The 72,089-nt window shown below is 30.0% G+C and overlaps 7 protein-coding genes across 9 annotated transcripts in view; 5 read left to right on the top strand and 2 right to left on the bottom strand.

Annotated features, from left to right (window-relative positions):
• LOC113363918 (tyrosine-protein phosphatase 10D-like) overlaps positions 1-10,457 on the bottom strand; it is an 80,557-nt gene extending 70,100 nt beyond the window's left edge. Inside the window, 1 exon segment of the mRNA XM_026606401.1 lies at positions 10,131-10,457. Coding sequence (XP_026462186.1) covers positions 10,131-10,193 — 63 coding nt within the window. The 5' untranslated portion in view covers positions 10,194-10,457.
• A 2,495-nt stretch (positions 10,458-12,952) lies between these two features.
• Positions 12,953-24,446, top strand: LOC113363275 (nuclear inhibitor of protein phosphatase 1). The gene is made up of 8 exons (XM_026605763.1): positions 12,953-13,149; positions 16,145-16,359; positions 16,424-16,532; positions 17,065-17,170; positions 19,718-19,810; positions 19,905-20,061; positions 21,636-21,911; positions 24,241-24,446. Exons 1-8 carry the CDS (start codon positions 13,121-13,123, stop codon positions 24,399-24,401), a joined length of 1,146 nt encoding a protein of 381 aa, XP_026461548.1. The 5' UTR covers positions 12,953-13,120; the 3' UTR covers positions 24,402-24,446.
• A 3,242-nt stretch (positions 24,447-27,688) lies between these two features.
• On the top strand, positions 27,689-33,312 carry LOC113364253 (beta-1,3-glucan-binding protein-like). Its single transcript, XM_026606739.1, has 8 exons — positions 27,689-27,836; positions 28,652-28,803; positions 28,869-28,999; positions 29,861-30,024; positions 31,430-31,687; positions 31,753-31,889; positions 33,031-33,158; positions 33,228-33,312. Exons 1-8 carry the CDS (start codon positions 27,689-27,691, stop codon positions 33,310-33,312), a joined length of 1,203 nt encoding a protein of 400 aa, XP_026462524.1.
• A 1,010-nt stretch (positions 33,313-34,322) lies between these two features.
• On the top strand, positions 34,323-36,866 carry LOC113375881 (endoplasmin-like). The gene has a single exon (XM_026615832.1). The coding sequence runs from the start codon at positions 34,481-34,483 to the stop codon at positions 36,833-36,835; it is 2,355 nt and encodes a 784-aa protein (XP_026471617.1). The 5' UTR covers positions 34,323-34,480; the 3' UTR covers positions 36,836-36,866.
• Positions 36,867-41,043: 4,177 nt separating this feature from the next.
• LOC113363306 (zinc finger CCCH domain-containing protein 13-like) lies at positions 41,044-46,161 on the bottom strand. Of its 3 annotated transcripts, none has more exons than XM_026605801.1 (3): positions 45,681-46,161; positions 45,277-45,571; positions 41,044-41,645 (listed from the first exon to the last, which is right to left on the bottom strand). In XM_026605801.1, exons 1-3 carry the CDS (start codon positions 45,962-45,964, stop codon positions 41,187-41,189), a joined length of 1,038 nt encoding a protein of 345 aa, XP_026461586.1. In that variant the 5' UTR covers positions 45,965-46,161; the 3' UTR covers positions 41,044-41,186. The 3 variants fall into 3 exon arrangements, with proteins under 3 accessions (XP_026461586.1, XP_026461587.1, XP_026461588.1); XM_026605802.1 differs by having other exon boundaries at positions 45,343-45,571; XM_026605803.1 differs by having other exon boundaries at positions 45,750-46,161.
• Positions 46,162-53,092: 6,931 nt separating this feature from the next.
• On the top strand, positions 53,093-60,755 carry LOC113364251 (protein obstructor-E-like). Its single transcript, XM_026606737.1, has 6 exons — positions 53,093-53,135; positions 56,281-56,517; positions 56,604-56,732; positions 58,582-58,671; positions 58,755-58,983; positions 60,722-60,755. The coding sequence occupies exons 1-6, from the start codon at positions 53,093-53,095 to the stop codon at positions 60,753-60,755; spliced, it is 762 nt and encodes a 253-aa protein (XP_026462522.1).
• A 5,884-nt stretch (positions 60,756-66,639) lies between these two features.
• The window catches only part of LOC113363322 (protein obstructor-E-like), a 12,823-nt gene continuing 7,373 nt past the window's right edge, over positions 66,640-72,089 (top strand). Inside the window, exon 1 of the mRNA XM_026605816.1 lies at positions 66,640-66,699. Coding sequence (XP_026461601.1) covers positions 66,642-66,699 — 58 coding nt within the window. The 5' untranslated portion in view covers positions 66,640-66,641. The remainder of the gene's footprint in view (positions 66,700-72,089) is intronic.

Raw genomic sequence — 72,089 nt, 5'->3', positions numbered from 1 at the left:
CAATAAATAAATATTTATTCAATACTTGTTTCATAAATTTATTAACAAAAGTTATTTTTTTCTTGCCAAGCGCGTCTAATTTTCCATAATTTTCCGTAATTTTTTATAATTTCCGTACAATGACGAATTACGTAATTTATTTTCAAACAATATACATATTGTATGTTTTTCGCGTGCAACAATGTGCGATTAATATCGATACATAATAAATAATTTTGCTAGTTGAAAATTTCACGGAAAATACGTGCAAATTTCAACTTTTGCACGTTTCTTATGCAACCGTGGAAGTTTTCCTTTAATTAGGTAATAAAAAATTTCATGTCGCGTGTAATAAATAAATTTGAAAATTAAGAGATAGACATGTTTAGAGATTCTTAGTAATAATTTTGTTTCATTCAAAAATTTTCATCTTAGAGGTATATATAAATAATTTATTTATTATTGCGTTGTTATAATTATGAATTAATAATGTTTAAATGTTAATTTGAATACAAAGGCACAAATTATCTAGATGCTGCGACGTTAATAGAAATCGAGTTGCATTCTACTTTTCCGGTTATTGTTTTCGTTTAATTCCGATTCATACAAAAGACAATTAAAAACTATTAATTGCATCATTTTTTGTTTACGAGAAAAATTCACATATTTAATAATAATCATCTAACAGTTATACAATTATTGTTAAATTTAATTGTCAGTTGTAACTGACAATTTTCTCAGACGACTGACAATATTTTGAGGCAACTCACAATACATTGAGGCAACTTAAAAAATGTTCTAGACAACTTAATTTAATTGTTAGTTATAAAATTTAAACAATTTTTACTAAAAACTTATTAACTTCCCTTAGGGTAAGTTATTGTAATGGGTCGAAAATCGAAATTGAAAATTTTTACATTTCTCGACGTTTTGAAAGTTTCTGAACATTTTGGCATACCTCAGAAAAAATGTATGTGTGCGCGTGTGTGTGTATGTATGTATGGATACAAATTTCCAGTCACGTTTTCGGGCGCACGAATCAACCGATTTGAATGGTTCAAAAAACATTCGATTCCTATCGATAGGGAGAAGAGCTGATTAGTTTTTGGCAAAGGCAGGTCCAGCAGTTACGGAGATACGGAGCAAAGATTGCAGAAAACAGAAATCGAGTTTTTGAGAGAACGGGCATCCGATTTGAATGATCTAAAAAACATTCAATTAGTAATGATTGGGAGAAGTGTTTATCAGATTTTGGCAAAGGCAGGCCCAGAAATTTCGAAGATACTGAGCTAAATATGCAAAAATGGCAGTTTTTGAGAGAACTAAGCGTCCGATTTAATTGATTCAAAGAACTTTCTGCTTGTCTTAATAAAAATAATTGATTTCGCGGAAAAAAAATTGTCTCAACTTTTTTTTCAAAAAATTTTGTATATTGAAAATAATACAGATTTTATTCAGATATTCAGACTATAGTTTTAATATACTTTAAACAAATAATTTCAACTTTGCAATTCAGTTTATATAATTCTTATAAATTTAGTCAATGTTACAATGTTATAATATCTATTTGAAAACTTCATTATTCCTATTCCTCGAACATTGTTTTCGGTACGGGAAGTGCCAGCAATTTGCCTTAAAGCACGGTGCCATGCCCCCACTAGCTAGCTTTTATTTAATGTTATATATTGTATAATATATTTGTAGTTTAATTATATATATAATATATTGTATTATATATCGATTTATATTTGAACTTTTATATGTAAAATTATTCCACTATTCATAATTAAAGTTTATAATTTGTACACTTTAAAATGTAATTATATAGTATTTTATTGCCTTGGGCATTGAATAAATAAATAAAAATTTTGTTTCACAGAAACTTGTTCCAATTTACATTGAATTTCACCGGTAACTTGATTCTTATCAAAACCCCATTTCCTGGCCTGCTCATGGCACCCCCTCGTTATTATGAATATTACGACGCAGGTCCGTCCATACAACATAGTTTTCTCTATACAATTTTTCCCTTATTTTTCACCCTCTATTCGATCAGAGTTTCCAAACTCGTAATGAAGAAGGACGATCGTGGTAGGAATATATGTGTTAGGGTGAAGGATAAATCAGAAAAGGGTTGAAACGCCCTGATCCAATTGATGGACACTAGTTTGAAAGGTTTTGGAGGGTCGTAGGAGGGTCGGTTGGTTGTTGGATATTGTTTGAACATATGCACACACATTAGTTTCGAGATCAATGTTCAATATTTAGACACGAGGATTTGGGTAAATGGAATCATGTTGAGGAAATTAAAACGAGAACGAGGAGGAATCGACTTAGGAGGAAATATATCTTGAAACATTTGATTACAAAAATAATATTCAGAACTATTTACAAACAACATCCTTCCACTTAATTGTATTGTAAATAGTTTTTGAATTTTTTAAACCGCGTCAGGACTTTTGGCTTAAACATACACAAACTAGTGGGGCGCATGGCATCGTGCCTTAAAATTAACTGCTGAAACTTTCCGTACCAAAAAATTTTTTTTGTAAAAGTTTAACATTTTTGAAAAAAATTTACTCTGAAAAATTAGATTTTTGAGAAACTATAAATTTTTGACAAAAATTTACTTTTTTTTGAAAAAAAGACTTTTTGAAGAAAAGTGTATTTTGAAATATTTTGAAAATTCTGAACTTTTTTTCAAAGCAATCGTACTGCTTTAACTGCATAGAGACAAAATATTGAAGCGCGTAAGCGCCGCGTCGCCGTCTAACGGATAAACACTGGTACGGAATTCATAGGAATATAAACAAAATTAATACTTATTGTTGAAATCTCTATCAAATTTCTGATAATTTGATGTGCATATGTGTAATGATAATTTTTTACACCGCCAGATGCATTTTTTTTTTACTTTTTTTACTAGGTCTCCGAAAACGCTAGACCTGCCTTCATGAAAATTTGATCAGGTCTTCATCTTGTTAATACAAGTAAAATATTTTTTAAATTATTTAAATCGGACGCTCCGTTCTCTTAAAAACTTAGTTACCGTTTTTGGCACTTTTTGCCTCATATCTTCGGAACGGCTAGACCTGCCTTAGCCAAAAACTAATCAGCACGTCTCCTTATCAATACGAATCGAATGTTTTTTGAATTATTCAAATCGCTTCATCCGTGTTCCCGAAGTCGTCTACGAAAATTTGTATCCGCACACACATACATACACGTACGTACACACACACACACACACACATACATCCATTTTTCTAAGGTATGCCAAATGTTCAGAAGGTTTGAAATGTAAAAATATATAAAAATTTTCAGTTTCGATTTTTGCGATTACTATAACTTGCCCTACGAGAAATTAAAAAAATTGATCTAATTCCCGAGAAGTTGAGCTGATTGTCCAATTGCCAAATTCTGCTACATCTATGCTCTTTCCAATTTTGTTGTAGAACTATTCAGAATGACTTGAAACGTCGAGGAAACAAAATAAGCAAATCGGTTTTTCTGAGAAAAAATAAACTTCTACTTGAGAAGCAAAATATTCTCCTTTATTCGAATTTCAAGAGAAACTGTAAAAGTTCGCGTAAGATGAGCTTTTTTGATAAATATATATATATATATATATATATATATATATATATATATGTGTGTGTATATATAAATGATATATATATATATATTTCCTTCGTATTAAAAGTGAAGTGTTTACCTTGTGAAAGCTCAGAGCTTTTAGGGAGTTACCATGACAACGTGCACAGAAAAGATTTCGAGGTGCCCATTGAAAAAATGTGCTTTTATGTGACTGCACATAAAATGCATCCGAATACAATTTTAATATGAAAAATATCAAATAAAACTTGCTTTTAATTTAAATCATTGAAGAGCTTGCTCTCTTATTTGTTCACTTGGAAAAAAGTAAAATCTCTCGAAGTGTCTTAGGACAATTCTAAGCTAAAGATTTTTTTTTGCTTAAATTTTATTTTATTGTAAGCCAATAAGAGCAGAGTAAGTTTATGAGAGACATAATTGTAAAATCTGTCCAATATAAAAGTATCTTAAGAAAAAAATTGGAGTTGTTGTCATAACCCAAAATTCCAAAATGACATAATCTTAATGTAAACAATTGACTTTTTTTGTTCTTGATCTATTATCTTACTAGAAGATCGTATCAAGCAGATCTATCTGTTAAATCGACATAAGTAACCAAATTTAGGTCAATAATCTATATTACAATTATTATTGTGTCGTAATGCAGTTTCAAATAAAACAATCAATAAATAATAAATGTTTTGAAAAAATCGGACAACAACCTAATTTTTATATTGGTCAGCATTTTTTAATTTAATGCACCTGTTATTTGACGCAATATTTTTATTTCTGTGTAAAAATATAATAGATGAACAAATGTTTTTCTCGATTTGACTCTTATAAGCTTAATATAGTCTTATCCTGCTACTAGTTTTTAATGAGAAAAAAATCAAGCAAAAATAAAAAAGGTTATCTTCAGAAATTCAGGATCTTTACATTACTTCTTTACTATTTCAATGCAGCTTTTGAAAAATTTTAAGAAATTCCAAAACGTCGCAATTTTTCATCAACGCTTTTGAAATCCACACAAGACATCACAAATTTCACATTAGTTTTTCTAATAAACTATTTGAAATTATTCAGAAATTCAAAAAGTAAATATATATTGGATATTTTAAAATGTCTGTGAAACTTTTAAAACTCTTGCAGAAATTTTGCAACTAAAATGCAGTAAATATTAGTAAAATTTTGGAACTCTTATAAAAAGTCAGCAATTTGCACCTGCAACTTATACTTCTTAACACATAAAATAAAAATTTTACAAATTAAGATGAAAAAGATTAATTATATAAAAATAAGACAAAAAAAATCACACGCGATTGAAGTAAAACTTATTTGCTACTATACAAGATGACATCTAAGTAAAAATAAATACATCATATAACAATTTTGAATTATGTTTATTAGCAATATGGTAACACTCGTGATCGTAACACATTTATCAGTGTCGACCATTATATACATTTATATAATGATAAATTATAAATTATATATTTATAAAAGCATTAAAAATATGTATAATATTTAAAAACAATAATGTTATTGAAGTCATACTTCAAATATGACATATGAACGGTTTGTCGTTGTAATTAGCATGATTAGAAAAATGAATAATTGCTGATTAATAAATTCTATAATATTCGTTCACACAGTGGATTATGTTAAACAAATATTGTTTCGCGCAACTTCACTCATCATGTAATAATTGTGTTTGAAGAACTTCATGTAATTAAAATTAACATACATTCATTGACTGATTTGTACTACGATGTAGCTTTAAAACGTTTATTTATCTATGCCGATTTCCTTGTTGATATCGGTACGCATACAACGTTGATGCCGATACGACAGATCTCTATTCACATACACGACGACTAATCACAATCGACCCGTACAGAAATGATATCATCGAGAGCGAATGACGAATCATTGGCACTCGACTGTGCCGTAACGCACTTCCGTTGCATTTGTACGGATTTACACCCTAGTTGCGCCTAAAGAAGTTATACTTCAAAAGTTTTTCAAGCACATTCTGCTTATTATTTTTCTTTACATATTGGTGATATTATTTAAATTACCTTAAGCAAATAGTAAATTATCAAGCAAACATTAGTAACATCACCTTAGAAATTTCTTAGGCTGAAAATTTGATAGAAAAAAAATGATGAACTCTTTCGATAATAAGTATCAAAATAGTAGATTGAAAAATCAAATTATTATTAATTACCAATACTACATCCATTTGCAATATGATCTTCTTAAACTGATTTTTTTTCAAGTCATCAAATATGTTACCTTGTCATTTGCTTAACACGTTAATCGCCACCATAATACAAGCAAAATTTTCATATGGACCATGGACCTATTATTAGCTATTTTATTTAAAAATGTATCAAGGAAATTTAATGTAAAGGAGAATTTTTTTGCCAAACACTATTTTTTATGTTACACACATATGACCGACATGTCCCTATATAAAAACTTTTTCATCGATGCCTCATGTAGAATGGCATTTAAAGTATTAAATTAAGATAAGAGTTGTAAAACAAAACTAGAATTTTATCTCAAATTAATTTTATACACATTCAAATTATTACCTTTAGATATTCTGTTCTAATTCAATAGGCGCATTCTTTTCTCTATCTTATTATTAAATGTGTGTCATTGAATTATATTGAAGACGTATAAATGTGTGTGTATGTTCGCATTTGTTTGTTGTATTATGAAAGTGAACGGATAAAATCGAACATGTACACATAAGCAGCACTTGTTCCACTTTATTATTATATTATTATAATTCAAACATGAGATTTTGATAAAATGTAATTGAAAATTTTTATATATATACTAGATGACCCGACAGACGTTGTGCTGTACCCACATCTACGTTTTTTTAATATCCTATACTAATATTTATACCGTTCAGTTAAAAATAATCATTATTGTTTTTCGAATTACTATTTACACCAATATATGAGTGATGTTAAATGTAGAACTGCTTCAAATGAAATTATGATTCTCAATTCCCACAGTTAACACTTTAATTATCCCTTTAACAAATATTAAAATATGTTCAATAAAATTGTATATTAAAAATTATAGACTGCAATTAATAGAACAAATTTATTTGCAATAGCTCAATTTATTTTAATGCCAAGGGTTATCCAATAATTTTAGTCATACCTGTAGATGTGGATGTATAAAATGAATGATTTTTTGTTTATTCACGACTAAAACATTGATTTTCCAAATTTATCACACGAAAAATCGTCTGCCTTTGTGATTGATAGTATAAGATATACGTATTGGAAATTGAAGTCTTTTAAAAGGTATAACAAATTCAGAAAGAATTAATATATAGCATTCGCGGTAAAGATACAATATCACCTTGAATGTTCCTACCCAAAATAATTGCTTCAAAAATGTTGCCTATAATTTTTATAATTTCGTACCATATTTTAACTGGTTTTTAGTAATTTTAATATCTAAATTACATTTTTCTCACGAATAATTCAATATGCATTATTACTTAAGTTCATATTTGAAGTGAATTAATTTGTCAAATCCTGTTCACATGTGCTCTATTCAACCTACGATAAACAAAATTATTGCAGTAAATGGAGAGGAAAAAGCGTGTGCTCTGCGAATTTTTTTTACTATGTTCCAATTTTCTTGATATTTTGGAAATAGGCTAATCTTAATCTTAAGTTCAGAAGTAAAAACAATTTGCACAAACATTCTAAAAAAATTCCCGAACAAACTTCAGGAAGATTCATGAAAATCCAAATTATAATTTAGGAGTATTAATAAAACTTACATTGTTACAGAAGAATTTTATATATAAGATATATATATATATATATATATATATATATATGCAATTAAAAATGTGCATTTGCATTTAAATTAAGTTATTAAGCCGAAGGACAATAAAGATATAAAATGTTTCTATTATTAATTCTTTTATGAAGGCTAATATTATCTAAAATATTTCTATTCCTATCGCTCCGTTCGGATCAGAGACACGGATCATGATTATGTAATTGGTTTCAAGGATGAATCTATGTATGTATAAAGGCTTGTTACCATGTACACGTATACGGATGTAGTACTATTAACAATTGGAGGAAGTTGGCAAAAGTTTACTTCCTGCGAATTACTAACACGGACACGCTTCAATGGGCCCCCATTAAGCCCCTATACATTTTAATAGAGATGTACGAAGATAATTATATTGATGGAATGGAACTAGTGGTTAAAGTGGTCCTTAATATGGACATTTTCGAATTTCCTTGCTCCCAGGGGCTCAAATGGTTCCAAATTGATAGAAAACAATTCACTGAAAGTTTTAGCTCTTAGTATTATCCCTTAGATAGTGCGCAATTTAATCAAAGTTTTGTATGGAAATAGCATGTAAAATTTTTCAAATTTAAATTTCTATGGGAGGAGGATCTAGAATGACATGTTTCTGCACCAGTGTGTATAAAACTATCTGATAATTAGGAGGATCTAGTATGCTATATTTTTGCACTAGTGTGTACAGAATTATTTAATATCCTTATTTATGCCGAGCACGTTGATTTTTGTGATTTATTTTTATGGGGGGGAAGATCTAGAATGCTGTATTTTTGCAATAGTGTGTATAAAACCACTTTATCAAATCTAATTTTTATGGGGGGATGATCTAGAATTCTATATTTTTGTACTAATATGTACAAAATTATTTGATATTCTGATTTATGCCGAGTATGCAGATTTTTGTGCTTTATATTTATGGGGGGAGGATCTAGAATGCTATATTTCAGAACTAGTGTGTTTAGATTTAGGTCGAGTACGCTGATTTTTATGACCGATGAAATTTAAATTTTTGTGTGGGGAGGGTCTAGGATGCTATATTTTTGCACTTGTGTGTACAGAAATATTTGATATCGAGATTTATGACAGAAATCTCTATGTTAAGGACCACCCTACTAGTGGTGTATGGAAACAAATTAGGATTTTTGAAAGATTTTGCTCTCGAAAGGAAAATCATTGGTATGTTTAGAGGATTTTTCAAAACATTGTTTTATTTGTATTCTTACAACCTTAATTTTTAACTATAGGGGGGCGTCCATTAATCACGTGACCGTTTTTTAGAGATTTTTGGACACCCCTTCCCCTTGGTGATTATATAAAAAATTATTCCAAGAATTCAGAAACATTGCATTATCATTATTTAACTGTTTCAGTAAAACTTTTGAAATTCTTTCAATGATTATAAAACATTGCATTAGTACACTATTTCAGTGAAAAAACATTGCATTTCACTATTTCAGTAAAATTTTTGAAATTATTTCAGGATTATGAAACTTTGCATTAGTTTTCTTTCCGAAACAAAATACATTTTTTTTATTTTGGTAGATAAATTACTTTAACTATTAGATATTAAAATAGAAAAATATAAATATTAAAAGTAAATAACTTAATGTAATAATTTTATTCTATAATTTCTATAAACAAATTCAAATCGTTGAAAAATCTTCCAATATATTATTCAGTTTTATTTATGAATATATTAGCCATTTTTTATAATATATATATTTTTTAACACTTTTGTAATATATTTTTTAAACATTTGTAAATTTGAAGGAAAGAAATTTCAAAATTAAATTATGCATTCACTTCTTTATATTTATATTATTAAGTATTTAATATTTAAATTAAAGTGTTCCTTTAAATTTTTATAACATATAATTTTTAATACTTTTGTAATATATTTTTAATACTTTTGTAACTTATAGAAATGAAATTTAAAAATTAAATTATACATTAATCTCTTAATATTTAACGTAACATATTTAATATTTATTTAAAAAAATTCTTTTAAAGTTCTTCAAACTATGTACGTTTCGACACTGAATGTGTGTCATCATTCAGCACATTAAAAAAAAAGCAAAAAATATTTACAATGTAAAAAATACACACAAATTTTAAAATATTAAAAATATTGGTTATAAATATATTTTTTAAACTTTCCAGCAATCTTGTAATTTTAAACATTTTTTTTTTTAAATATTGTAAAAATATGCTGAATGATGACACACATACAGTGCCGAAACGTACATAATATATTGCAATATAAATATCAAGAGGTAAATGTATAATTTCATTTCGACTATTTGGCAGCAAATAAAATTTAAAGAATATGTTTCAACGTCAAACAAAAAACTTAAAGTTTATATATATAGACAAACTTTGAGTCAACTTTAATTACCAAGAATTATTTTTAAATTCCCGACTGACCATCAAAACCAAAGTAAAAGTTCGATTACTCATAATTTTTAATACAAAAGTCACATATTTGAAATATGTGTCAAACTTGCTTGGAGCCCCCCAACTTGTCCATTACCAATTCGCCCCTGGCGTATACAAATCTACCACTCAAGAGGCCACGTTACAAAAACACAGAGAATTAAAATATATACAACAATTAGCCATTAATAGAAACATCAAATCGAAACCGTTCCAATTAGCATATTTAGCGCATCACAAATAATAGTGTCCAAACTTTTTCTTACCTTAACTAGAAAGGATAATAAAGCGATAATACTTGTTGAACAGCCAATAAACTTCGATGTCATTTTATCACTTAAAACACACTTTACACTTTTATTATAACTATTATTATTATTAGGCAAATTTACTACCAAATACTGCACACTCTATCACAGACATTAATTATGATCATAGTCATTTTGTACACGACGGCCGCACTATGGAAATTATTTCAAATGATAATGGATATATTTGTGCTTGATATTCTGCTATTCAAACGTCTTGTTATTGTGACAGGACTTTCATTTTTACAATTTTTGTCAAAGGATAAAACAGACATCCATGCCAGCTGCCATCTTGAAATAGCACTGAACTTGTTGAAGGAATGTCGGTAGAAGAGAGGGGAGAGAGAGGCGAGAGGGAAATGGAAGATAAGAAGTGGTGTTGCCAGATGGCGGTAGATGTTACGTACTGGGAAATTATTTGAAAATATTTTATTAGATTTTAAATCGAATTGAATAAATGGTAATTGAAACATTGTACTTTAATAAATGAATAAAGTATTTTTATATATATTTTTGATTTGCAGTCGCACTTTTGAATCATAGTCCAAATAAAAAGCAGTAAGCAATCAACTATTAACTGTGTACGCTTTATGTGTGTCATCATTCAGCAAAATAAACAAATTCTAAAAAATATATTACAGAATTTAAAAGAGCTAATAAGATTAATAGAATAATAATAATAACAACTCAATAATAACAAATTTAAAAAATATAACAAATTTAAAGACATTGTTTAATAAAAAAAACAAATCAATAAAATAAAATAATGAATTAAAAGTTAAATAATAAAATTATTTACTAAAATTTTTGTTATTTTTTTATTTTTTATTATATTTTTTATTTTTATTTCATGTACTTTTCGAAGGAATTTTACAAAAGAGTGAAAGAAAAAAGTAGAAGGGAATAGAAGATAAGAACTAGTGTTGCCAGATGTTACATACTTGAAAATTATTTGAAAATATTTTATCAGATTTAGAAAGAATAAATGTTAATTGAAGCATGTACTTTAATAAATGAATAAAATATTTTTATACATATTTTTGATTTGCAGTCGCATATATATTTTTGAATCATAGTCCAAATAAAAAGCAGTAATCAATTAACTATTTATTGTGTACGTTTCGACGCCTTATGTGTGTCATCATTCAGCACGTTCAACAAAATCTAAAAAATATTATACGGAATTTAAAGAAGCTTACAAGAACTAGTTGGTATTGGTATTTTGCCTTGAGGCAAGTTACATAAACTTCCCGATTTGTGTAAATAATCGATTTAATTCATGATAGATAAATTAATTTATGAGTAGTTAAAAGTATTCGAAGTGGATTTATTACACATTATTGAAAATCGAACACGTCAACCCGGTCAGAGTATTTTTTAAAAGCAAATTTTCAAAAATCAATAATTTTAATAATTGAGCCAGTTTTTGTAGGACTTTAATTGTTTAGCATGTTCATTAAAACCAAGTACTCTATAGTTATACAAATAAATCATCTAATTTTAATTTTAACAAATGTCAAAAGAACTACTCATTTTCTCAAACTTTGATGAATTTTTTAAATTAAACTACTTGTCGTAAGGCCGTAATATTTCACTAAGTTCTATAAAACTAAAGATATTTATCGCCCCAAAAAGTTCCATGAAAATCGGCTTAATTTTTTTTTCAACAGTTAATTACAAGAAAACGGCTCGGTAGATTTTCACCTAAAACTAATCAGTATCATTCCCAACTAATATCTTTCGAACAGTTTTTGATTTTTTAAAATCGGTTCGGTAGTATGAGCTTAAATGTGGACGAAAGGTTTAACACTTTTTTCCAAATTACAATAAACGGCTCGGCCGATCGTCGCACAAATCTGAGAAACGATAGTCCTCATCGAGATACATCAAATGGTTTTTAAATTTCTGAAATCGGTTCAGGCGTTTTTGAGAAAACGTCGATGAAAGGTCTAATTTTGACAAATGCAAAAAAAACGATACCAATTTTTGCAAACTTTGACGAATTTTTAAAGCTAAACGAGTTGTCGTAGGGCCGTAATATTTTAGTATGATCTAGAAGACTATGGTATCTATCGTCAAAAAAATAATAATAAGAATCGACGAAAAAAAAAATTTAACACCTTATTACAAGAAAACGGCCCGGCCGATCTCTATCAAAAACTAATCAGGTCGATTCCCACATAATATCTTTCGAACGATTTTTGAATTTTCAAAATAAAGTAATAAAAGTTAAGTTAATAAAGTAATAAATTGAAGTTTAACTGAAGTATCATTGAAGTAAGTTTTTGTGTCTGTTCATAAGCTTATTGCATTTGTAATTGTTTCTATAAAAATTAATTCTACAAATAATCTCCTTTGAAAAAACTGAATGCAAAATTTTAAGTGAGAAATCAAATGTGTGTTTTGGATCTAATATATGAAAACAAAATTCATATTCGGAAACTTATTATTAAAAATTATATAATAAATTCATAATAATTAATTTATAATAAAGTTATTTAAAATTTTTGAAAAAAAAGTTCAAAATCAAAATTCAAACTGATTGAAGTGAGCACTTCTATTACCACACACAAGATGTCGCCATGGTCGCAAGGAAATATTTTTAATCCACAACGCACTTAAAGTTATTAATAACAATTAATACGTAAACAAATTAGTAAATAAATATAGTAATTATAACGTACAATTATACTAATATATTATATACTTATTTTCTTTTACATCTTTTAACCTTTTAACCAAACTTTGTAGGTGTCGCCATTGACATTGTCACAGACAAACGTCAAAACATTTCACTATAATTCTGTTTCCAAATTTTTATGAATTTATTAAATAATTTCCTTATTTATGTGTGTATATTAAAATATGTAAAATAATTATAATATGTTGAGTGAATAGATATTAATATTTATTTATAGTGCAATAGGTTAAATAAAAGTCTGAAAACTATGGCGAATCATTACGAAGTGCCCAATTGGTAAATTATAATGTTTTCTGATTAGTTTTTGTTGATAGTAAATATATGTATAATTATTTAGTAAACAAGACTTTTGTTGTGTTCTTGTATTGATTTGCTTTGGAATTAGTATATGATTTGTTTGTTTTATAGCTTGGGAATTAGTAATAAATTTATCAATCTATATATGTATACACGTATATATGTATATATATATATATATATATATATATATATATATATATATATATACTTTAAGATTTTATTATAAAATACAATCAAAGATTTAATTCTAATTGCAACAATGTATATATTTGTCTAAATATGCCCAATCCACTTTATTACAAATCATAAACTACTGATTCGAGAAGTTGAAAAGACTTTCAAAAGTATTTATCAGACATCAATTAAACTTTATATATCACGTATATATATATATATATATATATATATATATATATATATATATTTATATATATATATATATATATATATATATTTATATATATATATATATATATATATATATATATATATATAAACACAAACATTTAATTCTATTTGCATCAATATATTAATATCATGTTTTAACTATGTCTGACTGTTTGAATTGTCTTTACCTCGAAAAAGACATTTAAAAGTCTTCAATAAAACATCAATTATTATTATTAAACATGGCAAAGTATGAAAGAATATAATTATTATTTCTTTCTTATCGAATATGCAAACACACATAATAATTTTTTAAGCTTAAGACTATTTGTCTTAACTTTTGTGTATGATAAAGATTTGAGCATGAAAATCAATTGTAATCTATAAATGCATAACTAATAATAATAACAATAATAGTAGTAATTATATAAAGTAAGTAAAAAAATTCATTGTGCGAGAACTTTAAATCAGTTGGCATTAAATTCAATAAATCAATATAATGTTACATCAAGCAGATATATTTATCATTTATCATAAAATAAAATAAATAAAATAAAATAAAAATAAATAAAATAAAATAAAAATAAATAAAATAAAATAAAAATAAATTTACATTAAAAATAAAATCCATGAAGAAGAAGTCATGATATTTTTATCAAAGTCTTATTCTTCGACCAACCTTTCTTTGATTTTCAATCCACAACTGGACCCGTCTATTTTATACCATTATTTTAATAAAGTTTTATAATAAAAATATCACTCAACACCTTCATCTTGTACATAAACTTTAGCAATTGATAATAATAATCAAAATATATCACTGACGGCTTATGATACAATTTTAAAATTGATTCAAATATTTATTCGTATTATATATTTATATATATATGCAAGTTTCAAAATCAAGAGAGAAAGAAAAGAGGGAAATATGTTTTTTTTGGTTTGATAATCTAAGAGATGATAAATAAAGTTATTTTGAATAAATCTTAGAAAATATAATACACAGTATGAACATCCCTATCTTTGTAATTCAAATAGAAATAAAACAAGGTCATATAAAAATAAATTTTGATATAAAAATAAATGAAATGAATCCAACAATACGTTTCCACAATAGTTTCAAACCAAATATTACTAAAGAAGTTGAAAATATAATTAAACAATTAAATATAATTGTTTGCCGGGTCAGCTAGTGTATATATATGTAGAGCTTCGAACAAAGAATCCAAAAAGTAGTAAAAAACAAAAAAAAGATTTTTTAATAAACTATTTCTTTATTTATTTATTTACTGTCGACGTTTCGGAACTAGGTACGTTCCACCTTCAGGACATCTGTCAAGAAACATGATCTTGATAAGATTTAAGCAAACAATATGTTTAAGAAAAGCAGAAGATGATGGATTTTTTTATATAAAATGAATAAAATTGTGGAAAAAATGTTACAGAAGTATGACAATATAATATACTTTACGTATGACTTTATAATATCGACATTCATTCAAGATCAAGAATTTAAGTATATACATCCTATTATATAAAAACAACACACACAAACACACAGATTTTAAGCATTACAATTTAAAAGATCAATCCATAAATGTTGAACATTCAAACATTTATGAGATTTATTCTTCGTTTTATTTTTCAACTTTAAACTTTCATTTCAGGAGATAATTTGCAGGCTATTTGTCGAATTATAAAATAATAATATAGAAAAAATTATTTTTTATACGTTTCGACACTCGATGTGTGTCATCATTCAGCCAGGAAAAACAAAAAATATAAAACACATAAAAAAGAACATATATAATAGATAAACACATATAACATAAACATATATAATAGATAATTAAAACAAAAGCTAAAAAGGAGGAACTACTGCCCCGGCAGAAAAATGATAACAATAAGGCGGTCAAAAGAGAAATCTTATTTCTGCTGGTTTCAAAATGGGCTACGAATTAGTCAAATATGTCTTAAAAAATAACATGTTTATATAATCAAACTGAAAGGAAAATACATGAAATAAAAAAAAATGGGATAGGGAATAGTGGTAATGGGAGGAAGGATGAAGGAAATCTTTTGTTGTGGTGGCTCTCACACCATGAACCTGCCTTCGAGCAGACTACGATTTATTATTATTATTATAATCAAACTATTCACTCCATCTACATTTTTATAAGGGGGCGTTCATTAATCACGTGATCTATTTATTAAAGATTTTTAAACCACCACTTGGTGATACGTTGTGATTTTCAGAATTAACCCTTCTCCCCACCAAACATCATGTTTATTTTTAGTTACGTAAAATTTTCCGAACAATTTTTTCAAATTTACGGAAAAAACGTAAAATGTTTGTTTTTTTTGAAAATTTAGGTAAAAACTAAATTCACGCGATATCTTACTCCCTCCTCCACGTGAATTTTTGTGATTTTTTGTGATTTTTTGTCAACCCCCACCCCTACCTATAAGAGCTTCACGTGGTTAATGGACGACGCTTAAACAAAGGTGCATTGTTTAAATTGCATAAACCCCAAAGCTTATTCTTAGCTTCAAAACTCCCAATAATCTCATTTTTTCCTTAAAGGGCCGGAAAGCCGCCAACAGGGCTCCACCTGGACGTCTTGAAAGAGGAGACTCTCATACAAAAATTAATGTTGGACCAAAAAAAATGTTACTTATTCGGAAGAAATAGTCAATTAAACGATTTCTGCATAGACCATGCATCGTGCTCCAGAGTCCATGCCGCTTTTGTTTACCACAAACATTTAAACAGGCCATTTTTGGTCGATTTAGGAAGCAGTAAGTTTTGGTAAAAGATGGTAAAAGATTAGTTTTATATGGGTATGTAATTTTTTTTATTTAGCTCATGGGACTTTTATTGGTTCGATGCGGTTAGAAGCACATAAGCCCACACAGTTGCCTATTGATTCCACGTTCCATTTTGGAGCCTCTACTAGATATTATGTTTTAAGGTAAAGTAATAAGGATCGATAATTGTAACCTTTCCGTCGCCAATATCTAAGGACTGTTCTGAAAATGTTGTATGAAATCTTATTCAAATTTCAATTGAAAATATTCACAAAAAAGATAATTCATCACTTTGTTTAATTTAGGAGAAGTTTTGTTATGAGTTATTTTATTGTTTTGCAGAGAAAGACCTGTTGGCGTCTGTAAAGTCTTTTTTTTAAGTAAAGATTTAATCTGCTTGTTAGCAAAGTTTTTTTAAATAAAGATTTAGGTTTGCTCGTCAGTAGAGTCCTTTTCTTAAATTGAAATTAAGTTTTTCGTCAGTAGAATCCTTTCTTAAATAAATATTCAGTTTGCTCATTAGAAGAGTTTTTTAAGATATAGGTTTGCTTGTCAGTAGAGTCCTTTTTTATTAGTTTAGAATGTTATATGCAATCTTATTCAAAATTCAATTATAAACGTTCACAAAAAAGTCGATATTTGATCATTTTGTTTAATTTGGGTGTTTTGTTATTTATTGTTTTTATTTTTTTGCAGAGAAAGACCTGTTGGTGGTTCTAGGACAATTATGGAAGAAATTCCAAATAGTAGTGATGGACAAGGTGCCCTTTTAGGATTACCGGAAACACAGACAGAATTAGATGTAATTATATATTTTAAATTTATTTATACATTTTTATGTATATTCTATATAAGTGCGTTGGTCAGATAATTTTTTTTTGGTTTGTTAAAAATAAATACTGAATTCGGTCGTCAGTAGAGTCAGTACATTGTGGATATTATTATTTGAATGAAGTTTCAGTTTGTCATTAAAGACCTTTTTGTTAATTTTTAGGCTATAACACTGCCTTTTTATTTAAATGTAGTTTGCTAGTCAGTAGAGTCCTTTCTTGATCCTTTTCGTTGTGTCTATAGTTATTAGGGCGTTTTACTTTTAAATAAATTTAAATTTATTTATATAAATTTATATAAATTTAAATAAAAATTTATATTGTTGGTCAGTAGCCTTCTTTCTTAATATTAGATTTCTTTGTTGATTTTTTAGTTGCATTTTTTTCAATTCTGATTCGGTGTGTTTGTCAATAGAGTCCTTTATTTTTTTAGTCAGGAATTTGTTTTTTTAATTAAATAATAATTTTGCTCGTCAGTAGAGTCCTTTCTTGATTTTTTAAGCAGTGAATTATTTTTCAAAATAAATATTCATTTTGCTCGTCAGTAGAGTCCTTTCTTAATTTTTTGTCATTTATATTGATATTTCAGGCAGTAAATAATTTTTGTAACTAAATATTAATTTAGCTCGTCAGTAGAGCCCTTTCTTGATTTTTTAGTCAGTACAATATTTTTTTAAATGTATATTCAAGTTGCTCGTCAGTAGAGTCCTTTCTTTGTCAGTAAGTTGTTTTTTTTTTTTCATATAAATATTAATTTTGCTCGTCAGTAGAGTTCATTGTTTTTTTAATTAAAAATTTATTTTCTTCATCAGTAGAGTCCTCTATTGATATTTAAGGCAATTATTTAGGTTCAATTTGCTCGTCAGTAAGGTCCTTTCTGTTGTGTCCTTAGTTATTTTTTAAATCAAAGTGTTTTTTTAATCAAAATTTAATTTGCTAGTAAGTGTCGTTCTTTATAAATTTTACAATTTTTTGTTGATAATTTAACTAAAGGTTTTATTTCTTTTTTTAACTTCCCGAAGGAGAAGTTTATGTTTTCATCAAAAAACCCGATTCGCTAATTTTATGTTTTCTCGACGTTTCAAGCCATTCTGAATCGAATGAGACCAAATTTGGAAAAAGTATGTGTGTGTGTGTGTGTGTGTGTGTGTGTGTGTGTGAACAGATTTTTTGCCGTAAATCGACGTTTTCTCGAAAACGGCTGGACCGATTTCAAAAATTTAAAAGCCATTCTATGCATCTCGATGAGAACTATTGTTTGTCAGTTTTGTGCGACGATCGGCCAAGCCGTTTTTTCATAAATGGCAGAAAAGTGAAAAATTTTTCGTCTACGTTTTAGCCCGCAATTCTGAATCGATTTTGAAAATTCAAAAACCATTCGATAGATATTGGCTGGGAATCGTGCTGATTAGTTTTTGGTAGAGATCGGCCGGGCCGTTTTCTTGTAATAAAGTTTTAAAAAAAAAAAATTCGACGATTTTTATGATTATTTTTTTGACGATAGATACCATAGTCTTCTAGATCATACTAAAATATTACGGCCCTACGACAACTGGTTCAGCTTTAAAAATTCGTCAAAGTTTGCAAAAATCAGTATGGTCTTTTTGGCATTTGTCAAAATTAGACTTTTGATCGACGTTTTCTCAAAAACGCCTGAACCGATTTCAGATATTTAAAAGCCATTTGATGTATTTCGGTGAGGACTATCGTTTGTCAGTTTTGTGCAACGATCTGCCAAGCCGTTTCTTTGTAATTTGAAAAAAACTTTTCATCCACATTTAAGCTCATCCTACCGAACGATTTTAAAAAATCAAAAACTGTTTGAAAGATATTAGTTGGGAATGGTACTGATTAATTTTAGGTGAAAATCTACCGAGCCGTTTTCTTGTAATTAACTGTTGAAAAAAAATTTAAGCCGATTTTCATGGAATTTTTTTCGGCGATATACATCATGGTCTTATAGAACTTACTGTAATATTACGGCCTAACGACAAGTAGTTTAATTTTAAAAATTCGTCAAAGTTTGCTAAAATTATTATCGTTTTTTTTTAAAGTAGGATTAATGAAGTATATTATTTACACATTTTTTTTTGATTAAGTCGATTATTTACACATTTCGGGAAGTTCATGTAACTTGCCTCAAGGCTAAATACCAAACCAACTAGTTTAAATTCTGTTTCAGTACGTTTGTCAGCTGAGTCCTTTCTTGATTTTTGAGTCACTTAATATTTTTATAAATTAAAAATTGATTTTGTCCGTTAGTAGAGTTCTTTCTTGATTTTTTAGCCAGAAAATTGTATTTTAATTAAAAATTAATTTTGCTCGTCCCTTTCGTTAGAGTCATTTCTTCATTTTTAGTCAGTAGATTATTTTTTTAAATCTATATTCATTTTGCTCGTCAGTCGAGTCCTTTCTTAATTCTTTTGTCAGTAAATAGTTTTTTAGATTCAGATTCAATTTACTCGTCAGTAGAGTCCTTTCTTGTCCATATATATAATCTCAATCAATGTCTTTTACAGAATTTAACAGAATTCAACACAGCCCACAATAGGAGAATATCCATGTTGGGCATTTCCACAGAAGATGGAAACGAAATAAGGCCCGGTGTACAGGTAAAAAAAAGTTAACTAGACCACAAATAATCTTTACAAATTATACTATAATTTTTCTATTATCTTTACAACTTATACTATTATTTGCATTTAGGCCAATCGCAAAAGAAAACGTAGAGCTGTCCATTTCAACGAAGACAACGACATAATAAATCCTGAAGACGTCGACCCATCGGTTGGTAGATTCAGAAATTTAATCCAAACAACTGTTATACCGAGTGCAAGCAAAAAGGCCAGGAACCAACTCATAGGTAGATATAAAAAATATTTATCTAAATGCATATACATTAGGGTGGTCCTTAATATGGACATTTTCTACTTTCGTTGCTCCCAAGGGCTCAAATGGTTCGAAGTTGATAAAAAACAATTCTCTGAAAGTTTTAGCTCTTAATTAACTTCCCGTAGGGTAGTTATAGTAATGGGCCGAAAATCGAAAATGAAAATTTTTGCATTTCTCGACGTTTTCAAGGTTTCTGAACATTTTTAAGGGGCATACCCAGAAAAAATTGATGTGTGTGTGTGTTTTGTATGTCCGCATTTTTAGTCCACGTTTTCGAGCGCACGGATCAACCGATTTGAATGGTTTAAAAAACATTCGATTCCTATTGATAGAGAGATGTGCTGATTAGTTTTTGGCAAAGGCAGGTCCAGCCGTTACGGAGATATGGAGCAAAAAGTGCAGAAAATAAAAATCGAGTTTTTGAGAGAACGGATCATCCTATTTGTATGATCCAAAAACATTCAATTCGTAATGACGGGGAAAAGTGGTTATTAGTTTTTGGCAAAGGTAGGTCCAGCGGTTTCGGAGATACAGAGCTAAATGTTAAAAAATGGCAGTTTTTCAGAGAACTAAGTGTCCGATTTAAATGATTCAAAGAACTTTCTACTTTTATCAACAAAGTAAACTCTTTTGGAAAAAAATGGTTGTTTCTAATTTTTTTTTCAAAAAATATTTTTGTAATTTTGGATTAAAAATTCAAAAAATTACCCAGGCTAAGCACAGTCTAAGCGCCACTCTGGTGCAAATATTTACCCAAGTGCGTTTAGACAGTTTATGTACTGGAGCACTTTTCCAATTTTGGGAAAACTATTGAAAAATGTGAAAATGCCGCTATGCCACAGTATAAGTGAAAATGTCGCACAGAATTATTTGCAAATGCGTTTAGACTGTGACTATACGGGAGCACTTTTGTGCAAATTAGGCAACTATTTTTTATTTGAAATTGAATTCGAAATAAAATGACGATTGTTAATGTTCTGGAGATAAATTGATTTATGATTTAAATTTGATTTGCTCAGATATAGCAAGATAGCAAAGATAATGAAATAATATAATAACAGTATTTGTAATAATATATTTGAAAACGTTTAATATTTCTCGAATATTTCATCACGGTACGGGAAGTTCCAGCAATTTGTCTTAAGGCACGATGCCATACACCACTAGTATTAACTTTTAGATAGTGCGCAATTCAATCAAGATTTTGTATGGAAATAGCATGAACAAATGTTCAAAAATTTAGCAGAGCGTCGAATTTTTCAAAAAAAAAAATTACACGAATTTTCACTTTTAATTCATTTGTCGCTAAGTTATACCTAAAAATTTTTTTTAAATTTTCAAAATTTTTTTCATGCTATTTCCATACAAAACTTTGATTGAATTGCGCTCTATCTAAACGTTAATATTAAGAGCTAAAACTTTCAGAGAATTGTTTTTTATCAATTTAAAACCATTTGAGCCTTTGGGAGCAAGGAAATTCGAAAAATGACCATATTAAGGACCACCCTAATATGCATACATAAACACTTTTTTTTTTTTCCTCAGGGATTCAACACACGTCCTCCTCTCAACATGCTTCACAACTACACGACCTCCAAAAGCATCTGCACCCTTCGGCAATAATGCCACATTTGTACCAGGATTTACCACCAGAATTGAACACTGGTGTTAGTAATGCTAACAGTGGTCAAAATGCTGCTGCAGTGCAGAATTTCCCTACGACTTCTGCAGCAATGAATAAACTTGGCATGATGTTGCCTAATCCTGCACCAGATGTCGAACCGAATATGGAACCCATGGAGATCTGCACTAAACACCCAGGTAAGGGTAAGGGTAAAGGATATATGTATATATATATATATATATATATATATATATATATATATATATATATATATACATAGTAGCTGACCCGGCAAGCGTTGTTTTGCTAAGTAAGATATATTCTAAACAATTTCAAGAGAATCAAAAATATTAAAACTGTAAGTGTATAAGGATGTGTTGTTTCAATGCTATATACAATGAGGTATTATAAAAACAATAAACCCCATTAGTTTGTCTATAATTTGTCAATACAATCAAACTGAAAGTTGTATACACTTTCTATAGAAAACATGGTATAGTCCAATCCAAGTCTTTTTTGGTCTTTCGACTTATTGATTACGTTCCAAGTTTTTCAGATTCTTTTTGGATTCTGGATTTTGTGTATAATTGTAAATAATACTACTGAGCTTATACAAAATTTTCAAATTTCTGCGAGGAGAGACAGAAAATGAATTAAGTATTTCTTCTTTGACCTGCTTTTTGAAAAGTTTCAAGTAACATTCAATGAATTGAAGTAAATTTAATAAAAATTATATATGTAAAGCAGGGCGAGGCACAAAGGTCCAATTTGACTTTGAGCAAATATTAATCATATTATAAAAATCAAACTAGTTATATCACAATAAATAACACAATTCAAACGAACAATTATCTGACTACGTTCAGTAAACCTGTCAGCTACTTCATCATTGTAGAGATGTGCTTTTTTGCTGTCTTTCAAAAATTTGTTATCTACACCTTTTTACCCCATAGACTTGGTAACTTGGAATGGCCAGGTGGCAAACATATTTAATGTCTTATTTTAATTTTAAAGGTATTTTACAAAATAATTACATTTTAACTAATGCTAAAAAACTACCGATGGAAAAAAATACTTTTATTATCGATTTTCAAAGATTACCTCCCGATAGCAAAGTCAGAAGATTCAAGTTTATAGCTGGTTATACATCTTTTTCCCTCTACTTTCAAATATTGTTGTTAAACAATGCTTAACTTTACTGGTTTTTGACACGTCGGTGATGGACCTTTTTCACACCCCGGACCTTCATATATTACTATCTATTCTTCGATAAATTCTGGGAAATTATAACTGGGAAAATGTTACTCGACAAAATGTCCCTTTGATCGATACCAAATTTAGGTTTTGAATAAATAAAAAATAATATAACCTAGAAAATGTTTTTTAAATACCAGTGAGTATATAATTATACAAATGAGATCTTTCTGAGCACCGTGTTTGAGAAAAATATAATTTGCAAAAAAAGAGTGCTACAACGCCAAAAAATACATTTTCATATTAACATTTCAAAAAAGTAGATATTGTTGAGTTCATAGTAACACTTGCGGCCCTATTACATGAATTTACTTAATTGCACATTTATAGCAATTTTTGTAAGAAACATATGTGATTTTATATTTTTATAATTTAGTATACATATTAAGAAATAGCATACTAAAATTTTGTAACTCTAGTATAACGTTTCATATTTTTAAATATTTTTCAAAATACGCATCAAACCGTGGACTTGCAATTATTGGAAACTAGATATGCAAGAGTGCATTTGTTTTTTTGATAGAATTATATGTGATTTTATATTTTTATAATTAAGTACATATATTAGGTAATAACATACTAAAATTTTATAGCTCTAGTATAATATTGTATATTTTTAAAACATTTTTCAAAAGTACTTCTCAAGTCATATCCAACCGTCGATTCGCAACTAATAAAAATAGAGTATGCAAGTGTGCATTGCAATTTTTTAGTTTCTTCTGTTAGAAACATATGTATTTGATTTTATATTTTTATAATTCAGTACACATATTAAGAAATAGCATACTATAATTTTATAACTGTATTACGACGATTTATATTTTTAAAATATATTTTAAGCCGTCAATTTGTTTACGTCAAAACGTTTACTAACGTTTTTGTGTATAAATAAAACTACAAACAAAACTACTTACTACAATTTATTCATAATTAAATAATATTCACGTAAAACATCCTATTAAACGTAATTGAACATCATCTGTCAAAAACGTTTGACATTTGACGTATTAGCCACCGTCCATTGTTTTATTTAAATTACGCTTAAACAAAAATTTTCAAATTAAAAATGTAAAGTTTCTACGCAATTTTGAAATAATATCTCACCTTTCAGACAACCTACTGATTAGCACGAATTTTTCAAGACTAAGGTTGGCCAAATCGGTTTAGCCGTTTTCGAGTTTTACAGAATCATTTTATCGAGAGCTCCATTTTTATATATATAAGAATATATATCGTAAGAATAAATGTATTATTATTATTTTGTTATTCTAGGTATGGGTGCCGGTCTAGTTGGTTCCACCAGTCTAGGTAACCAAATGTTAGGAGAGTTGGTGTCTTCAGTAGAAGGCGGTGATACGTTGGAACCAAAGAAAAAGAAATATGCAAAGGAAGCCTGGCCAGGCAGAAAACCATTGCTAACGAGCAGTATCTGATCAAGATTACTCAATATTTTTCGCTTATTTAAATATACTTATATTTCCAGAAATTGTAAAAAAACTATATTTGTGTTTATTTAAGATAGCAAAGGAATTATCTTGTATGTCAAATGAAATATAGATTCGATATTTTAATAGTAAGTTATGTTTCTGACTTTTGTAAAGATTTAAAATAAAAGTAGAAAAAAAATTATATTTTTTGTCTAACCGATCTAATTCATCCAACATTGACCCTCAAAAATACTGGTCCTACTCTAAGGTCAACTGCTCAGACTCATCATCATTTTTTCATATTATTAATAAAAAAATGTTATTTAAATAATGACGTACAAGAGTTTAATAAAAGCGCTGGCGATCGAATTTGTAAAATATATAAAAGAAACTAGTGGTGTATGGCATCGTGCCTTAAGGCAAATTGCAGGAACTTCCCGTACCGTAACGAATTGTTCGAGGAATATTGAATGTTTTCAAATAGATTATTATAAATAAATATTGTAACATTGTCTAATATTTATAAGAATCATATAAACTGAATTGCAAAGTTAAAATTATTTATTTAAAGTATATAAGTGAGCTTTAGAACTTCAGCAAGGATTAAAATTGATTTTTTTCCCAAAAGCAATTATTTTGTCAACACAAGCAGAAAGTTTTTTGAATCATTCAAATCGGATGCTTAATTCTCTCAAAAACTGCCATTTTGTACATTTAGCTCCGTATCTTCGAAATGACTGGACCTGCCTTTGTCAAAAACTAATCACCACATTTAGATCATTCAAATCCGGTACTCCGTTCTCTCAAAAACTCGATTTGTATTTTCTGCACTCTTTGCTCCGTATCTCCGTAACGGCTGGACCTGCCTTTGCTAAAAACTAATCAGCACATCTCCCTATCAATACGAATCGAATGTTTTTTTAATCATCCAAATCGGTTAATCCGTGCGCCCGAAAACGTGGACGAAAAAAATGCAGACATACAAAATACACACACATCAATTTTTTATGATAAGGAGTTCTATGAGGTATGTCAAAATGTTCAGAAACCCCTGAAAAGTGAAGAAATGCAAAAATTTCCATTTAAAGTCCTTTCTTGATTGATTTAGATTCATTTTGCTCATCAGTATAAAGTCCTCCCTTGTTTTTTTATTTTTCATATGTGTATATTATTTTAATAATTTGTTTTGTTAATAAAAATATGCAACATTTGTTACAATTTAAATAAAAAAGATCATGGAAAGACTACAATTGTTTATATCAAACAGACGGAACGACAACTACAGAAATTTGTTTTCCAAAAAATGTAATATCAAAAAACGAATTTTAAAAGATAAATTGAGAAAAATATACAGATAAAATGAAAAAAGTAATTTTTCGGTATGAATATTTAACATTGATATAGAATTGTTACATAGAAAATTTAAATTTAGGTAAATTTATTGATGATTGAAGGTTTCATATGATAGTTTAAAAAATATAATAAAGCAAATTGATTTTTTTCCACTAGCGGTCGAACTATTTACTATAATTTTTTCAAAGTCCAAACGTGTTTTCAACGTACAATTTTTTTGATAAAATCATATATCGTTTTATTTTGATTTTGTAGTTCTTAGTCATTAGTATAGTATATAACATTGTGCTTAAATAATAACAATTATAAATTTAGCGTTAAAATGAATTTTTCGTTAATTTATTTATTATTTATATGTATAATTAATTTTAATAAATTATGTGAATGCTACGAATCTTTTCAACTAATTGGAATGTTGGGATTTGAATTTACGGTTGTCGTAGGTATGAAATTATAAATAATAATTATAATTATATAGGCATATAAGAAAGGACTCTACTGACGAGCGACCTAAATGTTTATTAAGAAAACGCTTATTAACTAAAAACATAAAAGAAAGGACTCTACTGACAAGCAACTGTATCTTTAATTAAAAAAAAACACTTTACTAAATAAAATATTATTAATACGGACTCTACAAACTAACACACCGAATCAAAATTAAAAAAAAAACTAAAAAATCAATAAAAGGGCAATGAAATTAAAAAAGGACTCTACTGACAACAAAGTGTAATGACTACAAAAAACTTTTATATTTTAGCTAATAGAGCGCTTTTTTAATAAAAATTTAATTTGCTCGTCAGTAGAGTTCTGTTGTAATTTCATAGTTCTTTGTTGATTTTTTAGTCTTTAGAGGGTATCCATGAATCACGTGATCGATTTTTTAAGGAATTTTGGACACCCCCTTCCCTCACCAAACATTTACGTGTATTTTTAGTTACGAAAAATAGTGTAAACTTTTTTTTCTTTTTGAAAATGTTTTCTAAACCTTTTTTTAAATATTCAGGTAAAAAATAAATACACTTGATATTTTGCTATACCCCTATACACGATATTTCGTAATTTTCTGTCAAAATCAAACTACTTGTCCTAAGGCCGTAATATTTCAGTAAATTCCATAAGACCATGATATATATCGCCAAAAAAAGTTCCATAAAAATCAGCTTCATTTTTTTTCAACAGTTAATTACAAGAAAACGGCTCGGTAGATTTTCACCTAAAACTAATAGTACCATTCCCAACTAATATCTTTCGAACAGTTTTTGATTTTTTAATATCGATCCGGTAGTATGAGCTTAAATGTGGACGAAAAATTTAACACCTTTTTCCAAATTACAAAGAAAAGGCTCGGCCGATCGTCATACAAAACTGAGAAACGATAATCCTCATCGAGATACATCAAATGGCTTTTAAATTTCTGAAATAGGTTATAAAACTGACAAACGATAGTCCTCATCGAGATACATCGAATGGCTTTTAAATTTTTGAAATCGGTCCAGCCGTTTGAGAAAAAATGTCGATTTACTGTAAAAAATCTGTTTACACACACATACACACATACACACACAGACACATGCTTTTTCCAAATTTGATCTCATTCGATTCAGAATGGCTTGGAACGTCAAGAAAACATAAAATTAGCGAATCGGATTTTTTGATGAAAACATAAACTTCTCCTCCGGGATGTTAATAAAATACGCTTTGCTAACTCGAATATCAACAAAAGTAACTCTACTAACGAGCTAACTGAAATTAAATATAGGCCCACAAACTCAATTATATATTATTTAATTTTGTACAAACTCACTAAAGACCTTATAAAATGTGTCAAATATATAAATTTGTTTGCCCTTTTCCTCCCAGATCACGATGTCTACCACAAAGTGACCCTAAAGGCCTGCATCAACAAACCTTGTGCCGAAGACGAAGAAGACCTAGAAATGGTCTACACAATCCACAATTATTGGACTGTATTCGATTATCGAAATCAATTAAAAGCCGGAGACATCATCAATTACGAATATACTGGTCACAAATGGACAGAAATCGGATTTAAATCAGGATGGAAAGAGTGGTACATCACCGAAGGTAAGGGGTAAAAATACAAAAAATAGGAAAATACCAAAAAACTTTGGAATCGTAACCGTAAAAATATAAACAAAATTGCCCCATTTTTTATAGAGCTAAGACTATATATCAAACTGTGAATTTATTAACTTTCCGTAGGATAAGTTATAGTATGATCAGTTTATTAGATCTCACAATATGTATAAAGTTTTAGATCGATTTTGATGAATGAAAATTGATTTTCCAACACTACTATATTAGACCAAATTTAAGATAAAGTAATTATCAAAAAATCCTTCTAATATATTGCATATGTTACATTTATATTTACATTTACATATTATTTTCATTTTTTTTTTTATTGAAGTAGAAGAAATCATTTAAAAAAATCATTCTGCAGGTTCTATTATACTCGTATATACCTATATGTTTGTGAAATGTGTTTTTATAATATTTTAAAATATGTTTTCTGTTTATTTATAATGTAAAAAATTGTAATGTAAATTTGGTTTTTAAATATTCTGGTATAATAGTCGAGGCAATGAAAGTTTTTCGCAGTAAGTCTTGAAAAACAGCTCCGATTTTGTTCATTTAGTAAAAAAATCGTTTTTTAATATAATTCAAAATGAACATTTTAGAAATGGAAAACCGTTGACTTTTGAAGAGATGAAGAGTTTAGAAAAGTTTAAGAAAAAGTGATTTTCGAATTTTTACAAATATTAATATATGTATAAAAGAATGATGAAAAAATATTAGAAAAATACCTACATTATATAAGTTTACTAGATAACTATCTATAATTTTAAAAATATATAAGTGCAACCACATACTTGTAGATGCCTTTGCTCACTGCTTGCCTTCGCTGACAACGTTGTCCAAACAACAGAGGATTTGCAAAGGAAAGTTGATTTTTGAAGATAATTTCACTATGCCTGAGTTGGATTTGACCAAATGGCAACACGATTGTTATATTCCTAGCCAAGCAATGGTAAAACAATAAATATTTATTCAATAACACCTTAAAAGACTTTATAATTTATTACTTTTTTACAGGATAACGAATTTGTGTCCTACCAAGGTTTGCCTAAAAATATCTATATCGAAAAAGACATCCTGGTCGTCAAACCGACGCTGATTGAGGACAAAAATTATATTGAAAATGGCGTGCTGGATTTAGAAGAAATGTAAATATCGTATTAATAATATTCAGCACTCAATACGAAAGCAAGTTCAAAAAAATCGTTTTCTTTTATTTCATATTTTCAAAGTTTAACTATCTAAGAATATGGGTACGAGAAGGTTTTTGAAAATTTGAATTATTTTCGGAGATATAGGCATTTTACTGACTCGGTCTCCATACTGCTTTGTCTTCACGCAAAACTTTAACTGCGTTTTTCTCAGAACAGACATTTTCAGTACTGTTGACACGATATCTCGAGTTTTAATCGACCGATTCACTTGAAATGTTCAGAGAGTCTTGCTTATAGACCTATCTATAGCCCGAACTAGGATTATCCCCAAATTCCAATTTTTACTATTTTTAAAATATTCGAGAAACTCAAAAAAACAGTAAAAAAACACTTTTTTTCAAACAGTCGTCAATTTGTAAAAAAATATTTTTTTTAATCATTGCTAGTTTGGGCGATTGCGGCATCATTGTGGATTAATAATCATTTTTAATTAATTTTTTGCATTTTCGATGGCTAGGAGGGCTGAAATCATGTCAAGACTGAGGTGCCAATTTTTTGAGACCACCCACTTCATCAGCTGCCATTTTTTTTAATTTTCAACTTTTTTTTTCTAATTTTTGTTCTATATTTTAATAATATTATTAACCAAGTGGTAAAAAATGGATAGTAAAAACATTCATTGCTTTCTTTTACGACACTTTAAAATTGACCTGAAATTCATCGCTCTACACTAGAATACCCCCTTGAATCATTAACAAAAAAACAACTCCTTCTTTATTAAAACACCTGTCTGCTCTTTTATCTATCAATGTCAATGAATATTCAACACTCATTACAAGTAATATTTTTTTGTAGATGCAACTGCAAACCAACTTATTACGGAGAATGTAATAAAAAAGCAATTTCCTACAACATCCTTCCACCAGTAATGTCTGCTAGTATAAGATCCAAGTTCAGTTTCAAATATGGAAAAATCCAAATCCACGCAAAATTACCTAAAGGAAACTGGCTGTACCCTAGTAAGTAGAATAGATAGATAGATAAATAGATTCTCTTATCTACCTCTATTTTTATGGAACTTTTTATTACATAATTGAACACGAACGAACACGTTAACTCAGAGTATTTTCAAAGAGCAAATTTTCAAAAATCAACAATTTTTGTAATTGAACCAGTTTCCGTAGGACTTTAACCCTTCTTTGCATGATTTTTTCTATTTTAATAAAATAAATCAGGGTGATGTAATAAATGCTCTAGATTGAAGGAAAAATATTTAAAAAAATCCTAAAATAAATAGAAGTATGTATTATGTAAAAAACAATATGATGGAAATTTACATCATCGTGCATTGCCACATGATGAACTAGCTCAGAACTATATATAAAATATATTGTTTACTCAATCTTCTTTACTCTTTATAATAATTTAAAAAACAATCATTATTTTTATTTAAGCACTAATTGATACCACATTTACTGAATTTGGCCCATTGTAAGCAGAGTTTTTTTACGTTCACCTCTTTCTTGAGCATTTTTTATAAACATTCCAAGAGTTTATAATAGCTCGATCAAATAGATAAAAAAATATGCAATTGCAACTTTTTAGACCTCTTTGTTATATGATTTCTGCCCAAAAAGCTATCCATGAGATTTACCTCTCCCATATGTTTATTGTTCGAACTTTGGCGACCAGTATGATCTTGTGGTAGGAATTTTGATTACTGATATGTAGAATAATATACCAAAGAACTTATACAAATCATAATCTGTTTCTTCAAAAAACAACACAAAAAACATTTACAAAAAAATCTTTGCTATACATTATAAGTGGAACTACTGCATTGTGATGTAAATGTCCATCATATAGTTTTGAGAACTTGATTCACAGTGTTTTGATATTAATTGTATATAAAATAACAAAAACATGGAAACAAACCCCTTTCTTACTCATTTTCACTTTTAGTGTATTTTATATCTTCGTTTACTTCCTTCCTTATAACAAACTAAGAACTCGCTCCTTTTTTCCAGTCACAACAAACAGCGAAATGACAAGTTCTAGTCTAGTCCTGGTAATCAACAGTGACGTTTGCTATTTTTTTAAAAATTGCATTTTGTTGTACGCAATAGTCGCTTAAAATGTTGCCAGCAACAACAAATTTACAGTACAAGGGTTTTTAGTACTTTTTTTGTCGACTAAATATTATGATTGAAATTTCCATCGCCATGCAAAGAAGGGTTAATGTTTTAGTATGTTCATTAAGACCAAGTACTCTATCGTTATACCAAGTAAATCGTGTAATTTTAATTTTAACAGACGTAAAAAAAACTACTCATTTTCTCAAACTTTGATGAATTTTTAAAATAAAACTACTTGTCGTAAGACCGTAATATTTCATCAGTAAGTTCTATAAGATCTTTATTTTAGTTCTGCAACTGGAACCAAAAGACTACAACCACGGTCCAGGATATGCATCAGGAGCCATCAGGATCGCTTTTGCAAGAGGTAACAATATCTTAGTTTCACGACAATCAGGATATGACTACGGTAACAAGGAATTGAGTTGCGGTTTAATATTCAAGGATATTCATCCTATCAGGAATATAACAGCCAGGAGGTATCAGAGAACACAGAGCAAACCGTGGAGTGAATATTTTGAGACTTACGAAGTCGAATGGGCACCAAGTAAAAAAATAATATATATTTGTTGTTATGTAGTATTTGGGTTGAATAATTATTGTTGGTTTTAGGTCATATGTTGTTCAGCATTGGTAATAGACGATACGGTTTGATTTTACCTCCAAGTCGAAATTTTCAGGACGAAACGGAGCGTGATGTGACTTATGGAGAAAGTTGGGAGAAGTTCATGCCTATATTTGATGAACAGGTAAGTTGCTAACAAAAAATAGATATTGGATTTTTTAACTTCCCATAGGATAGTTATAGTAATGGGCCGAAAATCGATAATGTAAATTTTTGCATTTCTCGACGTTTTGAAGGTTTCTCAACATTTTTAAGGCATACCTCAGAAAAAAAGGATGTGTGTGTGTGTGTGTATGTATGGATGGATGCAAATTTCCAGTCACGTTTTCGGTCGCACGGATCAACCGATTTGAATGGTTCAAAGAACTTTCGATTCCTATTAATAGGGAGATGTGCTGATTAGTTTTTGGCAAAATCCAGTCGTTTAGGAGATACGGAGCAAAGAGTGCAGAAAATAGAAATCGAGTTTTTGAGAGAACGGAGTATCGGATTTGAATGATCTAAAAAACATTTAATTTGTTTGTTAATGATTGGGAGAAGAGGTGATTAGTTTTTTCGTAGCCATTTCGAAGATACAGAGCTAAATGTGCAAAAAATGGCAGTTTTTGAGTGAACTCTAAGCGTCCGATTTGAATGATCTAAAAAACTTTCTGCTTGTATTGACAAAACAAATGCTTTTAAGGATAAAAAAGTATTACATCTTTTTTTTATTTTCCATAAAATATTTTTGTAATTTTGGATTAAAAATTCAAAAAATTACCCAGGCTAAGCACAGTCTAAGCGCCACTCTGGTAAAAATGTTTACCCAAATGCGTACAGACTGTTTATGTATAGGACTTTTCCAATTTTGTGAAAACTATTGAAAAATGTAAAAATGCCGCCAAGCTAAGCACAGTATAAGTGAAAATGTCGCACAGAATTATTTGCAAATGCGTTTAGACTGTGACTATACGGGAGCTTGTTCAATTTTGTGCAAATTAGGCAACTATTTTTTTTAAATTGTATTGGAAATGAAATGACGATTGTTAATGTTCTGGAGATAAATTGATTTATGATTTATGATTTACATTTGGTTTGCTCAGATATAACAATAAGATAGCAAAAATAATGAAAGTTACAGTAATTGTAATAATATATTTGAAAACGTTTAAAATTTCTCGAATATTTCATTACGGTACGGGAAGTACCAGCAATTTGCCTTAAGGCACGATGCCATACACCACTAGTTATTTATTAATGACACTATGGTTTATTTTTATCTCTAGATGGTGATCCGTATTGGTGTTGGTGCAGGTGGAATGACAGATTTTCCGGACAATACTCTTTCGAGTAGTTTTTCTGATCTTTTGTCTCCAAAACCATGGAGGAACTTGGAACCCAAAGCAATGTTAGGGTAAGAACTAAATAATAATAATAATCTGAATATGTAAATTAGTTCTGTAATGGATTGATTTTTTTTCAGTTTTTGGCAAGATCGAGAGAACTGGAAGAAAACTTGGACGGATAGTAAATTGGAAATAAGAAGTGTTAAAGTTTGGGCACTTTAAAACAACAAAAATATATACGATTATAACGTAGTTTTGGTTATAAAAATATTGGTTTGTAATTGTAAATAATAATCATTATATGATTATAATAAAAATCATTTTTATTTGGAATATTATGCCATCAAAGTTATTGATTTCTTGAAGAAGTTTGTGAATTCAATTTGCTAATTTAATGTTTTCTCGACATTTCAAGCGATTCTGACACAAAAATTGGAAAACGTGGGTCAAAATTTGATTTTTTTGACGAAGTTTTCTCAAGAACGGCTGGACCGATTTCAAAAATTTAAAAGCCATTCTATGAAACTCGATGAGTCTTGGCTTTGATCAGAAGAAAAGTTAGTTAAAAGTTAGAATTACCTTTGTAAATAAAAGAAAAGTGCACAATTTTTCATGAAAATTCAAAAACTATTCGAAATATATCATTGAAGAATCGTGCTAATTTTTTGGCAAAGATCGGTCGGGTCGTTTCTTCGTAATAGATTATTAAAAAAATATATATTGGGCGATTTTAATGAAACGTTATACTTATAAATTACTTATAAATTAATTTAAATATATATAAATATATTAGGTTGTCAAATATCTCCCTTCCGCTTTTTTGCTCTTGGTTTATAATACAAAAAGGGAGATATTTGACAACCTTATATTAATTAGGTCGATTATTTGCACATGCCACCTACACGTAGTTTAAAAACGTCTTAACCTTCACCTCCATTAAATGATACATTAGTCACAATTCATTCAAATATTAACTTTGAATCATTTATTTAAACGCAAGCTGTTTAAATAAACAATGTACAAATATAAATTCATTATTTGCTTTTTTCAAATTTAGTACTCTTTTTTCATATCCCAACACGCTGCTAACTTCACATCGTCAGCATTTTGTTCATCAACTGTCAACTGCTTTTAACGCAATCGTGAATATTTGATCGCAGTAGTTGGCCGAATGCGATTGGTCCGTTCCCCTAGCGTGGTGCGTTGTGATTGGCCAAAAGGCATAACGTGTCCTCTATGTTTTTCGTACATAATTTGGCATTCTAGAACTTGTTCCGTCATTTATGTTTGTGCGGTTATGGAGCAAAAATAATATAAGGTATACGTACAAAGTGTTATAAAGTGGTATAAGTGTTAATAGTACTTAGATTTATATTTCTCTTATCACGCAATGAAGTATAAATTGTTAATTTTAATATGCGCCTTTGTGCTTTCGGCCGGCTTTGTAAAAGCCGAAGACGAAATTGTAAAAGAATCCCTGGATAAAGTTGATTTGGATATGGGGGCGTTTGCTGAAGGTTCCAGGACTGATTCGGAGGCTATAAAACGCGAAGAAGAGGCTATTAAATTAGATGGTTTAAACGTTGCGCAAATGAAGGAACTTCGTGAAAAATCCGAGAAATTCCAATTCCAAGCCGAGGTAAATCGTATGATGAAACTTATCATTAACTCTTTGTACCGTAATAAAGAAATTTTCCTGCGTGAGTTGATCTCAAACGCCTCAGACGCCCTAGACAAAATCCGTCTACTATCGTTGACCGATAAGTCAGTTCTGGATTCAACCTCAGACTTAGTAATAAAGATCAAAGCCGACAAAGAGAACAAGGTGCTCCATATAATAGACACAGGTATAGGTATGACCAAGAACGATTTGGTAAACAACTTGGGTACGATAGCCAAATCCGGCACTGCAGACTTTTTATCAAAGATGCAAGAAGGTGCAGCCGAAGGCCAGGATATGAACGACATGATAGGACAGTTTGGTGTAGGTTTTTACTCAGCTTTCTTAGTCGCTGATAAAGTGGTTGTCACCACCAAGCATAATGATGACAAGCAATATGTATGGGAGAGTGACGCTTCCAGTTTCAGCATCGCTGAAGACCCACGGGGCAACACTTTGCAACGAGGCTCCCAAATAAGTCTGTACTTGAAAGAAGAGGCTCAAGACTTCCTGGAACAAGACACTGTTAAGACACTTATCAAAAAATACTCGCAATTTATAAACTTTCCTATTTATTTGTGGAACAGCAAGACTGTGGAAGTAGAAGAGCCTGTTGAGGAGCAAGAGGAAGTCACTGAGAAACCTGAGACTGAGGATGAAGATGCTAAAGTTGAAGAGGATGCTGAGGATAAACCTAAGACGAAAAAGGTGGAGAAGGTTATTTGGGACTGGGAGGTTATGAATGAGAGCAAACCTATTTGGACTAGAAAACCTAATGAAGTTACTGAGGAAGAGTATAATGAGTTCTACAAAAGTCTTACAAAAGATAATACGGAACCTTTAGCAAGCATACATTTTGTCGCCGAAGGCGAGGTTACCTTTAAATCTGTTATCTACATACCAAAAGTACTACCTTCAGAAAGTTTTAGCAGATACGGCACAAAAGCTGATAACATCAAACTTTATGTACGCAGAGTGTTTATTACTGATGAATTCAACGACATGATGCCTAATTATTTGAACTTCATCCGTGGTGTTGTAGATTCTGATGATTTGCCCCTCAATGTATCACGTGAAACTTTGCAACAGCACAAATTGATCAAAGTTATTAAGAAGAAGTTGGTACGCAAAGCTTTGGACATGATTAAAAAGATTGATGAGAAGGATTATGAGAAGTTCTGGAAAGAGTACTCAACGAATATCAAATTAGGGATTACTGAAGATGCTAGCAATCGTTCCCGTATGGCTAAGTTGTTGCGTTTCCACAGTTCCAATGATAAAAAGAAAATCACGTCTTTGGAGGAGTATGTTAAACGTATGAAGCCTAAACAGGATCAAATTTACTACATCGCTGGTGCCAACCGTGATGAAGTAGAAAAATCACCGTTTGTGGAACGTTTACTTGCCAGAGGCTACGAGGTTTTGTATTTAATTGAAGCCGTGGACGAGTACGCTATTTCAGCGTTACCCGAATTTGATGGCAAGAAGTTCCAAAATGTCGCCAAGGAAGGTTTTTCACTCTCCGAATCCGAAGGCCAAAAAGCCAACTTTGAAAAACTTAAAGAAGACTTCGAGCCTTTGACCAAATGGTTCAACGACGTAGCCCTAAAAGACAAAATCTCCAAAGCCTTATTATCTGAAAGACTCAGCCAATCCCCCTGTGCACTCGTAGCCAGTATGTTTGGTTGGACCGGCAACATGGAACGTCTTGCAGTCTCAAACGCACACCAAAAATCCGATGACCCACAACGCTCCTACTACCTAAACCAAAAGAAAGCCCTGGAAATCAACCCCAGACATCCCTTAATCAAAGAACTACTCAAACGTGTCAGTGAAGACCCCGAAGACCCCACAGCCAAAGACATGGCTCTGATGATGTTCCGTACAGCAACTTTGAGGTCCGGTTTCATGTTACAAGAAACCTCAGATTTTGCAGATAGCATTGAACAAATGATGAGGAAAACTTTGGGTGTTCCTTTGGACGAAAAACCGGATGAAGAGGAGTTTGTGGAGCCTGTTGATGATGGGAACGATGAACAAGAAGCCGATGATGATGAACAAGAGACAGAGCATGATGAATTGTAATAGGTATAATTGAGACTTTAAAATAGTGTTAATACGATGACTGATTTGTTTACATTCTGTTCACATTTTTATGTTTAAGATCTCATTTCATAAATGTTCATGCATCATTCGTACTAAACATATAAATAATATAATTTCTATTTATGTATAAAACTTTGTTAATAAAATATTAAAAAAAAATAACATGCCTTATTGGAAACCTGGTAATTTTTTTTTCAGCAGCACGAAATACTTTATAAAATCATCAATTTTGAAACAAATTTGTAAAGAATTAAATAATCTACAAAATTTTCTTTTCAAAACAAGATGAAAGCGACAGCAATAATAATTATTGGATCCATTTTTAAATAAAATTTATGTGAATGAAGATTTCAAATAGACATTTTCTACAAAAATATTTGCTTGAAACAAATAATACTTTTGATTAATATAAAGTTAATAATAAAATGAATCAACAAGTAAATAAAAATGAGTATACAATATTAATTTCAGAGAAAGCAGACATTTAATTTAAGGCATAATAGGAAGAACCTATTAATGATTGTTTAAACATAATAAATTGCTTTGCCTTTGTGTTCATTTTTGTTTTTAATAACCTCACAAATCATAAACTAAACAATAATAATGAATTGTGGTATTTGCTATAACCTTCTTTCTCAGAGCATTATTATTATTATAATTAACTTCATTATTATTGTAATTTACAAATATCAAATTTATGTAGCTCCAGATGAAAATTATAACACATTCTGAGCATATTTAAATTTATAATTAAAACATGACCATTATTGTAACAAAAAGTAATATTTGAAAACATTCACTTACCAAGTGAAATATAATTTACTCACAGTCTTTACAGTAAATATTTAACAACAAATAAATTGCAAACAATCACTTTGTCTATAAATAATGTTACAGATGTTTTTAAACACAATATTTTCACTAATTGTAGAATTTTTGAACACAAAACGTACTGGTCGCCATTTTTCAAAAAGAACTGTCAGAAACCACCCTGAAGTTGTGTCATTATGAACAACATGAAATTTGAATTTGAATTTGAAATCAATTTTCACATTAAATTTGTAACTTTGACTAATTTTAATTAAATTGAGCGATATTTTAGTTAAGCTAATTAAAATTTTAACTAGTTGCAAATAGCATTTTGCCTTAAGATAAGTTGCATTAACTTCCCGATACATGTACAAAATCAACTTAATCTACAATAGTTGAGATTCAATTATTTAGGTAACATATTCAACTGTTTATTCCAAACTTAAACTTTTAATTTTCACTAATAACTAATAATTACGATTTCCAATTGATGTCTCAAACATACATACTCATAATATCTGTAATTGTATAAATTAAACAAATTTTTTTAACACATTTGACTTCATCCATTTCTGTTCAAAAATGTATTCGATTTGTGTAAGTGTAATATTTACATTAGTATAAAGCAATGATTTTATTATGTCATTTATTTGTTATCAAATTTATTATCAATTTATGTTTATTTCTTATTATCAACAAAAAAAGAACAGTTTAACTAAGAAGTTGTTCTTAAGTTTAATGTAGCATTATCAATACATTTGTACATATTTGAAAAATATATAATACACATATAATTAACAAAATAAAAACGACTTTTCATTGCTCAAGCATTATTCTGTCCATATATAAATAGTCATCTCTTCCAAAAATTTTTCAAAAAACCTTTGATTAACACTTTCACTGACCGATATAAACTCTTTAGCTATTAAAAGATAATCATAGTAGAAATTAGAAAAATGATTAAACATCTTAATAAAAATGATTAAACATCTAATAAGACATTAAACATAAAATTTCCTACAAGATAAATCAGAATCGCAGTGAGATTCAATAATTTAAAATTCACTCTTGGTGAAGACTCTGGAATATAATATTTTTACAGTAAAAATATTATAGAAATTATCAGCATTTTTAAATTAATATAATTGAAGACGATTATAAAGACTTGTTAAGTGTAGTCTGTTTCCAAAATTGAGTTCATAATAAAAATAATTAACAATGATTATATATAATTTATAAATTTTAACTGGTCCCAATTGGGCACTCTTAAAATCTACAGTTTCTAAATTAACATAATTGAAGACGATTTATAAAGACTTGTTAAGTGCTGTCTGGTTCCAAAATTGAGTTCATAATAAAAATAATTATCTATGTTTATATACATTTTCAACGATTTTAACTGGTCTCAATTGAGCACTCTCAAAATCTGCATTTTTTAAATTAACATAATTTAAGTCTATTATAAAGACTTGTCAAGTATAGTCTGGTTCCAAAAATGAGTCATTAGATAAAAATAATTATTATATTATGTAAAATAACGTTTACATAGATTTTTTACGTATTTATGAGGGGGGGAGGGTCTAGAAGATTTCAAGTGTATTTAATTTTCACCTGAATTTAAAAAAAATCTATTTTTTTTTAAATATTTCCAAAGATTTTATGATTTTTTTAGAATACTAAAAATACACGTGACGTCTAGTGGGAAAAGGGGTGGTTTTATTTTACGTACAAAAATCCATCAAAATCGATCACGTGATTAAAAGACGTCTCCAAAATGCATGGAAGTTCAAACCGTCTCACGCGACATATGCGTGCGTGCATTAAATAAGTTAAAAAAGTATTTAGATCACAAAATAGCCTTATAAAGAACCATTTTATCAGCAGTGAAAGTGTTAAGAGTAAATTGCCTAATGAATATTCCATTACATCACTTCATCTTTAACCAAGTCCTAAAAACCTTATTTAATTCCTCCTGCCGTCTTCAAACATCATAATATAAACTCTAAGGGGTTAATTTTCAACAAAATAGAAATGTTATGGTAAAGCTATTTAGTAGCAAAAAATTAATCAAAAACGTTTGTATATTTTTTTACGTTAATAATCTGCATTTTTTAAATTAGCATAATTGCATGCAAATGATAAAGACTTGTTCAGTGTTGTCTGGTTCCAAACTTGCAATCTTAATAAAAATAATTAACAGTGTTTATATAGATTTTCTAGGATTGTATCTGATTGCAAATTTGCACTCTTAAAATAATCTCCTTTTTTTAAATTGAGAATGCAAATTATAAAGACTTATTAAGTGTTGTCTGGTTTTAAACTTGTACTCTTAATAAAAATAATGAACAACGTTCATATAAATTTTCTAGGGTTTTCTGATTGCAAATTTGAGTTCATGATTTAAAAATAATTGATAACGTTTGTGTATAATTTTAAAAACTATCAAAAAGCTATGTATTTGCTGTGCGATCAGGCGTTTTGCACATAAAACCTAACCTAACTTACAAAACAACCAACATCTACTTTTACAACGGTTTTATCAAAAGTGTAATTTTCTGATCTCTCTTTACATGTAAAATGTACATAGTAAAATGTACTCTCCCTTTATGTGTAAAATGTACATAAGTTCTTGATAGTTTTTAAAAATCTATCCAATCGTTATTAATTATTGTTTACATAACAGTTTTTACCGAAAACCAAGCATTACACTTTAAATGAAAATAATTAACAATGTCCATATAGATTTTCTAGGGTTTTATCTGAATGCAAATTTGAGTTCATAAAATAAAAATAAAAATGATTAAATAGATTTTTAAAAATCTATCAAGAAGCTATGTATTTGCTGTGCGATCAGGCGTTTTGCGCATAAAACCTAACCTAACTTACAAAAAAACCAACATCTACTTTTACAATGGTTTTATCATAAGTGTAATTCACTCTTTAGTGTAAAATGTACATAATAAAATGTACTCTCCCTTTATATGTAAATTGTACATACCATCTTGATAGTTTTTAAAAATCTATTCAATCGTTATTAATTATTGTTTACATAACTGTTTTTACCCAAAACCAAAATAATTAACAATGTCCATATAGATTTACTAGGGTTTTATCTGAATGCAAATTTGAGTGCATGAAATAAAGATAATTAATGAAGTTTGTATAGATTTTTAAAAACTATCAAGAAGCTATGTATTTGCTGTGCAATGAGGCGTATCTCACATAAAACCTAACCTAACTGACAAAACACACCAACACCTACTTTTACAATGGTTTTGTCATTAGTGTAATTCTCTCTTTATGTGTAAAATATACTCTCTCTATATAGTAAAATGTACTCTTCCTTTATATGTAAATTGTACATACCATCTTGATAGTTTTTAAAAATCTATTCAATCATTATTAATTATTGTTTACATAACAGTTTTCACCCATAACCTAGCTTTACCATAACATCTCTAGTTTATCCAAAAACTGACCCCTATATATATACATATATCTATATAAATAAATTTAAGTATCAATTATAATTACACTTCCCTCCATCGGTACCAATATTATTCAGAACCAACTCAGCAAACTGATCAGTCCTACTATCATTCAATTCACTCCTACGACCCAAAGCAGTCTCTGTTATACTCTGCTGCTGCTCCATATTAACATTCTGATAATTATCCGAATTCAATATATTATCTATGGTTGTAATACACTTTTGTATGTACTCTCCTATCGAAGGCTGGATGGGCAACCCGTCTCCGCTGGGGGCCATGGGCAGGTTGAAGTCAGGCTTAACATCGTTGTCGAACATCCCCAAAAGGGGGTTTGGTCTAAATTCGCTCTGGGGGTCTGCTTCGTCGACCATGTTGATGACTACGTCCGGAATGACGTAGTCCAGGTCTACGTCCAGGTCGTTGTCGCTGGTGTAGTTGGTGGCGGGTTCTTGTTTGGGGAAGGAGTACTCCGAGGCTTCTATTTTTGGCTGCAAAGGGGTGAATGAATTTTAATGATATATTCATGGTGTTGTGGATCTATAATACGGAGACTGCGTTTTTTTTTTGCAGAAATAAGTTAAATGTTGAAGTGAAACTTCTAATGTGATTTTCAACCAGGTGGGGGAATAGAATCAGACAAAGCGAGGGTTGTATCAAAAATGTTGTATTGGTCTAAAAGTGTTCTGGAGTGACAAAGTGTCTCAAAGTGATCCAGAGTATCTCAAAGTGCTCAAGAGTGTTCAAGAGTGTTCAGAAGTGTTGAAGAGTGTTCAAAAGTGTTCAAGAGTGCCCAAAAGTGTCCAAAAGTGTTCAAGAGTATTCTGGAGTGTTCAAGAGTGTTCAAGAGTGTTCTGGAGTGTTCAAGAGTGTTCTGGAGTGTTCAAGAGTGTTCAAGAGTGTTCTGGAGTGCTCAAGAGTGTCCAAAATAGTTCAAAAGTGTCCAAAAATGTTCAAGAGTGTTCAAGAGTGTCAAAAAATGTTCAAGAGTGTTCAAAAGTGTTCCAGAGCGTTTCAAGGTGTTCAAGGGTGTTTCAAGATGTTCCAGACTGTTCTGGAATGTCTAAATGTGTTCTGGAGTGTCTGAAAGTATTTCAGAGTGTTCAAAAGTGTTGCAGAGTGTCTCAAAGTGTCTGGAGTGTCCAAAAGTGTTGAAAGGTGTCTCAAATTGTTCAAGAAGGTCTAAAAGTGTTCAAGAGTGTTCTAAAGTGTTCAAGAGTGTCCTCAAAGTGTTCAAGAGAGTCCTCAAAGTGTTCAAGAGTGTCCTCAAAGTGTTCAAGAGAGTCCTCAAAGTGTTCAAGAGTGTCCTCAAAGTGTTCAAGAGTGTCCTCAAAGTGTTCAAGAGTGTCCTCAAAGTGTTCAAGAGTGTCCTCAAAGTGTTCAAGAGTGTCCTCAAAGTGTTCAAGAGTGTCCTCAAAGTGTTCAAGAGAGTTCAAAAGTGTTCAAGAGTGTTCAAGAGTGTCCAAAAGTGTTCAAGAGTGTCCAAGAGTGTTCAAAAGTGTCCAAAAGTGTTCAAGAGTGTCCAAAAGTGTTCAAGAGTGTCCAAAAGTGTCCAAAAGTGCTCAAGAGTGTCCAAAAGTGCTCAAGAGTGTCCAAAAGTGTTCAAGAGTGTCCAAAAGTGTTCAAGAGTGTCCAAAAGTGTTCAAAAGTGTCCAAAAGTGTTCAAGAGTGTCCAAAAGTGTTCAAGAGTGTCCAAAAGTGTTCAAGAGTGTCCAAAAGTGTTCAAGAGTGTCCAAAAGTGTTCAAGAGTGTCCAAAAGTGTTCAAGAGTGTCCAAAAGTGTTCAAGAGTGTTCAAGAGTGTCCAAAAGTGTTCAAGAGTGTCCAAAAGTGTTCAAGAGTGTCCAAAAGTGTTCAAGAGTGTTCAAGAGTGTCCAAAAGTGTTCAAGAGTGTCCAAAAGTGTTCAAGAGTGTCCAAAAGTGTTCAAGAGTGTCCAAAAGTGTTCAAGAGTGTTCAAGAGTGTCCAAAAGTGTTCAAGAGTGTCCAAAAGTGTTCAAGAGTGTTCAAGAGTGTCCAAAAGTGTTCAAGAGTGTCCAAAAGTGTTCAAGAGTGTCCAAAAGTGTTCAAAAGTGTTCAAGAGTGTCCAAAAGTGTTCAAGAGTGTCCAAAAGTGTTCAAAAGTGTCCAAAAGTGTTCAAGAGTGTCCAAAAGTGTTCAAGAGTGTCCAAAAGTGTTCTGGAGCGTCCCAAAGTGTTCTGGAGCGTCCCAAAGTGTTCCAGAGTGTCTCAAAGAGTTCCATAGTGTCTCAAAGTGTTTTGGAGTTACTAAGAATGTTTCAGAGTGTTCTGGAGTGTCTAAAGGTATTCTTGAGTGTCTAAAAGTGTTCTAAAGTGTTCAAGAAGGTCTAAAAGTGTTGTAGGGTATTCAAGAAGGTCTAAAAGTGTTCTAGAGTGTTCAAGAAGGTCTAAAAGTGTTCTAGAGTGTTCAAGAAGGTCAAGTGTTCTAGAGTGTTCAAGAAGGTCTAAAAGTGTTCTAGAGTGTCCAAGAAGATCTAAAAGTGTTCTAGAGTGTTCATGAAAGACTAAAAGTGTTCTAGAGTGTTCAAGAAGGTCTAAAAGTGTTCTAGAGTGTTCAAGAAGGTCTAAAAGTGTTCTAGAGTATTCAAGAAAGTCTAAAAGTGTTCTAGAGTGTTCAAGAAGGTCTAAAAGTGTCTAAAGGTATTCTAGAGTGTCTAAAAGTGTTCTAGAGTGTTCAAGAAGGTCTAAAAGTATTCTAGAGTATTCAAGAAGTACTAAAAGTGTTCTAGAGTGTTCAAGAAGGTCTCAAAAAGAGTGTTCAAGAAGGTTCTAGAGTGTCTAAAGGCATTCTAGAGTGTCTAAGTGTTCTAGAGTGTTCAAGAAGGTCTAAAAGTGTTCTAGAGTGTTCAAGAAGTACTAAAAGTGTTCTAGAGTGTTCAAGAAGGTCTAAAAGTGTCCAAAGGTATTCTTGAGTGTCTAAAAGTGTTCTAGAGCGTTCAAGAAGGTCTAAAAGTGTTCTAGAGTGTTTGAAAAGGTCTAAAAGTGTTCTAGGGTGTTCAAGAAGGTCTAAAAATGTTCAAGAGTGTCTGAGAGTGTTCCAGAGTGTCTCAGAGTGTTCCAGAGTGTCTCAGAGTGTTCCGGAGTGTCTCAGAGTGTTCTGGAGTGTCTCAGAGTGTTCTGAAGTGTCTCAGAGTGTTCTGGAGTGTCTCAGAGTGTTCTGGAGTGTCTCAGAGTGTTCTGGAGTGTCTCAGAGTGTTCTGGAGTGTCTCAGAGTGTTCTGGAGTGTCTCAGAGTGTTCTGGAGTGTCTCAGAGTGTTCTGGAGTGTCTCAGAGTGTTCTGGAGTGTCTCAGGGTGTTCTGGAGTGTCTCAGAGTGTTCTGGAGTGTCTCAGAGTGTTCTGGAGTGTCTCAGAGTGTTCTGGAGTGTCTCAGAGTGTTCTGGAGTGTCTCAGAGTGTTATGGAGTGTCTCAGAGTGTTCTGGTGTGTCTCAGAGTGTTCTGGTGTGTCTCAGAGTGTTCTGGAGTGTCTAAGAATGTTTCAGAGTGTTCTGGAGTGTCTAAATGTGTTTCAGATTGCCTGATAGTGTTCCAGGGTAATTAAAAGTGTCTTAAAGTGTTGTACAGTGTCTCAAAGAGTTGTACAGTGCCTGAAAATGTTGTCTATTGTCTGAAAATGATTTAGATGATGAATGTTTATTATTATTATAGATTGACAATGTTGCAGATTGTCTATAAATGTTAATTCAAAATGTTGTAAATCGTCTGAAAACAAACTGTCTGAAAATGTTTGTTGTAAGTTGTCTAAAAATTTTGCAACTTTTCTGAAAATGGTGCAAGTTGTTTCGTTACCATAATCTCATTGTCAATTATAGATTTGGCATATTATACTTGGTAATCTTAATCAAAAGCTGCTATCAACTGTTAATTGCAAGCAGTAATGTTTATAATATCAAATTTGTCCTAAAAGTTCACTGGAAATCAATTTCCAGCCCTTCATATGTTATGTAAACATTTTGAAGTTTCACTTCTTCTAAAAAAATTATCACAATTTCAACAAAACATAATATGGAATATGCATGTTTGTACTTTAAACATTTCAATAATTAATAATAATCTAACCATGCATATTCCACAAAAACAAAACATCAAAATCAGCAAGTCTATAGACCTGAAGTTTCATAATCGACCTCCTGATGGTCATTCTGGCTCTATTATAAGACCGACGCATTTCTACCTCTTCTGGAGTCTCCTGCGCCCTTCTCTGTCTTTGCCTTTCCCTATTTTCAGCCCGTCTCCGTTCCCTCTGTTCTTCTGTTTCAAATAACCTTGCATTCCTATTACGAAGTCTGTTTGCTAAAAGTCTCTTTTCACGTTTTTCAGGAGTCTCTAAAGCGCGCATTCTTCTGCGCTGTTCACTATATTTCTCACGGTTTGCTTTCATTCGCTCTCTATTCGCTTCTAACCTATAGGGAGAAAAAAATACATGGTAAAAGATTGATGGTAATAAAGACTAAATGTAAACGAGTCCCTAACTGAGCAACAAGGTATTAAATTCCCTAACTCTTAATCTACCTTCGTTCCCTTTGCTCAGCCGTCTCTTTTATCATATTAATACGAGCTCGTATTCTATTATAAGCTTGCCTTGCTTGTTTTTGTTCAGGAGTTTCATTCATTCGCATATTCCTCATACGTTCTCTATTGGCAGCTAAACGGGCCTCCCTTTTCTCATCAGACTCGGTCAAATAAGGATTGTACCTCTGCTTGCGGGGAGTCTTTTGTGAGTCATTTTCATGGGTTGTCAGGAAATGCTCCGGTATTGTCTTATCCACAATCTCGTCCAGGAGAGTCAAATCCATTGTAAAAAATAATTGTTACTCACTTGTTAGCAAAACATGGTATTTATAAATTCCTACACACTGTGTAAACATGGTATTGTGGAGTTTAATTTGTTTTATCACAAACTGGTAAACGTGGGGTAAAGGTAATACTTGTAAATCTCCATTGGAGAGAGAAGATATTAATTGATTTCGAGTTTATTTATACTAAACAAGATGTTTTTATTAAATGTCCTCATTATTTGACAGATTTTATGGCATTGAGAATCGAGTAAGTTGGCGGACATGTTTGCTCGCATATGACACAATGGCGGACGATGACAGCTGAAATTGACAGTTGTCATTTTGAATTACGAATTCAAATTCAAAACTAGAAAAATATAACAAAATAATTATACTATAATAAATAATAACAATTATATAAATAATATCATTGTGAATAGCATTTAATTTTAGATTTTAGCACATATAGTGTTTAAAATATTCATAATTTCAAATCATGTTAGTCTAGAACTTGTTCTATAACACAGGCCAACAAAAAACAGTTTTTTTTTTGGTGCCTCAAATGTTAGAGCTGATTCTTATAGTATTTTTTGCGCTGATTTCAAATCTGCAAACCATTTTTTTGTATCAGCTCTAGTTTTTGAGATACAAAGAAGTTGCCGAAACCAGGTCTATTCGAGGTCGTCACGGAAAAGAACTTTTCACAGTGTCAACTAATGTCCCAACTAAGGCCGAATGGGTCTTGTAAGTTTGTATGTACGAGTAGTCATATCTGATTAAAATAACATTCTGAATTGTATTACTCTTTTGTACTTTTGTTCCTTATATTAGGTGCGCAACTAAGTTCTCGCTGTTTGTCAGTATATGGCTTTATCAGTAAGGGTTGGTCGATTTTGACAAATCCAAAACGTCTTGAAGCAAGCTTAGAGTAAGTAAGCAAACTGCTGCGACACATAATTGATTTCGTTTTTGCATTATATACTTCTGGTTAAGTGAATATGTCCAATTTTATGCCAAACAATCGTTATTTGCGAGGAGTGTTGATTTTCGTCTTCCATTCAAAAAAAAACGGGAACTCAAGTGCATCGAGACCTACGGAAATGTTGCTCTGAGCGAAACAACATGCCGTGAAGGGTTTTGTCGCTTGAAAAATGGTGATTTTGAAGGTTTTGGCCTTCCTTCACGACCACCCTCGTGAAGGAAGGCCAAAACCTTCAAAAACGCTAAATTGAAGGCCTTGTTCGAAGAGGATTCGTGCCAAACTCAAGAAGATCTTGCTTCAGAATTAGGAGTTACCCATCAAACCATTTCCAAGCTATAGCATGCGTCGGGGATGATTTAGAAGCAAGAAACTTCGGTTTCTTGTGAGTTGAAGCCAAGAGACGTCGAGCGTCGTTTTTTCGCCTGTAAACAACTGCTCCAGCGGCGAGAAAAGAAGAGGTTCTTCATCACATCGTGACAGGTGATAAAAATGAATACATTACAGCAATCCAAAGACGAGAAAATCTCGGTTCGGCCGAATATTCACTGCGAAGGTTATGCTCTACATATGGTGGGACCAGGTCGGTGTTATTTGTTATGAGCTGTTGAAACCGAGTGAAACCATCACTGGAGAACTGTATCTTACTCAATTGATGCATTTTTTTATAATAAAGTTACATTTTCATCGAAAAAACAGCGAGAACTTAGTTGCGCACCTAATATCGTAAAATATATCATATATATCGTATCTTGAAAACTGAAGCTCATAGAAAAAAACCAATGCCATTTTTGAAATCAGCGCCCCAAATATACTTAAAAACAGCATTAAAATCGTTTGCACCATTTTCTTTGTTGACCTGTGTAATCTTTCAGTGCAAGTAGGATTATTAAGTATTTATTTTTTTATTTACAGAAGCATTTGTTTTTTGTATTTTATATATATATATATATATCTTATATATAAAATTGTTCTGTGAAAATGATATATGTAAATATACTCCTCCTAAACGGTTATTCAGATTTTGATAAATCTTTCTGAAGTTTGTTAAGAGAATTTTTTAGAATATATGTGATTATAAAAGTATAGTATAGTATAGTAATATTGAAGAAATAAATGGAAAAATTTGCAAACAACGAAAATATTTGAGACATTGTTTGGCGTTGAAAACAAATGAAAACTGTCATCTGCCAAAAATTTCAATTGACTTATGAGCCTAGACAATATTAGAATATGTATAATAAATTCATGATCATGAATAAGAAAAATGTAATGTCTACATTATTATTGCCAAAAAGCAGCTGAGATGTGCCAGAAATTAAAATAATATGAGATACAGCTGTATCTTATATCTAACATATACTAGTATATGCTTGGCAGAATGATTGATACACATATGAAGGGTTTGATAAATTAATTCACTTAAAATATGAAATTAAGTAATAATCAAGGCAATTGAGCTATAAATATATTTAAATTAAAAAAATAAAATGAGCCTACGAGTAATTATATTTATTGTTGTTAATTTTTGTAATAATATAATTAATATATTTGCAATAGAACTAATGTGAATTTTCATTTCAATTAGTCAGGTTTAATTGTTTTTATTACGACTTCCTTTTGTCTTAGACAGAAAATCCGACTTGCTTTTTTATGTTTTTTCGACGTGTATATTTTCTCCAAAACGTCTGAACCGATTTTAAAAATGTAAAACTAAACCGTTTTTAAATGTTTCTTTGAAATTAACAAGAAAGTGCAAAATGTTCGTCAATGCTTTAGTAAAAAAAATTCAAAAACTGTTAAAAATTATTGATATTATCGGTATTAGGTTTTGTTAGAGATAGGTGGGGTCCTTTCTTCTTAACTAACTTTTTAAATTTTAATATAATGATTTTAATGAAACTTTGTATGGAGATAAAGTACCTGGTCTTAAAAAACTTACTAATTAGTTTTTAATATTTTAAAATATTATAATAGTCATTAAAATCTGGATTGATCAACTCGTCAGTAGAGTTTCTTATCAATTATTTAGCTTGAATTTTATCCTTCAGTAGAGTTCCTTTTCAAATACTAATCTGACAATTACTTGTTTAATTTGTCTTGTTTGCTTGTCCGTAGAATTTCTTACTAATAATTCACTTTGAACCTTAATCATCAGTAAAGTTTCTTTTAATTTATTTATCTGATATTTTGCTCGCCAGTAGAGTTCTTTTTTATCTTTTTTGATTTTTAACTTTTTATATCAAAATGCCGTTTGCTCATCAGAGAGTCCTTTTTCGAATCTAATAAAACTTTAAGTGATAAAATTCCTGCACCTTATGAACATATTAAAATATTAGAGGCCTACGAAAAGTGGTTTAATCATAAAAATTAATCAAAGTTTGGATTAATGGGTTAAGTTTTTAGAAAATAGTCAGTGTATGTATTAGTCGTGTAATAAAAAAAATGTTGATCTGCAATGTCTTTTAACATTATTAGGCTTTACAGCAACTTGGTTACTTATAAATCACTCATAAAATAATATATTGATCTTATTTATATAGTCCATTATCCATTTTAGTTCATGCAACTTGCCTCAAGGCAAAACGCCACTTACGCCTAGTTTTAATTGTCTTTATGTAATTGATGAAGAAAAGAATGCAATTTAAAGCATTCGGCATAGTTTTTCACTTTGATTGTAATGAAAGTGTAACTCTGGGCGCGGCAAGAATGCCTTTCGGTTTCTCTGAGGCAACTAGTGGGGTGTATTTGCAAAAATACAACACATTATATATACATATATATATATATATATATATATATATATATACAAGGCGTCCACTCTTAAAATTTTCTTTAATTTGTTGAACCAATTTCTACAAACATATATAGGACCCAAAGTTTTCACCCTTTTACTGTTTGCAATAGTCATTTTAATCATTCACACATTTTTCATCCGAAATTCTGACGGAATTTTCAATTTGTCCGCGATTTTAGATAGATTTATGTGAGACATATATAGATTTATGTGAAAGTTGCCCAATTAGTTTGCAACTCGAGAATAAAATTCTTTATTTATTTCTTCTTTACTAGTAGGATGAACTAGTCGATATGGTTTATTGTTTCTTCGAGATCTAATTCGTCTTTCAAATAGCGACTAGTAAAAAAACAAGTTATCTTCTATGTAGCTAACTTCAAGTCGATCACACCGCCCTGAAGTTAGTCTCCGCGCTCCGCATTGACCTGAAGTTAGCCTCCGCGCTCCGCATTGAAGTTAGCACCTAGTAACTCGGTACTTTCCATTATTTTCAATTACTTTCGTCCTGTGTCTTTTTCCAATAATTTCTCAATGCGGTCCTGTTCGGATGAAACAAGTTTTTGTGCCCTTTCCCCGTCGGTTTCGCCATCGCCATCGCCGAAGTGAAAGAAGCCAAAAGAACTTCGACGAAATTCGAACGAGCGAATAACTCGCGCCATTGCATTCACAACATTCTCCACAAGAACGAATCATAATAATAATAATAATAATAATAGTAATCATTAAGTTATTCGTAGTTGATAAAGTCGTTGAGTTATTGTTGTTTGTTTGTTTAATGTTAATTATTAGTGGTGCCAAGATAAACTGACGTGTGAGTATTGTTTTATAATAAAGTACATACTAGCTGTAGTAATAAACCGTTAGGATATATATGTTCCAGGTGTACTGTAATTATTGTAATCTAACTTTTATTATAGGAGCTATTAGGTTACAACTTTGCTCCCGCCGTTTTTACAAACGAGTTCTTTGCAATAAGGGCAAAAGCAAAGTTGTATACTTTTAAATTCGTTTTAAGGTATACCGGGTTGCTGACCCGCTTAATAACGTTAGACGAAATTTTAGATAATTCAATTTCAAACAAATTCCCCGAATACATCATTCATATCAAACAAATAGTTTAAAACTTAAAGGCATATATATTACATTAGTGCAACACTTCCGATAGGGATCTTCAACTGGTCGAGCTCCAATTCATGTTGATAAGATTAGAATATAAAAAAAAATCAAAATAAAATTTTATTTAAAAATTAAAATGAATTTCTTAAAAATATTTTATTATTAATAGGTAAAATAATAATAATTAAAATTGATAATAGTAAGGCAATAACTCCTCCTAATTTATTAGGAATTGATCGAAGAATTGCATAAGCAAATAAAAAATATCATTCTGGTTGAATATGAATTGGAGTAACTAAAGGATTAGCTGGAATAAAATTATCAGGATCATTTAGTATAGAGTTTCATTTAGAGTTAAGACGTACTACTTTGCCTCCGCCGTTTTTCCCATACGAGTTCTGTGCAATAAGGGCGAGAGCAAAGTTGTATGTTGTAAAAATGCGTTTTGAAGTACACCGAGTTGCTGTAGGACTAAATGATGTTAGACAACATTGTAGATAATTTAATTCTAAACAAATTCACCGAATACATCATTTATATCAAACAAATAGTTTTAAAATTATAGACATATATATTACATTAGTGCAACACTCTGGGTATTAAGACGTACGACTTTGCCTCCGCCGTTTTTCCCATACGAGTTACTTACAAAAAGAGCGATAGCAAAGTTGTGTTTTCAAACGCGTTTTAGAGCACACCGAGTTGCTGTAGGACTAAATGATGTTAGACAACATTGTAGATAATTTAATTTCAAACAAATTCTCCGAATACATCATTCATATTAAGCCAATAGTTTAAAAATTATGGGCGTAAATATTACATTAGTGCAACACTTTTTGAGTGACGTACTACTTTGCCTCCGCCGTTTTTCCCATACGAGTTCTTTATAATAAAGGCAAAAGCAAAGTTGTAGGCTTTTAAAAGCGTTTTAAAGTACACCGATTTGCTGTAGGACTAAATGGTGTTAAACAACATTGTAGATAATTTAATTTTAAACAAATTCCCTGAACACATCATTCATATGCACCAAATACTTTTAAAATTCTGGGCGTATATATTACATTAGTGTAACTCTTTGGGTATTAAAACGTACTACTTTGCTCCCGCCGTTTTTACAATACAAATTCTTTACAAAAAGGGCGATAGCAAAGTTGTATGTTTCAAAAGCGTTGTTGCTATATGGCTTCATAATGATAGACAAAATTGTAGATAATTTAATTTTAAACAAATTCTCCGAATACATCAATCATATTACACAAATGGTTTTAAAATTATGGTCATATATATAACGTTAGTGCAACACTTTGAGTATTAAGACGTACAACTTTGCGTCCGCCGTATTTGCAACCTGAGTTTCTTACGAAAAGGGCGAAAGCAAAGTTGTATGTTTTGAAATGGAAATGCAAAACTAATTTATTTGTTTGATTACGAAAATTCATTAAAGTTTGTTAGAAATAACGAGCAACACTTTTAGGACATGCACTATAAATGTCCTAAGGGCACAAATAATATAAGTTTGTTTGAAAGATCAACTGAAAATCACATTGACTAGTTTTTAGTGAATGAAAGAACTTAATTGAAAATTTTATCTAAATAGATAAACCACAATTTTTATTGGTGTCTTAAGGCAGAATGCCACTTACACCTAGGTTTAAACTAAATTCTTCAAAAATCGTGCATATTGAAATATCTACTTCAATACATGCATTTTAATACAAAATTAACACTTTTTAAAAATTTTGCCTGTCTGCCTGATTGTTTGTTCAAAAATTCCGCAACGTATGAACCGATTTTGATGAAACTTTTTTTGGCAACTAGCTGATAAAATTGAGCGTAACTTAGGCTACTTTTATTTTGATATAATTCTATCACCAATCTTATAAACCCATTATCTATTTTGTCTTCATCATCAGTTTCACCTATCAAAAATTTTTTTCCAAAAAATCTCTTAGAATCTATAAATAATTTTAGTAGATAAAATCTTGCCCAACTCGATATTTAGTTTGCTTGTCAGTAGAGTCCGTAAAGTGGTTCAAATCAACAATCACTAATTACTTTCTTCATGCAACTTATTAAATTCAAGGTAAAGTTTTGGAGCTGTTGCAATAAGCCTCCGGGGCTACCGTGCACGTTTGTAATTGACAAATTTTGTTTTTTGTAGCTAACAACACATACATACATGTAAATATATTAATGGTTGTATTTATCATTCTAGAAAATCAAGTTTTCAAGGTCTCAAAGTTACAAATTCGAAATGAAGACAATATTATTGGCGCTAACCTGTTTCTTCGTCGGCGGTAAGTTATTTTTAATAGCAACTAATTAAATTTAGAATACACAATTAGTTTTTTATAAACAAGATATATATATATATATACATATATACATACAGTGTCAATTTAATATAAATTGAAATTACTAATTATTTTTATTATAAATTGTAAAAACCAGATAAGAGTATATTTTTTGTGAAGTTATTTAGAAGTATGAAATCTTAAAGGTTCATGTAGGACTTAAAGACATATAAAAGGACTGGATTAAAAAAAATGTGCAAGAAGAACTAAAACTATTCTAAGATCCTAGAATAAAAAATATAGAAAAATGCAAGTCGAAGCCTAGGACTTTTCACCCTAAACAAAAAAACTATCCTGCCTCCATACGTACTTGTCTCTAAAAACAACTAATCAGAACCAAGGAGATAGCTGGTTATACATTTTTTGCCCTCTACTTTCAAATATTATCGTTAATTTTTTTTTTTGAACTTTTTTAGAAATCGGTGTAGGGTGGATTTTTTTTACCCGTGGATCTTCAAGCTATATATCTCTCTATCCTATAGCAAATATCTAAATTGGGTAAAGCTTTGATATAAGAGGGTAAAGGGTTGCTAGTACAAACAAAGTGGATCATTTGTCTAATTCACACTTTTTGACGTGTATCTGTTTTTTTTTTTCAATTTCCTTGCAAATTTGCTTCTTTAGAGCTGATATACTGAGTATCAGCATACCTTTTATTATCTGGAGGAGCACTCATATTAATATTTTATAAAACAATATGAACTATATATATACCTTAATATAATATAGCACCACTATGACTATTGTCAAAGTATTTTTTTATGATTTTATGAATATTTATTCTTCATTCGTACCTGCGTTCAACTAATCAATAAAATCCATCATCAATACGATTTCGTGTCTCTAAATGCAAATAATATCACTTTCGATCAAATCGATTCGTTCGAGCACGAAATTTCTAAAATTCTTTTTCTTTGTCTTCATCATGCTCAAATGAGCATTCGCAAAGAAAAAATGCAATAGAAATTGATTTTAGCGCACGCATTTTTCATTAACGATTGCGCAATTTTACGATTGCGGTGAAAGGTCCCATAATTCAATTATAGTAAATTACAATTAGGTAATAGATAGTAATTGGTTAAAGATAAGATAGGGTAAGGCATGAAGGTCCAATTTGACTTCTAGTACTACCATTATTAGGCAGGTTTTTATAATTTTTTAATCGATTTTTTTTATTATGAAATTATCCAGTATTTTACTATTGTACAATGCACCAACTTTTGATGAAACTTGCCCACACTTTAGTGCATTTATTTTAAAAGAGGGCCTTCAAAGTAGACCAAATTTAACAATTTTAAAACCATGGTCCAACAAAAAGTCTTATTTCTTGAAAACTTGGGGCAATTGTTTTATTGTTTATGATTGTAGACTTAGAAATATTATTCAGTGTTACTGTTCCAAAGCTTAAATAAACAAAATTAGTAAAAACCACGATAACCAATATATATATATATATAATATATAAATATATTATAATATATACAATACAATATATATATATATATATATATCGCCAAAAAACGTTCCATGAAAATCGGCTTAAGTTTTTTTTTCAATAGTTAATTACAAGAAAACGGCTCAGTAGATTTTTACCTTAAACTAATCAGTATCATTCCCAACTAATATCTCTCGAACAGTTTTTGTTTTTTTAAATCATTTCGGTAGTATGAGCGTAAATGTGGACGAAAAGTTTAACACTTTTTTCCAAATTACAAAGAAACGGCTTGGCCGATCGCTGCACAAAACTGAGCAAAGATAATCTACATCGAAATTCATCGATTGGCTTTTAAATTTCTGAAATCGGTTTAGGCGTTTTTGAGCAAACGTCGATGAAAAGTCTAATTTTGACAAATGCCAAAAAAATGATACTAATTTTTGCAAACTTTGAAGAATTTTTAAAGTTGTCGAGAGGCCGTAGTATTTTAGTATGATCTATAAGACTATGGTATCTACCATAAAAAATAATAATAAAAATCGTCGAAAAATATTGATTTAACACTTTATTACAAGAAAACGGCCCGGCCGATCTTTACCAAAAACTAATCAGCACGATTCCCAACCAATATCTTTCGAACGGTTTTTGAATTTTCAAAATCGATTCAGAATTGCGGGCCTTAACTTGGATGAAATTTTTTTCACTTTTCTGCTATTTACAAAGAAACGGCTCGGCAGTTTTTCGCACCAAACTGACAAACAATAGTCCTCATCGAGATACATCGAATGGCTTTTAAGTTTTTGTAATAGGTCCAGCCGTTTTTGAGAAAACATCGATTTACGGCAAAAAATCTGTTCACACACACACACACACACACACACATATACTTTTTCCAAATTTGGTCTCATTCGATTCAGAATGGCTTGAAAGTCGAGAAAACATAAAATTAGCTAATCGGATTTTTTATGGAAACATATACTTCTCTTTCGTGAAGTTAAAAAAGGCTTGGATTGGATTATAGATTATACCAAGTTTTTCTCAGAAAGTGTATAGAACATCCAGTTTGAATGTTATAACAATAAAATATGGGCAAACGAATAATGTTAATATAAATTGAATACTATTGAACAAGTAGACTTTGTTTTTCTTTTGTTTTTATATTACCTCGATGTATATAGCATTCGAACAGCACATCCTTACACACAAAAAGTATTAATCTTTTTGATTCTCTAGAAATTGTTTATATATAATATACCTTACTTAGCAAAACAAAGTTTGCCGGGTCAGCTAGTATATATATTTTTCTATTTTTTTTTCATTTTACAGCAATTTTTATTTTATATTAAATCATCATACTACGGATATCATTTTAATGTCTTTTGTCTGGGTATTTCGGACTCAATACAGCTCTGGTATAATACCGACTAAAACCTCTGCTTTGCCCCTGCCTCTGGTTCCCGCGGAAACCGCAGTTAGGCATTACTTCGTCGGGGGAGGATCAAGAATGTTATAATTCTTAAGGATACCATTTTAATGAAAATTCTATCCTTTGTACTCTTATTTATTTAAATTTATGTTATTATTTATCATTATTGCTAGATGTTATATTATTTAACAGTTGTAATAAATATAGTAATTAAAAAAAAATTACAGCAATCGCCGTCGACTTCACCTGCCCTTCGGAAAATCACAAGAGCAAACGCGCCTCCTCGGACATCTCCTACTACCCGGACGAGATCCAGTGCGACCTCTACTACAAGTGCACATCTGGCAACCCCGTCGGCGAGCCGAAGCTCTGCCCGGACGGACTGGTGTTCAGCGACAGGTCGACGAGCTACGAAAGGTGCGATCTGCCCGACAACGTAGATTGCGGAGACAGGCTGGAGTTACGTAAGTGGAAAATGAGGGATAGACCACCAGAAAAATATTTTACTTCGACAGTGTATTATTCTTTCTAATTGTTATTTTTTTCTCAGAGCCCCCACAGTCAACGGATTTGTGCCCTCGCCAAAATGGCATGTTCAGGGTGGACAGTCCTGAAGCATGCGATAGATTCGTGCAGTGTGTCAATGGACACGTGATCGTCACACATAAATGTCCACCAGGTAAGGGAGTAACTAGTAGTGTATAGGTAAGGAAATAATTAGTAGTGTATGGGTAAAAGTTGCAAAAAGTTCTCTTATTGTGAACAGATATATAGATGAATTGAAACAAGTAAGTCTTCTTATTTTTATCAAAAAAATTTAGTGAAATTCTTGCATTGCTAAGTAAACTAGACAAATAGAAAACTCCACTGGCGATCAGATTAGAAAAAAGGAACTCTATTGACGAGCAAACTAAAGAAAAGGAATCTCGACTGAGGAGCAAAGTAGAGACAGAAGAACTAGACGCGCAAACTAGTCTAAAAATAATTCTACTGACAGACAAACTAGGGACAAGAAAACTCTACTGACAGACAAACTAGGGACAAGAAAACTCTACTGACAAACAAACTAGGGACAAGAAAACTCTACTGAGGAGCAAATTTTATAATAAGAGGGCGTCCATTAATCACGTGACCGATTTTTTAAAGATTTTTGGACCCCGCTTTCCCTTGGTGATATGAGGTGAAATTTAAAATTACCCCCTTCTTTTCTCACTAAACATAACGCGTGAAGAGAAAAGACGGTAACATTTTTGACTATTTTTAAAAATGTTTGTTTTTTTTTATTCCGGGTAAAAAATATTTTGTGATATTTTGTCAAATTCCTTCTTCCCTAAAAAAACGTCACGTGATTAATGGGCGCCCCCTAAAGATACTCGACTGACGAACAAACTACAGAAAAAAGTACTCTACTGACGAGCAAACTAAAGACAAAAGAACTCTACTGATGAGCTAATTAGAAAAAGGAAGCTCGACTGATCACCAATCTGAAAAAAAAATAAACATGACTGAAAGGCAAACTTAACAAAAATAAACTGACGAGCAAACTGCAGAAAAAGTAACTCAACTGACGAGCAAACTAGAAAGGAAACTCTACCTACGACCAAATAAGAAAAAAAAGAATTCGACTGACCAGGAAACTAGAAAAAAAAAACTCGACTGTCCAGCATACTTGAAAAAAATAAACATGACTGAAGGGCAAATTTAACAAAAAGGAATTCGACTGACGAGCAAACTAGAGAAAATAGGCTTGAACAAGTTGGTAAACCATATCAATGAGCAAAAATACAGCAATAAAATAAACTATATTGTCGAGCAAATAAAATAAAGAGCAATAAACTTGATAAATGTAGAGAGAATGAAAAGAAATCTACTGAAGAACAAACAAAAAAATAACGACTTGAAAAATTTAAAAAAAACTTTCAACCAGAAAATTGCAGAAAGGAGAAAAAAATTACTAGACAACCTTTGCTAGACAAACCCACTAAAATAAGAGAAGAAAAAACTCTACTGTCTGACAAACTAAACTATGACGTGAGGAATAGAAAAATCTATCGATGAGCAAAAATACAGAAAAAAGGAACTGACGGGCATCAACAAACATTGGCGAGTTACCAAAAAATGTAACATACCTACATTGATGAAAAAAAATCATTAAAACCAAAATGAAAAAGAAATCTACTGGCGACTAAATAGACGAAAAAGACGTTCATTGACGAGCTAAATAAAACAAAAAAGAACTCTCCTAACGCACAATATGTCATAAAAATATATAGAACATGAAAAAATATTTAGTACTTATTTACGCTACAACATTTTTTTTTGGTTTATTGTTCATAGCAAAATATACACAGTACATTCAGCTATATATTTATCATGTATATATTATTTGACAGCGTGAGAAGGATCGCTATCCTGCGATAGCATATTCTTCGATATTATGTGATGTGTTCAACAATTAATATAAAAATATTCCTTTTTCCATTTCTTATTTCCAAAGCAAAAATATTTATTTTTATCATCAATTTTAGGTTTGATTTACGACGACGAGAGAGCCCAGCAAGCAACCTGCGTCTGGCCTAGGGACGCCGTGAGAAAAGATTGCGGAAAACCCAAAAAAGGTAAAACATCAACGCAAAACTAAGTCCAGCATTATCATCCCAATTGCTTAAATTAAAAGTTATATCAACAATTTTTCCCCCAGAGGTTCTCCTCCCAGAAGGTTTCTCCTGCCCAGATTCTGCAAGCGAAGCAAGTTCCAGCGATTCTGATGCAGCCCCATTGCCCCACCCAACTTACCCCGACCCAAACAATTGCGGAAAATTCTTCATCTGCAGAGGCGGCAGGGATCCCCAAAGAGGGGCCTGTTCTGATGGAGAAGCATACAATCCTGATCTGTCCAAATGTGACGAACCCAAGAACGTCCGAGGATGGTAATAATAATAATAACGATAAAGGATATTCAATTTCTCCATTAATTTTGGGGAGCGTTCATTAATCACGTGACCGGTTTTTAAGGATTTTTGGATTACCCCTCCCCTTTGGTGATACGTCGTGATATTTAAAATTAAACGCCCCCCCCCTCCACCAAACACAAAGTGTATTTTGAGTTATGTAAAATTTTTCGAATTTACGGAAAAACGTAATTTTTTCGAGAATATATTTTTTGTGAACCCCCCCACCCTCTTCCACTAAAAGCCTCACGTAATTAAAGAACGCCCCCTTATTAGTCGTGATAAATTTTTTAAACAGAAAAAATTAAATAAAATCTTAAGGGGCACAACTAGTGTGAATATTTCAAAAAATCGAATTTTCAATTTTTCCATATTTCGATAGGTTATACTTTTAAAAATAACATACCAAAATTTCAAATCGATATCTTAAATAGTTTTTGAGTCACAGCCATTCAAAGGGTATATATATATAGTATATAGTATAACGATCATTTTATCTAAACGCGTTTTTCTCGAAATAGCATTTTCCGAATTTGCTGCAGCGATTGCTCAAAAACAAATGATCCGATCACTATCGAATTTTTTACATGCACTATATATAGTTTTACGTAAAATGAACTATCGATTTTTTGATCGGATCAAAAACCGAATTTTGGCAGTCCAAAAGCGGCCCAAATTTTGGGTAAAATTCGACTTTTTTCTAAAAATCGCCGTCATTTTGTCAATTTTTGATTTTTTTTTTCATCGTAGTTCATTTTACAGACAGTATTGTCTAGTTTAATGAGATTTTTTTTTAAATTTCATCCACGTAGAAGGCCGGAATCACTGCAGCAGTGAAGGGCCTTTTTTTTGTCGCGCCGTTGGAGATCGACGATAACTTAAAAAAATCCAAATTTTTTTAATACAAAAATTTTATTATGTATTCTTAAAATATGTATAAATATATTCCTAAAATTTTGAAATGATTGATAATTTAATATAAATTCCCAAAAATCACCTTTTTTTAGGCGGTTACACTATTTTACACTGTTCGTTTCAAAAATATTAGATTTATTACCAGAAGATGTTAAAGGTCATCCCCGATTTTTATCCACGACATTATTCGCTTTGGCTAATATTCTAATAAGTACATCGTCCTCAAGAGAAGATTGTCTAAAATTGCCTAAAAATGGCAGGATTTATTTGAAATTGTCTAGATATGGCTAAAAATGTCTGGATATGACTAAAAATGTATAGAATTTCTAAATTACACAATTTGTCTAAAAGTGTATAGAACTGTCTTCCAAATCTCTGAATTTGTCTAAAATTGTCTAGATTTGTCAACAATGTCGAGATTTGCTTAGACTTGTATAGATTTGTCTAAAAATACATGAATTTGTCTATAGATGTACAGAACTGTCTTAAAATATCTAAAGTTGTCCAGATTAGTTTAAAAATGTCTGGATTTTAATAAAAGCGCATAGAATTCTCTAAACATGTTTGGATATGTCTGGATACTCCTGGATCTTTATTTATTTCTCAGCTCGTTAGACTTTCCATCAGATTATTATGATATCCATATTTTTTTGCTCCCACAAGATTTCTTTTAAAGATTTTTTCATTCCACCATATCTTCCAACAACAAATAATATTTTATTAAATAGATATTTCTTATATAAACATAGTAATTGTTTATGTCTTTTTTTAATAAATTACTAATTTTAACTTCTATTTTCAGCGAGGACTATACGGGAGAAGAAGACGACGAATAGTTTGCACAGAAATAATTATTTATGAAAATTAGATTATAGTCTTAAATATATTGTTTAAATATACTATTTTATAAATAAGTTATATTTATATAATTATATAATAAGAACTTTGTATAAAATAATAAAAAACTATAAAATGAAGTTTGATTTATGAAAATACAAATGTGTGATTTGAAACAAGGACCAGGAGTTTTGTGCTATTGTTATAAATAATTCTTTGTCAGAAATTATAAATCCTTTGTATGAAAAAACACTTTTTTATCGAGCAAGTAAGAGAAAAAAAACTCGACCAATGAGCAAACTAGAGGAAAAAACTGTACTAACGAGCAAACTAGCGAGAAAGCAACTTTATTGACTAGCAAATTAGGGAAAAAAAAACCCTCCTTGCGACCAACTAAGAGAAAAAGCAACTGTACTGACGAGGAAACTGGAGATAAAAGAAATCCACTGATAAGCAAACTTAAGGAAAAGGAACTCTACCGACAAGCAATATTTTCGTCCAATTTTGACAAATTTTCACCACCAACCTGTCCTGTATGCACCTGTCCAATCGTAGATGACGCCACGGAAAAAAGTTGTGTAGATCGAAATTATTTCAGAATTTTTAATTTTTATTCTATTATGTATATTTTTCAAATTTCGTAAAGAATAAAATATTTTACATATGCACCTTGGCACACATTATTATTTAAAATTTAATTAGATTTAATAAAATGCATATAATTTTCTTACAATACTCGACTTCTGTCCTGAACACTTCAAAATTTTCTTCTAGATTCGAAACAAACTTTTTCGATTTAAGATATTTTTTGTGTTGACTAGCATATAAAATGATACATAAGCCTATGAATAATGAATATAGTAAACAATTAGGTGTAAGAGGCATTTTGATTTAAATCTACTCTCTAACGTGCAAATAATCGACTTTGATCAATAAAATAAGTTGCATCTATTTAGATAATATGTTTAACTATTTATTTCCAAAATGCAGTTTCCACTAATCAAAGCAATTTCCAGTTGAGATATTTCAAACACACTAATAAAATCTGTAATTGTATTAATTATAGAGCATGAATATGCACTTAGAACATACACTTTGTATGTCCAAATTATTCCAAACTTTGATGATTTTTTATAATTAAACCACATTTCGCAGAAAACAAATATTTCAGAATGTTCTTTGGCAATGAACTCAAACATAATAATTCTCAATAAAATTGACGAATTAATTACTTGTTATTAAATAGCTGGTGCTATCTTTACCGGAAACTAATCAGATGGATTCCTAAATGAACTATTTTTGAATCGGCTCAGTATTCTTGGCGAAAACGTGAACAAGAAATTTGAGGTTGTTCTTGGTTATATAACTCTCTTATATTTGTTTATTAAAAATTTAATAATTTTTAGGATATGTAGCAATATAAATTTTGTCTTATTGATTTAAGTTTCAATACTACAACTACAGATGTAAATTCCTACTATTCCTACAAGTTTATAAAATTAAACTGTTTAACCGAGCATTTACTCTAAATTCTCACAGAATCTCTAAAATATTACTGAAAGTTGCATAAAAAAGAAGATGGGTGTTTCAATAGTTTAAGAGAGTAAATATTGAGAGTAAAATATTTTCTTGTGAAGAGCAGATTTTAAAATACAGTTTATATCATGTGTAGAAACTCTCATATATTAAAGAAGGGCACCTAGCAAAAAAATGAAAACATCTTCGTTAATCCATACGTTTCGACGTGCAATTTTACCTCATCATAAGTGAACTTTATTACTGTAAAATTATAAAAGATTAAAAGAAATTACAGAAAAACATCGTACAAAGAAACAGAATATAATTAAATGTTGAATTTGTAATTTTTCTGTTTTTGTATCTTTCAAATAATAGAAACTGTATAACGTAAAATTCTACGCCAAAACGTATAGAGTAATAAAGATGTCATAAAATCGGCAGGCACTCTCATAAATTTGTTTATCGGAATTAATGTAATAAATGTGCATTCACATTTATTTATGTATTATTATGTTATATTATATTAAGTCGTCGGTTTCGTCACATCCGAACAAAACGGGTTTTTGTATTTTGTACTGTTTCACTTTCACTTCAAACGACAACGAGAGTTCAAACAGACAGACAGACGAACAGACGGACACTTGTATGTATATATATATATATATATATATATATATATCCAATGAATGTAATATATTGATCTAATTTTTTGTTTTGTTCTTTCAAGGTTTGAACAATGATTGAGTAATACATACTGTTACGCTTGATAGCATTTATATATTTGTTACATTACCATTATCACAAGTAAAGTTCGGATTTTTTTTGACATTACTATTTTAAAGTAGGGGGCAAAAAATGTGCAACCAACTATTATTAAATCGACCGCGCTAATATGAGATAAACGACCCACATTGCAAATTTTTAACCGAAGGTTTGTTGTTGTTAGTTTTTTGGTTTTGAGCACTGTTGTTTAGTTGACAATACCTGAATATAATTTTTATAGATGTGCTATTTAATTGTTTAATAATTATTGTTGAAGTTAAATTCAACAGATTTTTATAACCTTTATAAATGCTTACATGTGGGGTAAAAAGGACCAACTAAATCTTCAAGCCAATAAGTAAATTTACTTTTAGTAAATAAAAGTACAATGGGTAAAATTGGCAATGGCAATGGCAATTTTACAAGAGATAAATCAAATTAACAGTTATTCCAACTATTATATATTATTTATTACTTTGTATCTTCCTGACAACTTTCTTCCAATATTTATGATTAATATTTGAAGAAAGTCGCAAAGATGCATTTTTATTTAATCTTTTCGTCCATTATTTATTTAAATTAGGTGAAATTCTCGTAAAAATACAAATCTTGAATGTTTATTGACAAAAGCTCCAAGTTAGAAATCTAAGATTTTAATTGCTTTTCCTTTGATTTTTTATAAATTATATATATAATACTTTCACTTACAATTGCATTTTATTACTGATTAAAAAACAAATTAAAAATCAAGCAATCGTTCAATTAATTATTATCGATTTGCAATTTATTTTTTGCAGAAGCAAAAATTTAGCGTTAACAAAATAAATGAGATAATAAGAATAATAAAATTATTAGTAATAATTCATTCATTTTTATTGCCATACACCACTAGTTTCATTTAAGTCTGTCTGTATTTTATTTGTGTGTGTGTGTGTGAATTGAGTGAAAGTGAATTTTCGCACAAAAAAACGGAAAACAAATTAAGAAGATTTCTGAATGAGATATTCAAACAATTGTTGCTCAACATTTTCTTTCCAGTTAAATAATTACTATTTACGTTCGAGAGGAAATAATAAACGGAGAGCTAGTGGAAAAAATACAAATTTGGAATAAAGCATTATAATAGATAATAGTTAAATGCTGGTTATATGTGCAAGAGAAATAATAAGCAGTAAACTAATATAAATGCATCTTTCAAATAGTAATTAAAATCCATACAAAATGATTCTGATACCTTTAAAAAGATAAATATTTTCAAAATCTATATTCATAATTAAACATAAAATAGTGAATAACGTAAATAGTTACTTAAATATATTTCAATATTCATTAACATGGAAAAAAAATTAAGTGTCTAGTATGTCTGTATGCATGTACGGATACAAATTTTCATCGACGTTTTCGGACGGATCAACCGATTTGAATGATTCAAAAGGCAATCGATTCCTACTGATGGGGAGACAAAAGCATTAATATTTACAATAATAATTCTATATTCTATATGTCTATATTTAATTAATTAGTCTTCGGTTTTAGTATTAGTACTAATAGTACTTATTAATCATTTGTCGTGATATATGGTGGTGGTAACACTTTTTGGGTCGCCGGCGCCCTGTCTATTTCTCTCGGTAATATTTAAATGTTATGTTAATGTGTTAGAAACTTTGAAAAGCAAAAGTGGACATGATGTGTGTGTGTTATGTTAAGTGCGGAAGTTCTTTCTTTAGTCCAGTCCAGTTTAAGTTAATTATGGTTTTTGCCTTTTTGCTATTACTTTGCAAAACAGGAAAGGTTTTACAAATAGCAATTTGAAAAACCATTTTTTTCTTCATAATTAATTTGGAAAATCTACTTACTCAATGTATTTGTAATATGTCGTTAAAACACATACATTCCTATATTTTTACCCTCTTACTACAAATCGATATTTCGTAATAGTCATTTTAGTAACCAATAATTTTTCATCCCTTTTTGTTCTTATAAAAAAGCTTAAATATTTCTTTAAAAAACAAGTCCAAAATTATTCTTTCAATATTAAATTTTCACCCTCCTACCACAAATCAAAATTTCGTAATAGTCATTTCAGTAATCGAATCATTTTTTATCATTCATCATTTAAAGCTTAAATCTTTCTTTGTAAAACAATACCAATATCAATTATTCAATCCTAACCCTTGCCACTCGGATGCTACCCTCTGGCGACAAAATACGTGTTAATTGTGGAATTCGCGATTGGAAATTGGAAACAAACCAATATTTAGTAATAGTCATTTTAGTAATCGAATAATTTTTCATTCCTTTTTGTTCTTATTAGATCATTCATCCTTTTTCATCCCTTCTTGATCTTATAAAAAAGCATAAATCTTTGTTCAAAAACCAATTCTAATACATTTATTCAATCCTGAATTTTCACCCTCTTAAGAAAAATTAAAATCCACCTTATTTCTTGCAATTAAGAAAATTACATTGCAAAATCTTAATAACGCCAAATATGTTTTACAATCATTGGGATAGTACGAGGACAGCAGTAAAAGATTTAGTCTTATAACCATTAGATCTTAGACAACCTGATAACCCCTAAAACTCTTAGAGCAATTTTATTTATTTTATTTTAATGTAATACATAGTTAAAGACAGTATGTATCTTCAACTAGGTATTGCATTAAAATAAAAATGTCCTAAATTTTCAGCCTTCTAAAAAAATTGAAAATATAACTCATTTCTCGTAATTAAGAAAATTACATCGTAAAACTTCAATAACACTAAATTTGTTTTTCAATTATTAGTATGAGAATTTGGATGCAACTACTGAGTGGTTTTCAATTTCCGATCTCGGATAACCTGATATCAAGCAGCAATAATATCAAATTTATTTGAAAATATAGATCTGATGTCAAAATAGTCCTACGGGGCATTTCTGCATATATATCACATCATTGTTAGAAATACATCAAATAGTATTATCATTACGAAGAGGAAGCACAACCACCGAGCCTTCTAATAATCCTACGTTATAAGGAATTCAGCACAATAAATTCTGATTGTTGTCCAAAAATACAAAATTATAATCTATCTATTTTATTAGCAATCCCAGCATTTATTCATGCTGAATTTTTTCCTTTGGAAATTTGGCTTACTTTATTTTATTAAAATACACGTATATAAAGAACACACAGTCTCTAACATACAGTCCTAAATTTTCATCCCTCATAGGCATTTTAGTAAACGACTTATTTTCCATTCTTAAACGAATCATTTTCCATTCATTTTTAAGACATAAGGATGAGACCAAAATCGGTGGTGTCCTGTTTCTCCCATCGCCTTATAATAACCATAAACCAAGGAATTTATTACAATAAGTTCTAATTCTTGTCCAAAAATACAAAATAAAAATTTATCTATTTTATTAACTATTTTATTAACAATCCCCACCGAAAAGCACAAAAAGTCGTCCTCCAGTTTTGTCTTCATGAGCGGCGGCGACAGTCGCTCCAAAACTAGCAGAGTGCCAACACGGAAATCGTTATTATAAAACAAAAAGTTATAATAATAAAAAGTTATTGGTTATTATTTGTTTAAAAAATAAAATATTTAATTAATAAAATATGGAGGTGCAGATCAAGTTATTTGTATTACTCGCCACTATTGGAATTTTAAACGCAGGTAGGTAAAGGACACATAATTGTTAAAAAAAATTCTATAAATGTATATTTTGGCAAAATATCGGAAACTTTTTTTTCTATTGTGGTACAAAATTATTTCTGCCAAATTAAAATCAAATAATTAAAATTGTTTGAAAATTTAAAAACGTTCGAAAGTTAGCAGTGCTGAATTTGAAGGTTTTGATAAAGATAGGTCGGGCCATTTCTTCGTTCAACGTTTTTTCGACGATTTTTCTAAAACTAAGTTTAGTGATAAGTTTCATGGTCTTAACAGACATCCTAAAATATTGTAGGCCTACAAAACGTTGTTTATTGTAAAAATTAATCAAAGACAATTATTTATTTAATACATAAAATAGCTTGATAAATAATCACGTACATTCTACTTTTTTCTCGCTTTTTTATGTCACTGAAAATAACAGAGCAAGCTTATCCGAGAATATGCTCACAAAAAATCTTTATCTGAATTAAAACATTTTGATTTTTGTGAATATAACTTTTTATGAGATCTGGCAAGACTTTTCACTCCATCGGCCAACACGAAGCCTAAAGTATCCTTAGGAGTTTCAAATATTTTCATTAAAGTTATTCTAGAATAAACCCACAAAAAGCAATCCTAATCATGTATTCAATCTTAAATTTTCACGCTTCTAAAAAAATAAAAATTCTACAAATATTTTGTAATTATGTGAAGTGAAGTGAACATACAGTTTTAGTAGATCAGGCAATACTTTTCTCTCCATCGGGTAACACAAGAAATAAGATTTCCTCAAAAGCACCAAGATGTACCAAGAAAATTTCATATTTAAAATTAATAATAGGCATTTTTTCTTAGTTAAGCATGCTCCCTTATCTTACGTAAGACAAAATGATTTCATACAACAATCATGAGGACAAGATAATCTAAAAGTCCCTAAAATTGCAAGACAACCTTTCATTTAATCCACGTCATTTGTTCTAGATTTTTTATAAGATAATAAATCAAAATTTTGCCTTAGACCTTTTGAATTCATTGTGATTGCAAAGTATCTACTGTTTTTCCATTTTATTATGCTATCTGGCAATACCTTTTTCTCCATCAGGCAATACTGAACCCAAGTACATTCAGGAGCACAGAGGTGTTCCACAATAATTTTATATCTAAAATTACTAAAATAATGCAATTTCTTAGTTGAGCCATATCACTCATCTTATGTAAGATAACAATAAAAAGTAATAAAAGTAAATTATGACAGAAAATATGAAAGCTTAAAACCTAAAAATGCTCAAAATTGCAGAAAACCTTACCCTTTTGTTCTAGACCTTCTATGATACAACAAGATAACAAATCAAGATTTTATCAAAGAGATTTTGAATTTATTAAGATTGCAAAGTAGCTTTTTAGATTTACAATCTGGCAATACTTTTTACTCCATCAGGCAATACTAGGCACAATGGTGCTCCAAATAGGCCTTTTAGAAGGTAGTAGATTAGATAGATATGTTGATTAAAACAAATACTTCTTAAACAGGCATCAATCCAGATAATAAAAATATCAAAAACAATTAAATTATATTTCTAAAATTTTATCAGCATAATTACTAAATGTTTATATTGACAGCTTGTGATTTATATTGAATAAAAAAAAATTCTAAAACCGTTTCGAGTCCCAATTTCACACTTCTTCAATGAAAACTTTTTCATTCCAATGAACGTTATTTAGTGAATAATTTCCAAATCCAAATCGAATTTTAAATTTTTAAATCATCAATTACAACAATGAGGTTCCGTCCAAATAGAAATCATCAATCTCCAGCATTGTCCTCGACAGCAATAAAATTGAACAATTCCTTGGAATTGTTAGTTACAAAATTGGAAAGTTGATTTTTGAGCAACAATCGATTATTATTTTGTTCGCGTGTAAATATGTACATGTGAAATATTATTACCGATTATTATTTATTATTCAACAGAATTTAAGACATGTGTGTATGTTGGCTTTACTTTCATTTTCGACTTTTAATAACACCTGGAAGCCACATAAGAAAAGATACAAATAGAATTTATATGTGGTAAATTATATGATTTGTAAGCTTAAGAATAAAATAAAATAGCTAGAACAAAATTCCTGCTTGATTTTATTCCTTAGAATAAGACAAAAATTCCTAGTGTTGCCTGATAGATAACAAAGTATTGCCAGATTGCATGGGAAAACCATATGAGTACTTTACAAAAATAGAAAAAATCAAAGTGTCTCGATTAAGATCTGGATTTGTTATCGTAGTGTAAAATATAAGATCTAGAATAAACAATGTCTTGCAATTTTTGGGCACTTTTAGATTATGTTGCTCACGTGATTTCTATCTTAAGATACTTTTATATTGGACAGATTTTAAAAATAAAGAATACTAACTTATCTTACGTAAGATAAGAGAGAAGGCATAACTTTAAAAAAATGTATTAGCCATTTTAGATATAAATATCCTGCGTACTCTCGAGTGTTCTTTAGGCATCGTGTTGCCTGATGGAGAAAAAAGTCTTTAAGTGAAGACGTAGATTTAATATGAGGTTGTTATGTAATTTTGGGTACTTTTAGTCATGTTATGTTGCCCTCATAATTTTTGCCTAGACACTTTCATTTTTAACAAATTTTTCTAAGTCTACAAGTAATTTTAGATACAATATAAGTTGTGGTGAACCTTCGCCTAGTATTGTCCGATAGAAAAAATGTATTGCCAGATTGCATAAAAAATGGTTACTTTACAATCATAATAAATTTAAAATGTCCCAATTAATTTCTTGATTTAGTTCATTTAGTACGGAACATGCTTAGTAGTTAAAATAAAAAGTGAATCCTTTCAATTTTAAAGTAATTAAACAAGTTTATAAATTTCTGCAGAAGAAAAATAATAAATAATTGGAAAATTACCTAAAAAATTTTTTTATAAGATAGAAGCATTTAGTTCAAAAATTTTAAAATCATAATTATTAATAGGTATGCAAAAAATCTTAAACAATATTATATTCGTTCGTTTTATAATAAAGAAACCTTGAATTCATAATAAAATGAATCAATTAAAAAGCTATTTCTCGTTTGTATGTTGCGTGAATATAATTTATATGTGTATATATATACACAAGTTATATGTATACAACAAAATGTTGTATTAGATATAATAACGTTATCGGGAAGTTTTTGAAAGTAAAAGTGATTTGGCATTCCGCGTTCGTTCTTTCAAATCGACTCCAACAACTACATTCGACTCACGACAAACCATTCAAGACACGTTTTTAATTAGCATCTATTTCTTTATATACATATACATATGTATATATACACACACATTTATATAAAATTATTTAATAGCCCATGCCTCTAAATAAAATATAAATTTGATGAAAATTGTATAGATTCGAGAGCCAAATGTGTCCCAACTTTCAGCTAAAATGTAATAAAATATTTTCCCAGTTATAATTTCCCAAAATTTATCAAAAAATAGATAGTAATATATAAAGGTCCGGGGTTAAAAAGGTCCACCACCGATGTGTCAAAAACCAGTAAAGTTAAGCATTGTTTAACAACAATATTTGAAAGTAGAGGGAAAAAATGTATAACCAGCTATAACCTTGATTCTCATGACTTTGCTGTCGGGAGATAAACGGTATAATCTTTGAAAATCCATAATAAAAGTATTTTCTTCCGTTGGTAGTTTTTTAGCATTAGTTAAAAATGAAATTGTTTTGTAAAATACCTTTGAAATTAAAATAAGACACCTGTTTGCCACCTGACCGTTCCAAATTATCCCGTCTATGGGATAAAAAGTTCTAGGTAACAAATTTTTGAAAGACATCAAAAAAGAACATTTCTACAATGATGAAGTAGCTGGCAGTTTTACTGAACGTAGCCAGATAATTGTTCGTTTGAAATGTGTTATTTGTTGTGATATAATTGGTTTGATTTTTATAATATAATTAATATTTGCTCAAAGTCAAATTGGACCTTTGTGCCTCACCCTGGTCTACATATATACTTTTTATTAAATTTACTTTAATTCATCGAACGTTACTTGAAACTTTTCAAAAGGCAAGTCAAAGAAGAAATACTTGATTCATTTTCTATCTCTCCTCGCAAAACTTTGAAAATTTTGTATAAGCTCAGTAGTATTATTTACAATTATACACAAAATCCAGAATCCAAAAAGAATCTGGAAAACTTGAAACGTAATCAATAAGTCCAAATAAGACCAAAAAATACTTGAATTGGATTATATATATGATGTTTTCTATAAAACTGTGTATAAATCTTCCAGTTTGATTGTATTGACAAAATATAGACAAACTAATGAGGTTTATAATACGTCATTGTATATAGCATTCACACAACACATCCTTATACACTTAAAGTATTAATATTTTTGATTATCTAGAAATTGTTCAGAAAATACCTTACTCAGCAAAACATTAATATTAACAACTCTAAATATTTTAAAACTCTCTCTAATCGCTACCGTAATATCAGAAAAAAATTCCATGGGCTATAGCAACTTTATTAAATAATATAGTTAAAAATGTATCGAAAAAAAACATTTTTTGTCAAAATTCCTAGAGAACACTATTTGCTGTGTCACACATTTTTGACTGACATGGCCCTTTATTAGAACTTTTTTACAATTTGCCTATTATTATTGAAATTTATTAGAATACATACTTATTATATTAAGTTGTCAAATATCTCCCTTCCGCTTTTTTGCTCTTGGTTTATAATACAAAAAGGCGGAAGGGAGATATTTGACAACCTTATCATATCACCAGAAAGCTAATGAAATTTACTTAAAGGCTGTATATAATAATTAATAACATTTAGAACAAATTTATTTTGTAAAAAATCGGTTCGGCCGTTTTTGAGAAAACGTCGACCGAATGACAAAAAGGCTCGCATACTTTTTAGAAATTTGATCTCAAACATAACATAAAAATCGTATTTCCAGACTACGATGTTCACACATTTATGTCAAAACAAAAAATGCACATCCGAAAATAAATGAAAGTTAAAACATTCTCACGATATTTTTTTAGATAAATATTTTCATAGTGTATTTTTAATTTCCATTTATTTTCATACATTTTAATATTTTTCTGTACCAGTTGTTTCCAATTAATTACGATCGACAAAATTTGCAAAATGACTAAAATTGCATTAGTATTTTTAATAATCAGTTTTTGCGCGCTAACTTTCAACCATCAAGTTTTTGAAGTCGAGGAAGAGCAGCCAAGTCGAAGGTTACAAACTTTTATCGATCATGTTAAACAGGCCAGGGGAGTTTTTAAGTGGATTCGAGAGGCTGCAAAAGCCATGGATCCCAATTTGATACCCACTCCCATCAAAATCCCTTTTGTATTGCAAACTAAAGA

This window comes from Ctenocephalides felis, unplaced genomic scaffold, assembly GCF_003426905.1.
Source record: "Ctenocephalides felis isolate EL2017-DRISC unplaced genomic scaffold, ASM342690v1 CF-g0.4_SCAFFOLD_00845, whole genome shotgun sequence".
NCBI classification, from domain to species: Eukaryota; Metazoa; Arthropoda; class Insecta; order Siphonaptera; family Pulicidae; genus Ctenocephalides; species Ctenocephalides felis.
Note: the sequence above shows the minus strand (reverse complement) of the source record. Positions and strands in the feature narration are given on the sequence as shown.

Coding starts and splice junctions, on each gene's coding strand:
- LOC113363275 (XM_026605763.1), top strand. CDS start 13,121: ATGGCGAATCATTACGAAGTGCCCAATTG. Junction 16,360..16,423: donor TTTGGTCGATTTAGGAAGCA/GTAAGTTTTGGT, acceptor TTTTTTATTTAG/CTCATGGGACTTTTATTGGT. Junction 20,062..21,635: donor GGCCAGGAACCAACTCATAG/GTAGATATAAAA, acceptor TTTTTTCCTCAG/GGATTCAACACACGTCCTCC.
- LOC113364253 (XM_026606739.1), top strand. CDS start 27,689: ATGGTCTACACAATCCACAATTATTGGACTGTATTCGATTATCGAAAT. Junction 27,837..28,651: donor AGAGTGGTACATCACCGAAG/GTAAGGGGTAAA, acceptor ACATACTTGTAG/ATGCCTTTGCTCACTGCTTG. Junction 29,000..29,860: donor GTGCTGGATTTAGAAGAAAT/GTAAATATCGTA, acceptor ATTTTTTTGTAG/ATGCAACTGCAAACCAACTT.
- LOC113375881 (XM_026615832.1), top strand. CDS start 34,481: ATGAAGTATAAATTGTTAATTTTAATATGCGCCTTTGTGCTTTCGGCC.
- LOC113363306 (XM_026605801.1), bottom strand. CDS start 45,964: ATGGATTTGACTCTCCTGGACGAGATTGTGGATAAGACAATACCGGAG. Junction 45,572..45,680: donor GCTGAGCAAAGGGAACGAAG/GTAGATTAAGAG, acceptor TTCTCCCTATAG/GTTAGAAGCGAATAGAGAGC. Junction 41,646..45,276: donor GGTCGATTATGAAACTTCAG/GTCTATAGACTT, acceptor ACCCCTTTGCAG/CCAAAAATAGAAGCCTCGGA.
- LOC113364251 (XM_026606737.1), top strand. CDS start 53,093: ATGAAGACAATATTATTGGCGCTAACCTGTTTCTTCGTCGGCG. Junction 53,136..56,280: donor AACCTGTTTCTTCGTCGGCG/GTAAGTTATTTT, acceptor AAAAAATTACAG/CAATCGCCGTCGACTTCACC. Junction 58,984..60,721: donor CCCAAGAACGTCCGAGGATG/GTAATAATAATA, acceptor TTCTATTTTCAG/CGAGGACTATACGGGAGAAG.